General features: G+C 32.5%; 3 protein-coding genes and 1 pseudogene across 11 annotated transcripts in view; 2 read left to right on the forward strand and 2 right to left on the reverse strand.

The window, feature by feature from the left end:
* The first annotated feature begins 6,038 nt into the window (after positions 1-6,038).
* On the forward strand, positions 6,039-52,235 carry LOC128158070 (uncharacterized). Of its 9 annotated transcripts, none has more exons than XM_052820794.1 (11): positions 29,613-29,858; positions 33,439-33,632; positions 34,035-34,087; positions 35,403-35,553; positions 38,015-38,092; positions 41,418-41,483; positions 42,366-42,422; positions 46,394-46,534; positions 50,571-50,722; positions 50,832-50,964; positions 51,052-52,235. In XM_052820794.1, the coding sequence occupies exons 5-11, from the start codon at positions 38,023-38,025 to the stop codon at positions 51,234-51,236; spliced, it is 804 nt and encodes a 267-aa protein (XP_052676754.1). In that variant the 5' UTR covers positions 29,613-29,858; positions 33,439-33,632; positions 34,035-34,087; positions 35,403-35,553; positions 38,015-38,022; the 3' UTR covers positions 51,237-52,235. The 9 variants fall into 9 exon arrangements, with proteins under 9 accessions (XP_052676796.1, XP_052676789.1, XP_052676739.1 ...); XM_052820809.1 differs by having other exon boundaries at positions 33,439-33,532; XM_052820802.1 differs by lacking the exon at positions 35,403-35,553 and having other exon boundaries at positions 29,614-29,858; positions 33,439-33,532.
* Positions 18,910-21,778, reverse strand: LOC128158057 (uncharacterized; annotated as a pseudogene).
* Positions 21,755-25,834, reverse strand: LOC128158065 (uncharacterized). The gene is made up of 5 exons (XM_052820757.1): positions 25,083-25,834; positions 24,681-24,772; positions 23,429-23,503; positions 23,023-23,127; positions 21,755-22,571 (listed from the first exon to the last, which is right to left on the reverse strand). The coding sequence occupies exons 1-5, from the start codon at positions 25,465-25,467 to the stop codon at positions 21,852-21,854; spliced, it is 1,377 nt and encodes a 458-aa protein (XP_052676717.1). The 5' UTR covers positions 25,468-25,834; the 3' UTR covers positions 21,755-21,851.
* Positions 52,236-61,226: 8,991 nt separating the features above from the next.
* The window catches only part of LOC128171497 (uncharacterized), an 11,754-nt gene continuing 891 nt past the window's right edge, over positions 61,227-72,089 (forward strand). The window contains exons 1-5 of the mRNA XM_052837303.1: positions 61,227-61,610; positions 70,982-71,120; positions 71,205-71,307; positions 71,416-71,519; positions 71,967-72,044. Of these exons, the coding sequence (XP_052693263.1) occupies positions 61,443-61,610; positions 70,982-71,120; positions 71,205-71,307; positions 71,416-71,519; positions 71,967-72,044 (592 nt within the window). The 5' untranslated portion in view covers positions 61,227-61,442. The remainder of the gene's footprint in view (positions 61,611-70,981; positions 71,121-71,204; positions 71,308-71,415; positions 71,520-71,966; positions 72,045-72,089) is intronic.

The raw sequence follows: 72,089 nt of genomic DNA on the forward strand, positions 1-72,089 counted from the left end.
TATTGGTATTTTTATAGAAATTAAAGATATTGAGGTAATTTGGACGCCTGAAACATTTACAAAATGTCTCATTTACAAAAGATATTATTGTTGCTGTTCTCTTAGAAAAGAAAATGGTATTGAAAACATCTCCGGTTCGTTGGCCAAGGGTTGACAATCTGCTTCTCTTCTCTTCGAACTTCCTCCAATCCTATAAACCTTTGGCTAGCACAGATGCTGGTATTGAAGGAAGTCGAGAAAATGAAATAAATCAAAGCTTTCATCGTTTGACAAACCAAAAATGTATGCACATTTATTATCTGAAATCATTAGCTGCAGAAATGTAGCTCCACGGGAAATTTGGGTTTGCGGACCGAGGAGCTACAGTTCCATTAAAAAACCCAGAAATAAAACTGTATATTTATTGCACACCAAAATTTGCGCACGGTTTTGGACTTATTAAACTTCAATTATAGTTATAAACATCAAATATTGAAAAGGCGTTTAAAAAAAAAAACATCTACACGTACAATCCAAATAATGGCACTAGGCTATGAGGGAAAATCGTTGTAAATTGTTCTATATTCATCGTGTATGTACAATGTCATGTCACAGTCACTGATGTCGTTCGTGCCAGAAGATAAAGCCCCCCCCCCTCCCACAAATACACACAAAATATGTATTCATTTGAACATATTAACATTTTTAAATTACTGTACGTGTATTTTTAAAGCCCTAGATCTACATGCATTTTTTAATTAACTTTGAAAAAGGATCTTTTTTTTATTTTTAAAATCAATTTGTACACATGTACATTTTTAATGGTATTTTATGATAAAATAAATATCCGGAAATTATATCCGCTAATTATTTTTTTAAAAGAAGACAAGGTATATCAGAGAAATATCACGTTGTAAATATAACATGGCTGGGAAATGTTATCCTGTGATGAAAGTATTATACCGAGCGCAGCGAGAGGCGGGCGAAGCCCGCCTCGCGAAGCGAGGATTAATGGTAACACGTATATATAAGAAAATCAGTGAAAAATGAAAGTTGAATCAGGGGTACTAAGGCCAAAAAAATTTTCTTCCAGCCCTGGGCGCCGCCATATTGGCAGCCATTTTGTTTTTAAAAAGTTAGTTCGATCATTGATTGACTGGTGCTTATCGATGTTTATTGTCCCTAAACTCGATCAAATAAGTTCCAGTGTTTCAATAGAAGGTAATTTGAATTAAAAGAAATTAAAAAAGAAACCAGATAAGTTTCAATAGTGCTTCAATCAAGAAACACGACTTGTTCTATGTATGTCTTATCAATTATCAGATGGAAAATAAAAACATAAACGTCAAGGAACTGATGTTTTAGATTCTGAATAAAGTATTCAATTTTATTACATTGACATTCATATGAATTAAATTAATGAACAATGAAAGAAGAAATAAAAAAAATTTCGGAATCACGTAACTCTCTTCGGCTATTTCCGAAGACAAAACTTGAACGTTTACGTCTGAAATATGACGTCATAATGTAGACTGAGCACGCGACGTTTAGTTTAACTTTGACGAATGATTTGAGTAGGCAACTATACTGGCGGATCCTACTTTATGCGTTTTAAATAGATTTTATTATACAAAAATCAAACTACTGTGGTATATCTATATGTATATATTTGATTCCGGAAATTTATACTCCGTTTATATTTTGTTTAAGACTATTGATGCCCTGTCTAGTGTTATTTAAATTCTATTGTCTGTAAGTATATAAATACAGCCTTCAGAGGACTGTCGAGAGACTCTCTTGTTGGTCTACGGACCAAGCTCTCCCCCTCTCCCCTTTTTCGGCATTCATTAAGGTAAATTTTCATTTCTCCTTCTTAGGTTATAACCGGAATCAAACAATGTTATTTATGTTCAATATTTGATTTTGCTTAATAAATTTGTAAATCTTCGTTATCTTTGTTATTTTGTAATTCAGAGGCAAACTGAAAAGAATTAATGAACCTGGGTTGATGTTGAAAGACATTTCTGTCTTGTTTATTTATACTACACTACACTGTGTTAAATCTGCGCTCGGTCCAACGGTCACATCGTTTACATATTATAGATATTACAAATTAAAGTCTTGAAAATGGAAAAAAGTGTCTATATTGTACCAATATGCTTCCGTAGACTGCACATGAAAATCTTTCCAAAAATATAGCAGAATTGAAAATATTCTTTGGTTTCAAATCGGGATCGGCATACATGTACATGATCTGGAGTTTGATAACTCGAGCTTGACTGTCGACAACAAATTCTGTTTGCTTGATTGTTGGTCATTATAAGGTTTTTATTTGAAATGTTATCTTTGCATCTATTATTTTAAGGAAAGAGGCATATCTCCATTCGAAAAATTAATGGTCAAAAGTTCCAAGTTTACTTATCATTACGAGTACACTGTGTTTACGTTTAGAATTTTCTCTGTTTTTTTTTCCAATGTTGCTCAAGATAGATAGTTTATTCATTTGAACTTTGAAGATTTTGTTTAACTTATTAAACTAATAATGTGTTTCTTTGTTCACAAAATGTTGTAGTTGGTATTTAAAAAATGATGCCCTATGAGTGTAAACGTCACAGATAGTCAGAATGCACAGTTTTTCATGTTATTAGATACATGTATTACATTATATTTTATGTATTTTTAAGGAGCTGATAATGACACCAAGTTGGTACACATTACAATGTCTAACCCTAAACTGAGAAGTCAAGTAATTAACTTGTATAAAACCATGAGTATAACAGTAAATTAGTTGAAATCATAATGAGTAAATTACAATGTATTTCTCTGACAGTTATTTGATAAATTGTCTTGGAATGTGTTCTATTTTTCAGTTATTAAACCTTGGAAAAGAATATCCAAAGGGGTACACTTACTTCAGAGACCGTTGTAAGACAGCCTTTATGAAAAACAAGGATAAAACTGACGAAGAAGAAATCAAGATGCTCATTGCTAGAGGAAAGTTTGTGGAGAAAGAGTTAGAGGCTTTATACATGCTTAGAAAGTACAGGACACTGAAAAAGAGATATTATGAATAGTAATTAGTATTTAATCTTGTATTCAAAGACAATGATGTAAATATACTGGTATGTTTTCTGTCAAATTATGTGGCAGGGAATCAAATTGTTAAAACTGAAATAACATTGTTCAAAGTTGTTTGTGAATATAAGAATTACAGCCATGATAATGTTTAATGAATTTTTTGTTTTCCTGAAATTATAGGGCATTTATTTCAGTACTGAATGTGAACTATCACTTAACAGTCTCATTATATTCACCATAATCATATCTATTTATTGAGAATAAAGGTATGGATATTTGTAGTTACATGTATTCATGTAAGTTGGGGTATTTATGATGTATGGTGAGTTCAACTCACCATTCTTTTGTCAAGCCTTCTGTTAATTCATGTTTCCATTCAGCCAAGTGTGCTTATTCTATTCATGTAAGAAGGGGTATATATGATGTAGGCGTCACCATTCTTTTGTCAAGCCTTCTATTTACTCACATTTCCATTCAGCCAAGTGTGCTTATTTTTACGTGTGATGATGTTCCTAGAGTACTAACTCAGTGTTCCTGGAATCTCAATAATTCAACAGGAAAAAATCCCCACAGCTTTTGATTTAAACGATTAAAACCACATTATGGGTTTTTTTTGGAATGATAAGTCAAATAGATATCAGGCCTTTTTATTGAAACCATTAGACACTTTCTATGAAACAATGAACTTCAAGGGTCAAAATCATGCTATTTTTATTGCCTAAATGATGTGTTGCTGTGTCTTTGTTTAAACCTTACATAAAAAGTCTACACAAGATTTATAAGTTGTGCTCGCAACATGACGTTGAGTGAACCACAACTTTGAACTGTAAGTCATATGGAGTTGTTACCCTTTGCATGAACTATCTTGTTACCACACAAGCTAGCGATACAAAATTTTAACTGGTTAAAGTTACATGTATGAATAGAAGTTCCGATAACACCTGAATATAATTATTGTCATTGAAAAAAAATATTGATTTTTCCGAGTTTAAATCTTGTAAACCCTTTACTGGTAGACAATTTCAGTTTTATAGAAATTAATCACTTTTAACCTTTTTTCACGAATTTATTAAGGTTATTAAAGTCAAGACTTGATTACAAGTTTCTTTTGTAACAATTTTGCATTTTTTTAATTTAACGGTAAATATATAAAACAATCAACGAAACAATATTTTGAGTATGAAACGCGTATTTTTTCATCAGTTTATTCCTGAACAGATTCCATTTGATGCTTGTGAACTGTGGAGCTTTCAAATGACTCGTCGACACGTACAATTCAATTCTTTATTCACCCAAGACGCGTAATACCGTAAGTGGCATTAAGATCCATTGAGCATTATAATGAGCACACTCCAACTTACCCATACTTGTTGACGGTTTCGTAAAAAATATTCAAACTTGGGTAGATTGTTCTTTAGTTATTTGTTCATTGAAAAGGTCTGCTAATTCATGTACAAGAGTAGGGGTATGCTCTATTCGAAAGTATGAATAGTAAGCCACGGTAAATATACACACACATGCGCGGGTCTATAGGGTAATTGGGTGGCCCCCCCCGCCCGGAAAATATAAAATTTCTTCAATTAAAATAGTAAAATTACCAAAAATATGCCTCGCCCCCACCCCCATCCCCGTGTAAACATGTATCTTTCGACCCCCCTCCCCCCCCCCCGCGTCCTCGAAAAAAAATTCGCGCATGCAGACGGTATAAAACAAAGACTTAAAATTAATGGCATGTTAACCAAGTCTTACCGTGTGTACCGGTAGTTCATGTACCGGTCCTTACCGTTTATGTATGTATCGGCTTCTAGGTAAGCTACACATTTTCTTCTACAATAATTGGGATTGCTTGGTTTGTACTATCAATACATATGCTATATGACATGTAAACAAACGTGTGATTGAAAAAAAGGTCGATATCAAATTCCCTTGTTTACATATAAAAGACATAGGCGTCGGAAGCAAATTGAAAGTGGGGGGGGGGGGGGGGGGGCTAGACTAATCCTCAGAAAAAAGTTATTCCCAAAATCATGGAAATCCTAATCCGTGTGGGGGGGGGGGGGGGGGGGGGGGAGTATACCTATTCTTCCCCAAAAAAAATTACTTACCCAATTTTTTTCCCAAAATCATGAAATTCCTAATCCGGGGGGGGGGGGGGGGGGGGCTAGTATGCTTCTGAATCTAACTTCTCAATCTTTCAAGGTAAATTTAGGAACAATAATCTTTCCTGCGAGAAAAAGTGGGGGGGGGGGGGTTGAACCCTCTATCATGCTATGTTTCTAATGGTAAGGTATAACTTTGCGAAAAAAGTGGGGGGGGGGGGGGGGGGCTAAGCCCCCCCTAGCCCCCCGGTTCCGACGCCTATGAAAGAGTTTAAAAAATTATAATCAGCAGAACGATAGAAAGAATCGCTTTCTGGCTAAACCTTTGTACACAAGCAGTATTCGTAAATGTTTACGCTTCTTATTTTGCACTTTTCGCAATGTAAATGTAATAAACTCCATAAAGCATTGCTGTGTGTTTTTCCGTCCTTTGCCGTCTCTGTTCATATAAGTACTTACCTTACATAAATAATTAAAATCAATACAGCTAATGACGTACGAGCGATTTATTTGTATTGGGTAAATGTTTAAAGATGCTTTAAACTTCCAGTATGACTGGAACTGGTTATAGCTTTTCTCCCGACGATCTACCTCAATCTATTGTAAGGGTTTATCGGAAACCTGTCACGTTTCCAAAATCTACTCAAATCTCAGCGAATATGACTCAAACCGCACCGAATGTATGTGCACTTGGACAAGAAAAGGCATAATTGACACATTTTTGTAAGATATACACCATAAACAGCACTGTAATTAAGTAAATGCTGAAGTGCCCAATTCTCATAGAAATATTAAGAAAAAAGAAATTCTTTTTTCCACCCTTCATACAATGACTCCATTAAGGAAGTTATTAGGATGACACGGGGATTCCCCAGCCATAATTGTTATGTATTAAAGAAGAGATGAAAGAAGTGAAAACCAGAAGGTACGTAAACAATTTCAGTAAAGAAATTCCCGATTTTTCAGTTTCATTTCTTTTTACTTTATCTGCCTCTTGCAAAATAATAAACAAAAGAAAATTAATCTTGCGAAGACTCTTACTAAGGTAAGCTGTTGGGATAATTTGTCATAGCAGGACAAGGGTTTTTAAATTTTTGTGTACATTTTTGTCAATTTTCAGAGGCAAAAGAATGCGATATTTTGAAATATTAATTCTCCTGCTTTGAAAGGGACTTGGACACGATTTTAGATTTTCTTTTTCTTTTTTTATGTATAAAATGGTTTACCTGCTCATTTGAATGGTCGACCAAACTTTGAATGTTAGAAGTTAAGTTAAAAGAGAGACACAGAGGTAAGAACTCATTGTTATGTAAACAACGCTCGAGTCTTATATTTGTTTATAAATAATGTAAAGGATGGAATCATCATTTTGTTGACCAAATGACTCGTGGCAAACAAGGTAAACTGATTCAATTTGTTCATGGATGATATGATAAAAAGAAAAAAGCAACATTTGATTGAGACATACCAATAAAACACATATGTAAACCATAACAAAGCTCGGGCTTTGTTTACAAAACAAAGATTTTCAGACTCTGTATCTTGCTTATAACTCGATACTTGACTTTCAAATTTTGACAAAGCATTAAAAGTAACCATATAAACCATTCTAAACATTAACATTGGAAAGATAATTTTTTAAATTTTGAGCTCAAATCGTGTATAAGTCCCTTGAATTATCCAAAATACAGTGTTTGGTCGTGATGCAAGTCCCGAAGGTAAGGATGTAGAAAAAATTGAATGATAATGGACTTTTTAACACAAGTGTTTTGACACAAAAACTGTCCATGTATGTGTAATAATTAATCTGCATTATGCAACAGGTATAAAAAAAAAAGTAAGGACGCAGAACAACGATACATCTATATTGTTTGCGTGGAAATATGTACTATACGTAATTAAAAAACGAAAAGATGAACAATGTGTTCATGTTAATTTGGGTAAACTTATAATGTACAAGGTCACAAACTACAACAATAACAAAACTGAAAAGTCAATTAATGTTAAAAACAAAAACCCAACCCAGAACATGTCAATCTTCCAAAAAGTCTTAAAGCTCTTACTATTCTTTTATATTTACATTCAGTGTATATTTCCCCATATGTTTGCACTGGAAATCTGCGACGTTCAATTTTCTATAAATACACTTTGCTAACAAACTAATCAGAAAACGAAAAGATGAACAATGTGTTCATGTTGATTTGGGTAAACGTTCAATATAATTCGGAGAAATAGTTTTCCTATATGAAAACGTTTTTGTACCAACTGTAAATTTAAACTTAAGGGCATTGAATTCAATTTCAATTTTTACGAAAAAATCACTGAATTCCGCTGTTGCTTGTGTCGTTTAGAATCCTAGCAGAAAACTATCGCGCATTCGGTTTTCTTCGATGTTGCAAATTTACAGCTATTCAGCATCTTGCATTTTTCGCACATCAATTTGAATGAAGTAAAGTCTAGCGGAAGAGAGAGATACGAAGGAAGTAAATACAGGTGGTGTAGAATAATTGTAAGCAAATATTTCCCTTTTCCAGACTAATGGTATGATTATAGTTAGTATGTTTATAATTATGAATATTGCAGTAGTTCATACATTTACATAAAGTGAGAAGAACAATGCAACGCGCCATTTTAAAAAGATCTTTCTCGTAATAACGAGATAATTAACTCGTAATAAAAAGATAATTAACTTGTAATAACGAGATAATTAACTCGTTAAAACGAGATCTGATCTCGTAATTACGAGATTTTTTCTCGTAATTACGAGATATTTTCTCGTAATTACGAGATCTTTTCTCGTAATTACGAGATAAATTACGAGATCTTTTCTCGTAATTACGAGATCTTTTCTCGTAATTACGAGATAATTAACTCGTAATAACGATACCTGTCTCGTTATTACGAGATCTTTTCTCGTAATAACGAGATGATTAACTCGTAATAACGAGATTATTTCTCGTAAAAACGAGATAATTAACTTGTAGTAACGAGATCTTTTATTGTAATAATGTAATAAAAAAATTTCTATGTGGCCCAATTCGTCTTTCGTAAATAACACTACGAATCGATTTCGTACGAAATGTGATGTATAATACAATACATTTCATCAATAATTATGTTGATATTTAATCGTACAACTGCTATTTAAGTTATATTTATATTAGTTATATGATGACCATGTTGAATATATTTTGTATGCAAAAAATATTTCATTAATTAATTGTGCAGATTTGTAATTGATATTTTATAAAATTCACAATTGAATACTTTAATAATAAATTAAATAGTAGTCACGCATATATTTACTGTTCTATGTAGTAATTTAGTTTAAATTATTGTCAAAATTTTTTGTCAAATCGCCAAGGCTTATAATAAATATGAAAATTCTGACGGTACAATAACTTTGAAACATTGCTATCACGTGTAAAGTTGATGGACTACGACACAATTTAAAAGAACTCATGTAGATTTGTTATACATGTATAACCAAATCAATAGATACAAAACATCTAAATCGCCACCATGTGACGTACATGCGATGTCTTAAAATGTATAAGTATTGGTGAAGTGAGGTACATGTACCTACGAAATTAAAATGCTGTCTATAGTGATTCATGCGGGATATGAAGGTAGTTGCAGAAAAAAGATACCTTACCCGCATTTGAAGCTTAAGATTATGTAAACATTTTCTGCCATAATCGCTACCTTCATAATCCGCATGAATCAGCAGTGACATCAATTATTTGTTAAACTTACAATGTACCTCTCTGTATTATCAAAGTTAAGGAATTGATCGTATGAGGTATGTAAAATTAACCTAACTTTTGCAAATAAATACTAGTATATGCTAAAAAATAAATCAGTACGTTAGATAATAAAATAGCCAAATTGTTTTTTAATGGTAATTTGAGCTATTGACATCTTCATGGTTATTTCGTGCAGTCCGTGATCTTTTGAAGGTTGATGATGGTTTCGACCTATCGATTAACTGGTTGGGACTGGTTCGTGTAGATTTTGTCCTGTCGATTTATATAGAGCTGTAAATTAGAACCATTTTAACAAGAGCTTGGACTTGGGTAGTTGTGTCAAACAGCCATGTGACATAGGCCTGTCTATTTCATTGCTGACCACTCAGCCATGGTTCTTTGATATCAACAGCTATTGAGCTAAGACTACGCAATGTATGCATATTTCTTTGAAAACCTAACTTGTTTTGATGCAAGAAATAGAAAGGTATGTCCTACTGAAAGTCCAAAGTCTTGTTAAAATGGTTCTACAATAAACTTCCAAATAAGAAAAAAAACTCGAATGGTGGAAATCATACTTAGTGGTGAATGGAAGCATAATTATTCTTATATTCTAAAACAAATTATAACGATATTGTTGTAGGCGAAAACAAAATATTATATATATATATATATATATATATATATATATATATATATATATATATATATATATATATATATATATATATATATATAGAAAGCACCAATACACATTTCATAAACATAAATGTTTGATTTACATTTTATACGTATCGTTCACTTTATATTCTAAAACAAAAGGTTACTAGGTCGTTCTTTGGGTTAATTACACGCAAATGGAACACTCGAGCGCAAACAAAAAGATAGCTGATCTTTTGAGAGGACATTTGTCTCAGAACGCTCATTCCCCCTTTTTTGCAATGAAAGGGATACTTTTGCAGGCAATAAGGACAGACGTAAGACGCCAATACTTTATAAAACGATTAAATGGCAATATAAAAATGCCCACTTCAGAGGCCTGAAAATAGAAATGCAAATTTGGATTACCTAAAAACATGGACACATTGTTTAAAGTTTATTTTATATAAGCCATACAGTATCGATCAGACCCAACCTAACACCAGAGTAAACCCCAACTAAATCCTGGGATTACTTTTTGGGTTTACTTGGGGTTTACTCTGGGTTTACTTTTTGAAAATTTGGATCCACTCGGGGTTTACTTTTGGTTTACTCTGGGTTTAGTTTGGGTTTACTTTGAAATTGCTTTTGAGGTCAAATGTATGCACTGAAGTGTGAAGCAGACTAGTATTTTATCTTACCATCCTACTGCCTGTAATTCCTACTCTTTGTATATTCCGAATACACAGTTAGCGTCTGCTTTCAGGGGTATACGTCTGACTGGGTTTACTCTCTGTGTCCACTCTGGGTTTACTCTGGGTCCACTCTAGTAAACCCGAAGTAAACCCAGAGTAAACCCAGGGTTTAGTTGGGGTTTACTTTCTGTTAAGTTGGGTGTAATCTGTACTGTAATTCAATGCCAAACCTTCAAACCTACAACACTGTGCGAGACATTGGAAGATATGGGTAAGCCACATATTTCGAATACCACTATATCTTTCTTCTTGCTAACGACTCCGATCCTCAGCAATGTTCGATAACTCTAAATTATCCGGACTTTTTTATTTGTGCCACAAACAGTTATTCAAAGAACAGCTTGGCTTAGTGGTTTCACAGAGACCTGCTACATAAAGGTAAAGGGATTAGAGCCACAGATACACTGGCACGACCTGTTATTTGTATTCCATTGTATCCATCGTGGGCAAATGCAGTAACTTTGTATAATGCATGGATACTATAAGAAGATTTCTATATAAATATTTCATTTCATTTGTTAAGTTTGAAGAACAAATAACATTTTTTACTATGAATTTTTTTTTATTGAGGCTGAGGAGCGGAGAACCTTAAACAAGAAATGCTAAAAAAAACCATCGATTTGTGAACAAGTTATGTAATATACAGCATACAGAAGAATACCTGTCTTCGATTTAGTTCAGGCATTACTTTTTTGTAAACGAGAAACGCGTGTTGTAATAATTGGAGAACTGTTATCTAAATTGCATCTTACAAGAGTCGGTGTGCAGCCACGGTTTTAAACACAGTAATCTTGAGTCATGGATCGGTCTGATCTAGCCGAAACTAAAACTGACATTAATATAGATAAAAAAGGCCTGATGGCAGACATATTGATAAGACATTCACTTCCTGTTAGACTTTTTATAGGTAGAGTAACTTCTTATACAGTTTCATATGGGAAATGGTTTGTTAAATCCTTCAAGTGTTTTTGAGAGAAAAATATCCTTCCAATTTTACATCTTTTTTTGAAAAATTTTGTTCAACTTTAAATAAACATTGTGCATTGAAAAACACACAACACTACGCAAATCTCCCTTAACAAACGTGATGTTTGTGAACCCTCTTTACTTTGTGACAATATTCATTTTTTTTACTGCATGGTTTGTTACTAGTATATCCCTAATACAAGATATTGGTTCTAGTATTGTTTTGTACACTTTATATATATATATTTTTATAATTTTAATTGCACAAAATCCGTCTTGACAACCTATTTGAGGAGGCGGTTGGTGATATGATTTGAATTTTATATTTAAAACACATTTTTAAATCAAAATTAAATTAAATTAAAAATCAATGAAAAGTATTATATTTTGAAAACCAAAGTTAACATACATATACTAGTTACATCTTGAAATGTGAAAAAAATGAAAACAATTTGTTATTTTATTTTTTACACTAACCATTGTTACACAATTCACACTAGTTACACTCTGTATTCTGTCTTAAAATGTCAGGCATCTGAAAATTCAATGAAAAAAAAACTCTGGGTTTCTGTTATCAAATACAAGTGTTTGTCACTGTAGACACTAAACAGCGAGAAGAAAGAGTAAACCAGATATATATATATATATATATATATATATATATATATATATATATATATATATATATATATATATATATATATATATATATATATTCTATTTTCATATCTTTTTATCTATTCTTCCGCGTAGTTAAAACACATTAACAGTAGTATACTAACTTACGAAAAAAAGATTTTCCAACGTAAGTAGGCCAGGGCGGCAAATCAGACAGGTTTTTATGGCAAAACATATCAAGTTAGGTGTATATGAATTTAAATGCAGAAACACGATATTTGTTTCAGATTAACCCTCTCATCGCATGCAAACTTATCACACTTGGCCCCTCTTTGTTATTTATTTTTGTGATATGCTGCAGTGCCAGTGTACAGTAACGCGGGAAACCCCCTTAAATTGGCCTAAAAGCACGTGCGTGTTTCCTGTTGAGAATCAGGTATTTACTATTTTCTTATATTTAAATTAATGTTTCATTCCCTGGTAGATTTGTTTAACGTTATATTGACTAAATCTAGATTATTGGATTATGACATGCAACTAAACAAGCAACAAATAATTGGTTTTATCAAATTATCCAATAATAAACTTAAAACTGGTCGTAGCGTGAAAAAATGAATTGTAGTAGCGTGAAAAAAAATAGTATAATAGTTTTTGTCACCAATTCACATTCCAAAGAAGGAAATGAAATTAATGCTTGTTTAATACTTGATTAATAGTAATTAATATAATAATTAATAATTAGTATATATAATAATTAGTAATTAATAATTAATACTTGTTTTGATGATGCATCATCATGCCCAGTTGTTCTTGTTACCAAAGCATGGACATGCTATTGTTTGAATTATACATTCATTTCAACGACGCTTTTTTTTCCTCTTCCGCCGAGGGTCATAATTGCAAAGCTAACAATCTCTTTATGTCATCATGACAATTCGATCCTTATATCATTAAGATTTCGTTGGGAAATGTTTTTAAAATCATTCTCCACAGCCCATTTCTATACAGATAAACCAAAGAATCAACGCCTATGACTTTCCTCTTTATATAATAGCAAAACAAAAAAAAAAAAAAGAAAAAAGTACACCGATGCCATTTTCGTTTTTGAATGCACTGTTTCGTATATTTCAGAAATCAATGAATTTTAGTGTGAAAATTATATCGTTCTTTGCATTTCGTAAACAATCTTAAAGCAAAAAAAAAAAATTCTAGGAGCCCACCTGAAGTGCTCACAATTTTTGATACGGTAAACACGTGTAGTGCAATATTTTATACATCGGTGGTATACCAGCTTTTCATTTTCATAAATCAGATTTCGTACTATTTGGGAGTCCATTGTAAACAATATATTAAGCGTTTTCTAGTTTACACCGTTTGCTGTATGTCAAAAGTATGATTTATTCTATCCAGCAACCTAGTTGGAAACAAAGCATGAAACCTCTTATCATAGTGAAAAAGAATTATGACCAGTACACTGTAATGTATCCTGGGAACACTCAAATTATGGTTGACCTTTAAAAATAGTTAAGATGAGAATTTTGACTATTAAGAATGTAACCATATCCCCCTTGAATTTTGTGACTGCTATCGGATATTTAAAATTTTTGATAAATTCTGTGTTTCTCTTCATGACTGTATATTTTTTATAATAACACCAAGTCCTAAAGTCTGAAAGAGTCTAGATCTGTCTGAAATAAAAAAACAATTCTGAAAGTTCTAGACTATTGTTCTGGTGTATTATAACTTAACTTAAAAAAGATTTCCAGAGTATTATCGTTGACATTTTGATTTTTTTAAAATAAAAGTTACAGAACTATCGATAACATCTGTGACGTGATAACATACATGTAGGTGATCTCTCGTGATTCTGGTGACCTTGCAAAATTCCAGGTGAGCTCCTTAAAGCTTCCTTCTGTCGACAATTTCGATAAGAAATGCTTCTGTAATCTGATTACGTTACACAATCTGCTACACTGACACCCGGTTATCTTCAAAACATTTTTGAAAGTGTGGTGTATCATAACTTCAGATAAGTAGAGGGACAAAGTAATTCAAAAAGATAATTTACTCTTTTGACTGTGATTGACAATTGAAAAAAGAGAAAGAAATATACTAATAAGAAATTTGACCATGTGTGAGGTCTCACGCATTTGAAGCCATCACCTGTCAGGTAAACAATTGGTTAATTCTCATCCGGAATTACACATGTAAACACAGAAATTTCTTTTGAACATTGATGAGTCACGTGATTGCGATTAATGTTTCAAAGAAAGTGGGCTCTTAAGACGTATAATCGACAGGAATCTGGGCACACAAGAAGATTGAAAATTTCATTGATTTATTCTGAACTTTTTAAAAATAATAACTGTTATTTGGTTTCTATGGACGTGGAATGGGTAGAATAAAATGTTTGATTTAATATCAGAATATTGGTGTATAAATATAGCAACATGACGCAATTGAATCCCAAATCCTACTTATGTACAGCGTTTTTAAGAAATTCTGTTGTCTCTGGGTCTTCTCTCCACTTTGAACCGTTTTAAGATGACATATTTCAAAAAGAAAAATGTCGTTTTTTTAAAAAAAAAAGAAGAGATGACCCAGATTTGACTAATTACATGTACGTAATTTTTCAAAATTATTTTTTGGATGATAATTTACTAAGTCCAGATATATGATGATGTTGTTTCAAATACCCTTTTATCTCTCAAACTGTAAAGTATCGCATATCTCGCTGGTTTTTTCCTGGATAAGTGAATATGCATGTAGTGTTTTGGGTTCAAATCCTGCTGGTGATTTCTTTTAATATTTTACCTTCAGCTACTTTGTGTTTAAATGTATGCTGATATAACATTATGTTGAACTATTGATAGAATATACTTTAATTTGTCGTTATTGATTTCTGCCATATGCACACTAATTTTTGTTCTTATTGCTAGTTTATTGTGATTCACAATACCGGTATCACTAATATAAGTGTATTAGAATAAGCTCTATGTGCGTTAACATTACCAATATATCAATCTATTGGTTTATCCCCCATTCCCCCTTTTTTTTAGAAAGCTTGTGAATTTCTGTTAATGGTCGGAATAGACATATACTACAAATTCCAGCATAATATAGCTTGCACTATTTGAGTAATAATATTTTGTTCGAACCTGTAGCACTGCATTTCGAGGTTACATAGACATTTAAATCCCACTTGATTCGTGTCGATGATTGCTGATTGCCCACTTTCTTAGTTACAGTGGGATAGACACACTAAAAAAAGAACTGGAATTTGAAGTTATTTAAAGTATAGAGACGAACATATGCAATGGTTGAGAGTGCATCTAAATAAATACACAAATACTATTTGTTCTTGAAGACATCGCGGGTTTTAATGGGAGGCCGCTTGCCCATGCGACAAGCATATGCCACGCTGCAGTATTTACATTTGTTCCCCTGCTCTTGCGTGACAATGAAGGGTAAGTGAAACTCAATGTTTTGTGTTGGGCCGATAGTAATTCTATTTTCTCCTTTTCATCGGATTTATTTTCTTTTGGACACCGTAAATTATTAAATGTTCGTCCTATCTTATGTCGAAAATACATGTATGTGGATATCATGTAAAACAACTCGATATTTGCGAAATCATTGGTTTGTGTGTCACCACGTCTCTTTAAATTGATGAATCTTTTGAATCTTAATTTAGTTTTCTATAAGGGTTTAATTCTAAAATTTTACCCTAATTCTGCATTTTTCCATGATTTTTCTATGAAATAGTAAGTCATATTACAAAAACACCACCGAAAAAGCATTCAATACATATATAATAACAATTTTGGTTTTTAACACGGGAAGTTCCTACATAATTCTTAATCGATTTTTGTCTATAGGCTATTTGTCTCTGTATAAGTCTACTGATCACGTGTAAAGACAGATCTCATTATTTTCTTTGTATATAACTACATGTATAAAGGCCGTGTGACTGATAGTAGTATAAAGGAAATTCCTTATTTCCAGCTAATCTGACTGGTTAAACAAGTGAAAAGCTGTCAATGTGACAGCAAACCGGGTTTTCTTTTATGTAAACTGTATCCATAATCCATGTCAACCCTTATCCAGTGAAATGAAGTACCCTACATGTATATGCAACATTTTGCCAAAAAATGACTAAGTTCAAAAGCTGGTATTTTTTTTCATAAATTATCGGAAATCAAAATCCTAGCAATATGCACACCTCTGATATATGTACAATTGATCTGTAAAAGAACAACTTCCTATCTTGAGAACTGTAGGAAGAGTTATACGTACAATGAGGGTACCCTATATGCAATATTTTGCCAAAAAATGACTAAGTTCAAAAGCTGGTATTTTTTCGATAAATTATCAGAAATCAAAATCCTAGCAATATGCACACCTCTGATATATGTACAATTGATCTGCAAAAGAACAACTTCCTATCTTGAGAACTGTAGGAGGAGTTATCCGTACAATGAGGGTACCCTATATGCAATATTTTGACAAAAAATGACTAAGTTCAAAAGCTGGTATTTTTTCGATAAATTATCAGAAATCAAAATCCTAGCAATATGCACACCTCTGATATATGTACAATTGATCTGCAAAAGAACGACTTCCTATCTTGAAAACTGTAGGAGGAGTTATCCGTACAATGAGGGTACCCTTTTGGCAGCCGCCCGCCCGCCCACCCGCCCGCCATTTTCACCATTTTAAGAGTCATTCTCTGTAAAAACCAAAGAATCCAAGGATGCCGTTCAAACAAATACTTCCAAAATGCAAAATTTTTTTTACAGGGAGTGTACTCAAGTGTCTGATGGTAAAATTCGACTTAATTTATTTTTTGGGGTGGCCGTTGCCATGGCAACCAGAACTGACCAATAAATAGTCAATTTGACAAAATCTATTTTCTGAAATATAGCATTTTTAACTCCCATATTTAATTTTAATAAAAATTGTGATTATCTTTTAAATTAGATTAAATGTTTTGAAAATTCCCCAAAACTAAGAATAGTTAAGAAATTTTTTCATTACCTCGAGTATAAAGAGCAAATTGAAGTTTAAAAATGTCGAATTTCGTGGTTTTTCAAAATGTAGAAAATACCAAATTTTACAACAATTTCAGTTCAATATATCTAGATATTCCAAGATAGGTTTTCAAAAAGACTTGCATGTTGTTAATAATTATACTTTAACCTTTCATATCATATAGATTTTAAAAGTGTGTATTTTTGTAAACAAGGGATATGCCAGAATGAAAATGACCCAAAATTCCGAATTTTCTCTGATACAAATTTTGAAATTCTACCATAGGTGGCTTATTTGTTGTGTTTATTTCATCTTTGGGAGCAAAACATTTACATTTATTTTTATTTGATAATGAAAATGAAATTGTATCATGAATAGGGTTGATAACTGCAAAAAGTGGTTACCATGGCAACCATTCTAAGAAATCATGATTTTTTAAAAATCATTTTTTCAAAGTACATAAACTATATTTGTAACTGGGTAGTTGTGTCAAACAGCAATTTGAAATAGACCTGTCTATTTCATTGCTGCCACTCATCCCTGGCTCTTTGAAATCAACAAGATTTGTCTGGCTTTTGAGTTAGGACTTATGCAATCGGTGCATATTTTGCTTGAAACAAGTGTCATTTTTTACTTGCTTTAACGCAAGAAATAGATAGTAAGTCCAACATCATGTTAAAATGGTTTTATGTAAAGTATCCTATATATTTATTGAGAGCTGTTCCTAGCGTGTGATAAGTTGGCCTTGCCCTGATGATTAAACCTTTGCTTGAATAATGTAAAATATCAGCTATTGACATCCTGTATAATAAGGTCATGATCATCTCAAAACTTAAGAAAATAAGCAAACAAATACAACATGTAAATTGTTAGAAGAATTTTACTGTTGACTTTTTTTTTTACCACAATAGCAAATGCAAATCACATTACATGTGATGTTTATCAATCATTTCAACTATTTGGCTACTATAATCATTCTTAAACCTAAAGATTCCAATCATAACTGCATAAAATCTTGAATTTCAAATATCACCAACATATAAAGCTGCATGTACATTGGGTTTATACAAGTATACAATGCCCAAAAAAGTCTTTTGACAATTTTTTTTAGTTTTATGATCTCTCATGACAATACATGTATGGTTGAAATCTGTTCAAAAGAAGCGCGAAATTAAATCTATATATAAACACACATTAAAACCCTCCCCATTAACATTTACATTAACATATTTACTTCAGAAGCAAGCTCAGATTTTGCAGCAGGCCAAGTTTACGAGTATATTTCAACTACGCCAGTGACTTGCGATGTTACGAGTATGTTTCACCTGCGCCAGAGGATCGCATCCTGTTCTGCAAAATCACGTTATGCTCTACATTTTAACATATTAAAAATTTTAAAATGCAATACACCCTTGCTTAAATGGTATTAAACTAACTCCATTCACATTTTGCTTAAACAAAGGGGATAAACATTTTTTAATGGATTCTAGAAAGCCATAGTTAATGTCAAGGGGTCAAACCATGCAACATTCGGGCTGATATGAGTGCAATAATAAAACATAAACATGTTAATTACAACGTGAACCACATGTTCACTTTTGATAGCAAACTGACTGCAAAAATTGATAAATGAAGTGTTTTAAGTATGAATAACATCAAGTATTTATCCTATAAATAAATACATAATAATTCCCAGTTCTATTTACTTCTTACATGTACAATAAAGCATAACTAATTACCTATGAACAGAAATATACAATCATGTAATTGTAGAACAATATAAGCATACCAATATATACATGTGACTATTCAAAATTCATCACATATTATCCCAGCGTACATTTCCTATTAAAAAGAATCAACAATATGAATACAACAATAGCAATGCTGATTATGTCTAGTGAATTATTCATCAATGATATTTGCTCTTATTTTACTAATTTCCGTTTCCTTCTTGGCTTCCCAATTTTCAGCTTCAGCCATCTTGTTTTTCTTGCTCATTCTTGAGAAAAAGGAAGTTATTTGCTGCATGGACAGTATCTCATCGTATGAAAAACGCCTTGTACCATCTGCCCTTCTTTCATACATCATGGATTCAGAGAGAATAAAAGGGTCCTCTTTCTTTCCTGTCTGAAGTCCGACGTTAAATTTTTGGACTAAAAAATCTCTCTGATTTTCATTAAATCTTCTTGAGCGTCTCTCATCTTTCAAAGCCCAGCCAGAGTTTAGTTCACTCTCTGCTGCTTGTGTCTCTGTGTCTTCAGTCAAACATAACTTCAGATTCAGATTCTCTGAATGAGATATTTTTGTTACATACTTTCTTTTTGTAAGATCTGCTATGGAACTTGAACTTAATTCCAATTCAAGGTTACACTTTTCAAAAAGAAGATGGTTGGATAAATCCTCACTTGAGCCAAAAGCTGCAACGCAACCCTCATTTGGGCAATGGAAGGTCTTTTCTGTTTCTGTAGTTGTGTTGACTTTTATCATATGGAAACCAATGTCCTCTGGTTGCTCCAAAATGGTCAATGGCAGGTGCTCCATACTTGGAATGCCAATGGCAGTATTTGGGATCAATAAACCTACAAATTTTATAGTTGAATCCAAGTATAATGATTGTCAGGAATTTTTTTTTACACAGATGTGGTTTGTTGTCGTAATGTTTTACTGTTTTAAGATAATGAACTTTCAATGATGTTTACATTTGCAGGGTTTTTTTCCCCTCTAAATAACTAAAATGTTGATTTGAATGACACTTTTGTGTACACAAATGCATAGAATGTTCATGTACATGTATCTCAAAAATCAATGTAAAAAAATTCTTGCTTTTAAACATAACTGTACTTATTCAAACAGCTTACTTACCTGTACCAATACCATATGCTTTCCAAACACGTATGCCCTCTTCCTCAAATACAAAGTTTGAATAGGAGCTGATGGCAGGAATTGGCTTGAAGGATGTCTTTTGTGAAGCAACTTCTGAAACACTAACCCTGTACTTCACATTTTTTGCAGTTTTCTCGATTGCCTAAATCAAAAAGATAAATCAATTTGAATTTATGATTTTCTATTTCTTTCTTAAAAGCGATAGTGCATGTGTTTCTCTAAAAAAAACCTCTTATCTCCCCTTGTGCTGTACATATTGTTAAAGATAAAACAGTATAAGGATTTTCAGCAAACAAACATTTTTTTTTTTTTTTTAGTTTAGAAATGATATAAATGATCTAAATACCATACCTCTTTCATTGAATGTGCTGTTAGAACATCATGTCCTTGGTTAACAAAGCGTCGGATAGCTGACTTTAGAGTCGCTCCAGTTCTGTCGCATGGCCCTTTTCCATTCTGTGCCTCACAGAAGTTGAAGGATCTAACCAGGCCATGTGATTTGAGGAGGGCCATCATCTCTGTCGACTTGTAGCAACCAGCATTGTCTGACCAGACATGGAAAGAGGATATTGATGCATCAATTGACTGAATGTTTTCCATAACATTAATGATGATGGCTGCAGTAGTTATGCTGTCCTGTGATACCTGGCTCTGAAAGATGTGAACAAAGCCTAGGCTCTCAATACAAGTTTCTGTCTTGTGGAATGCCATTGTGATGTGCCATGGTAAACCACGCTTCCCAAACCAATCACTTTGGTCTTCTCTATATTTTCGTGGGAGGTATTTCATGGACCAGTCACAGATCAAAAGCACTTCATTATGTTGCATCGTGTCAAAGAGATCAGATTTTGCTGTGTCCTGGTTTCTGCATCGAATGAGATGACGTTTCAAATTTGTGATACTTTGCGTAGCATTTTGGAGTTTGAACTGCAAGTCCCGAAGTGAATCAGTCAGTCCATGGTTGCACGAACACTGGATAGTCTTTATTAAAGAAGAGATCGCATCCTTCATTTGTTCACACGTCACGCAAACTAGATCATGGTGATGTTGGCAAGTGACAGCAAATTCGGGATGAAGTGGATCACTGAGGGCAAAGGTCTGACAATGATCTGCTACCTTGCTGTCTGGGGAGATGTGTACCTAAAGCAAAAAACAAAAAATCATCTATATGAAGCTAACCTCCACTGTGCAAAAACATAGAACTACAGACTTTGGTATAGGTCGATATGTATCAATAAGGGCCCACACTTTTGTAGGAGTTTAAAAATAATGCATATTTTGTGATGTCATCTCAACCAAAGCATATTTTAAAGTCAAGGGCATCCTACCACCATGTACACAAATATGTTTTCTGTCTATCTAAAGTTCCAAAGATTAACTCCTGACTCTATTTACATTCTGTGTTCTGACAAACCAACATGTGCTGAACTATGTAATTTCAAATTGATTGGCCCTTGTTTTGTTTTACAGTGATTTACAGAATACTGGTAGAGTTTTCAATAGCTTGTCAGATTGCTCAACAGGGTCAGCAAGGTTTATATGTAGTCATGTGATTACTCAGGTATGACATCAATACGTTTTAAGGGAGTTATATCTAGTAATCTTTTGCTGACTTGAAAATTCTATCAGTCTTCTGTAATTCCCTGTTATAAGTTGTAAATACAAACATACATTCATTCAAACATACCTTGAAATCTGCACGAAGATACTGTTTACACTGGAGAAAGAGGGCAGAGAAGTCTTTTTTCTCCTGTTGGTTTAAAACTTGAAACTTCAGGAGTTCCTCCAAAGCGTCCAAAATGGTGCGGAATGCACGACCTCCCTCAGCAATGAAGTAGTCAATACCCTCGAGACTGGTTCTTATTTGCGCTCCACACTCAGACAGAATCCTATACATTGTACTGTCACCTGGTAAAATGTCCAAAACATATTAAGTAATTTTTGTAGTAAACATATGATACATATATATTTTCTTTTATATACTAGTTGCCTACATTTAATAAGATTCTTATCTAAAGCACTAGTACAATTATATTAATTACTTGGGTAACAGCTTACTTAATCAGTATCTGAAATTTGTATTTTAACTTACCAAGAGGAGAAATGTTATTTTCAGAGCAGTAGGCTTTATACTGTTGAATTACATCACTGGATCCCATGCAACGAATCACGTTTGGCATTTCATATACTGTTCCGTCTGACAATTTAATCTTTCTTTCTCCATATGGTAGATCTCGGATAACATGAGGAGAAGTAATGAAATCCAGAAAACTGTCCAACTTCACTGGATCCATCCTTTTTCTTGTAGAAGTTGTACCTACAGGAAGACCAGGGCCAACATTCTTTGCATGATTCTTAGCAGCATAGTACTTTGATTCTGTTATGTTTGGTAAAAGGGATTTTGCTTCTTTGAATGATAAAGTTTGTGTAAAAAAAGAGAGAATTTGCCGTCTGTGATGCCATGTTTCTGAAGTTTGATATGCATGAACGAGTGGTCCAAATGTTCCTTCAGGTATGATACTGGGTGTCAGTTTTTGATTTTCTTCAGACACTAGAAGATTCTTCACCACTTCTTCAACATTCTTTGGGAAAATTATGGTGATCAATTTTGTCAAGATGTTTCTAAATCGTTTGGTGTAGTAAGATTTAGCTGACTTAGAGTAAGAGTCCCACTGGTATCTTCCATCATCTGAGAATTCTCTTTCACCAATTATCTTAAGATACTCATTCAGGTGCTGAATGTCATGGCTAAATGTAAAACTCTGGTTCGAGTTCTGTAAAAAATAACATATATTTTAGATTTAAATAATACATGTACGCTATTATAAAACAAAGTCTTAATTTTAAATGAAACCATCTGACTTGTGTACTTGTTTATTTTTTATTTGCCCGAACATTACTTGTAGGTGTTTAGACTCTATTAAAAGCAATGTCAAAGCCGTAATACAATTATCTCCTCCTCAACATCAGAGGCAAATTTTAATATGGGGCGAAATGACTTCATACCAATTGACTTGTGTACTTGTTATTTTTGATTTGCCAGAACATTAATCATACATGTAGGTATTTAGGCTCTATCAAAAGAGATGTTAAAAATTAGATTTCAAATTGATACATATTGATATATCAAATGATTAGATTCATTTGACACTTACTTTGACTGTTCTCATATTTTACTTATTGTCATATATTTCATGTAAATATATGTCTCTCTATTGTACTTACTTGAGAGAGGCATTCCATGCTACTTTCACAAGATGTCTGAGAAAGGCTACATGTACTTTCAGTATTTTCACAAGAAGTTTGAGTACTAATTGTATCTTCGGTAACCTGAAAATCATTACCAAGATATTGTAAATATTCCATATCATAAATTTTTGTAACATAAGCATTTTAGAAAGGTTTAAAAAACCTCAGTACAATTGATACTTAGGGAAAGTGATACATATGTACATGTAGAATGGAATTGTAAATAGTGTAAATGTGTCAAAATATATAGATGACAATTCAAATTCACTGAATAATTAACATATTTCTTTTAAAAGTGATGTTTCATATAAAAATTATATCAATGAACATCAATGCTATTTATACCACACACTGGTACACTTTACTTTTTGAGAATACTTACTGTAATGCTAGGTGGTTCCCTTGCTTCTGAGAGGTAAGACCCTTCCGTCTCAGTGGAAGTAACTTGCTGCAGTTGCTAAAAATTCAAAAACAGAATCAAATTTCAAATTGGTAGTTAAAATATGACACAAGAATAATAATAATTATATGTGTATTGGATCTCTCATGATTTGCGATGGTATGTAATTTTTATCCAACTTCTCCGACCTTTTGGGCAGAGCTCAGAAAAACGCCTCGAATGCATTGAAATTACTGGATGTTAGAATTTTATATCATATACTTATAGAAAACATACCCTTTTCCGCCCTGTGCGATATAAACCGTAAATTTGCCTACCCGTGTGATATAAACACTGGGAGTGATGTATAAGATTTACAGGGTATATCACACCACTTTCCAGCGATCTTAGGAAGATTATATTAGGCCAAAAAAAATGGTTGTTTCCAGTTTCCCGACTGACCCTATTTTTTATGCGCCTTCCCTAACACTTTTTATTCTAAATCCCGATTACCAACCGTAATTGGTTTAAACAATAGAGGCTTTACAAATCAGAGTTCAAAAAATGCTTGTAACAATTCAATAGAAAACACCACTTATCAAAGCGTTTTAAAGATTTATATGTGCAGATTGAAAGCATGGATGAAAGTTATCCTTGATTATTTTAGCTAAATTATCAATGCAATAAATAGTTTCATAGGGCAGTGATGTGTTATAAATAAATATAAAGATGTACAAGAAAAAAACAGAGGCAAAGTTTTTTTATTTTATTTCTGGGTGTGGAGACTGCAGACATCGTAAGTCTTTGAATAGGCCCAACAATCATTCACATTAATATGTAAACGGTGTGACCGTTGGACCAAGCGGAGATTTTACAGGGTGCAGTTTGATTTTTGTAGAACAAAATTTATTTGAAACACATACAGTAGGTTCCGCTTGGTTGCCTACTCAAATCGTTAGCCAAAGTTTAACTAAACGTCGCGTGCTCAGTCTACATTTTGACGTCATGTTTTAGACGTAAAACGTACACGTTTTGTCGTCAGAAATAGCTGAAGAGAATTACGTTATTCCGAACTTTATTTTCTTTTTTTTCTTTCATTGTTTATCAATTTAATTCATATAAATGCTGCGGTAATAAGATTCAATACTTTATTCAGTATCGAAATTCATTCAAGGTGTTTTTCCGAGCTCCGCCCGGAGGCTTGAGAAGTTGTGATTGGGTTCAGTGGAATTCAAAATAAAGATTGCTACTGAACCTTGTCTTTGTCTGATGTTGAACACTCCATGTAATGATCCTCTTCATTCTCATGTTCCTCTCTTATTTTCTTAAGACACATGGTACAGCATGCTACATGAACAAAATAATTCAAAGCCTTTTAATTTATGTTGACAGATTGCCAAAATGGGTCTTTTTATATAAATAATTATTTTATTACCTAATAAATTTTGGAGAATCCTTTATGATCATACAATTCAAGTTAATCAAAGATATGTTAACATTAATTTTGATTTAAAACTTTTTAAAATTAGCATTCTATTAAAATATGTGACAGAAACCATTATTATTTGCATGTACATGACATGTGTAATGAACACAAGTTTAGTCTTTTTTATCAATATATTTAAATAAGAACTAATAATCTATAAAAGATACTTACGTGTATTCACAGGTAGTGTTATACCAGCATGACTAATCAAATGGATGATATCACTCTCCTTTAATCCCCTGCTTGCACTTTTTATATGCGTACGAATAGGAAGAGATCTAAGTCCATCTTCTCTGGTGTTGTCTATGTGAGGGTGGGAGCTTAGCAAACTTGGGATTTGACACAGCTTCCTTCTTGATCGTTTTGTATTTGATTTCAAATAAAAGTTAAAATGGCTCGTGCATATTTGATAGTTGTTGTATTTAGCGAATGCAACACAAGGTTTTAGGCCTACTTCAGATAAAATAATACAAACATGATCCGAGCTGAAATTCACGAGATGCTGTATTTCTTCAGAGCAGTCTAATTCACATCTCCCAACAAAGCTGCATTGCATGTTGGTTACTTTCTTTTGAATTTATCAATGTAAGGTCATAAAAATACTGTAAACTGGTATAAAACTAGTCAAAACCAAAGGTTTGTATAAATATACTCCAGACGACATGCTTACAAATCGGACTGTTTTTACCTTCTTTCACTGTAGTCACTAGAGAGTTTTACAAAGGGCGATAACTCTTTTAGCCAAAACCAAGATTTTCAGAGTTTTTATATGCATTTCTTTTTCTCAATACACGAAACACATCTCCAAAACTAAAATAAATAATAAATACAGTATGTTTATTTTCAAATTATTGCTAAAATTTTATAAACTTATCTTGGGATTTTTCATAAAATGACACCGAATTGTTGATTGTTTAGCCTGTTTGCTATGGGTTAACCCTGAAATGAATATTTGGGCCACAACCCCAGTATGATGTGCCTCAGCCAAATTTTTTTTTATGCAAAATAAATCTCATATACACTTTTAATTTTCCATATAAGTTTTATTAAATTTGGTGACATTCATTTGAACCCAATCTGGGGTCCTTACAGAGAATACAAGATATTGGTTCTAGTATTGTTTTGTACACTTTATATATATATATTTTTATAATTTTAATTGCACAAAATCCGTCTTGACAACCTATTTGAGGAGGCGGTTGGTGATATGATTTGAATTTTATATTTAAAACACATTTTTAAATCAAAATTAAATTAAATTAAAAATCAATGAAAAGTATTATATTTTGAAAACCAAAGTTAACATACATATACTAGTTACATCTTGAAATGTGAAAAAAATGAAAACAATTTGTTATTTTATTTTTTACACTAACCATTGTTACACAATTCACACTAGTTACACTCTGTATTCTGTCTTAAAATGTCAGGCATCTGAAAATTCAATGAAAAAAAAACTCTGGGTTTCTGTTATCAAATACAAGTGTTTGTCACTGTAGACACTAAACAGCGAGAAGAAAGAGTAAACCAGATATATATATATATATATATATATATATATATATATATATATATATTCTATTTTCATATCTTTTTATCTATTCTTCCGCGTAGTTAAAACACATTAACAGTAGTATACTAACTTACGAAAAAAAGATTTTCCAACGTAAGTAGGCCAGGGCGGCAAATCAGACAGGTTTTTATGGCAAAACATATCAAGTTAGGTGTATATGAATTTAAATGCAGAAACACGATATTTGTTTCAGATTAACCCTCTCATCGCATGCAAACTTATCACACTTGGCCCCTCTTTGTTATTTATTTTTGTGATATGCTGCAGTGCCAGTGTACAGTAACGCGGGAAACCCCCTTAAATTGGCCTAAAAGCACGTGCGTGTTTCCTGTTGAGAATCAGGTATTTACTATTTTCTTATATTTAAATTAATGTTTCATTCCCTGGTAGATTTGTTTAACGTTATATTGACTAAATCTAGATTATTGGATTATGACATGCAACTAAACAAGCAACAAATAATTGGTTTTATCAAATTATCCAATAATAAACTTAAAACTGGTCGTAGCGTGAAAAAATGAATTGTAGTAGCGTGAAAAAAAATAGTATAATAGTTTTTGTCACCAATTCACATTCCAAAGAAGGAAATGAAATTAATGCTTGTTTAATACTTGATTAATAGTAATTAATATAATAATTAATAATTAGTATATATAATAATTAGTAATTAATAATTAATACTTGTTTTGATGATGCATCATCATGCCCAGTTGTTCTTGTTACCAAAGCATGGACATGCTATTGTTTGAATTATACATTCATTTCAACGACGCTTTTTTTTCCTCTTCCGCCGAGGGTCATAATTGCAAAGCTAACAATCTCTTTATGTCATCATGACAATTCGATCCTTATATCATTAAGATTTCGTTGGGAAATGTTTTTAAAATCATTCTCCACAGCCCATTTCTATACAGATAAACCAAAGAATCAACGCCTATGACTTTCCTCTTTATATAATAGCAAAACAAAAAAAAAAAAAAGAAAAAAGTACACCGATGCCATTTTCGTTTTTGAATGCACTGTTTCGTATATTTCAGAAATCAATGAATTTTAGTGTGAAAATTATATCGTTCTTTGCATTTCGTAAACAATCTTAAAGCAAAAAAAAAAAATTCTAGGAGCCCACCTGAAGTGCTCACAATTTTTGATACGGTAAACACGTGTAGTGCAATATTTTATACATCGGTGGTATACCAGCTTTTCATTTTCATAAATCAGATTTCGTACTATTTGGGAGTCCATTGTAAACAATATATTAAGCGTTTTCTAGTTTACACCGTTTGCTGTATGTCAAAAGTATGATTTATTCTATCCAGCAACCTAGTTGGAAACAAAGCATGAAACCTCTTATCATAGTGAAAAAGAATTATGACCAGTACACTGTAATGTATCCTGGGAACACTCAAATTATGGTTGACCTTTAAAAATAGTTAAGATGAGAATTTTGACTATTAAGAATGTAACCATATCCCCCTTGAATTTTGTGACTGCTATCGGATATTTAAAATTTTTGATAAATTCTGTGTTTCTCTTCATGACTGTATATTTTTTATAATAACACCAAGTCCTAAAGTCTGAAAGAGTCTAGATCTGTCTGAAATAAAAAAAACAATTCTGAAAGTTCTAGACTATTGTTCTGGTGTATTATAACTTAACTTAAAAAAGATTTCCAGAGTATTATCGTTGACATTTTGATTTTTTTAAAATAAAAGTTACAGAACTATCGATAACATCTGTGACGTGATAACATACATGTAGGTGATCTCTCGTGATTCTGGTGACCTTGCAAAATTCCAGGTGAGCTCCTTAAAGCTTCCTTCTGTCGACAATTTCGATAAGAAATGCTTCTGTAATCTGATTACGTTACACAATCTGCTACACTGACACCCGGTTATCTTCAAAACATTTTTGAAAGTGTGGTGTATCATAACTTCAGATAAGTAGAGGGACAAAGTAATTCAAAAAGATAATTTACTCTTTTGACTGTGATTGACAATTGAAAAAAGAGAAAGAAATATACTAATAAGAAATTTGACCATGTGTGAGGTCTCACGCATTTGAAGCCATCACCTGTCAGGTAAACAATTGGTTAATTCTCATCCGGAATTACACATGTAAACACAGAAATTTCTTTTGAACATTGATGAGTCACGTGATTGCGATTAATGTTTCAAAGAAAGTGGGCTCTTAAGACGTATAATCGACAGGAATCTGGGCACACAAGAAGATTGAAAATTTCATTGATTTATTCTGAACTTTTTAAAAATAATAACTGTTATTTGGTTTCTATGGACGTGGAATGGGTAGAATAAAATGTTTGATTTAATATCAGAATATTGGTGTATAAATATAGCAACATGACGCAATTGAATCCCAAATCCTACTTATGTACAGCGTTTTTAAGAAATTCTGTTGTCTCTGGGTCTTCTCTCCACTTTGAACCGTTTTAAGATGACATATTTCAAAAAGAAAAATGTCGTTTTTTTAAAAAAAAAAGAAGAGATGACCCAGATTTGACTAATTACATGTACGTAATTTTTCAAAATTATTTTTTGGATGATAATTTACTAAGTCCAGATATATGATGATGTTGTTTCAAATACCCTTTTATCTCTCAAACTGTAAAGTATCGCATATCTCGCTGGTTTTTTCCTGGATAAGTGAATATGCATGTAGTGTTTTGGGTTCAAATCCTGCTGGTGATTTCTTTTAATATTTTACCTTCAGCTACTTTGTGTTTAAATGTATGCTGATATAACATTATGTTGAACTATTGATAGAATATACTTTAATTTGTCGTTATTGATTTCTGCCATATGCACACTAATTTTTGTTCTTATTGCTAGTTTATTGTGATTCACAATACCGGTATCACTAATATAAGTGTATTAGAATAAGCTCTATGTGCGTTAACATTACCAATATATCAATCTATTGGTTTATCCCCCATTCCCCCTTTTTTTTAGAAAGCTTGTGAATTTCTGTTAATGGTCGGAATAGACATATACTACAAATTCCAGCATAATATAGCTTGCACTATTTGAGTAATAATATTTTGTTCGAACCTGTAGCACTGCATTTCGAGGTTACATAGACATTTAAATCCCACTTGATTCGTGTCGATGATTGCTGATTGCCCACTTTCTTAGTTACAGTGGGATAGACACACTAAAAAAAGAACTGGAATTTGAAGTTATTTAAAGTATAGAGACGAACATATGCAATGGTTGAGAGTGCATCTAAATAAATACACAAATACTATTTGTTCTTGAAGACATCGCGGGTTTTAATGGGAGGCCGCTTGCCCATGCGACAAGCATATGCCACGCTGCAGTATTTACATTTGTTCCCCTGCTCTTGCGTGACAATGAAGGGTAAGTGAAACTCAATGTTTTGTGTTGGGCCGATAGTAATTCTATTTTCTCCTTTTCATCGGATTTATTTTCTTTTGGACACCGTAAATTATTAAATGTTCGTCCTATCTTATGTCGAAAATACATGTATGTGGATATCATGTAAAACAACTCGATATTTGCGAAATCATTGGTTTGTGTGTCACCACGTCTCTTTAAATTGATGAATCTTTTGAATCTTAATTTAGTTTTCTATAAGGGTTTAATTCTAAAATTTTACCCTAATTCTGCATTTTTCCATGATTTTTCTATGAAATAGTAAGTCATATTACAAAAACACCACCGAAAAAGCATTCAATACATATATAATAACAATTTTGGTTTTTAACACGGGAAGTTCCTACATAATTCTTAATCGATTTTTGTCTATAGGCTATTTGTCTCTGTATAAGTCTACTGATCACGTGTAAAGACAGATCTCATTATTTTCTTTGTATATAACTACATGTATAAAGGCCGTGTGACTGATAGTAGTATAAAGGAAATTCCTTATTTCCAGCTAATCTGACTGGTTAAACAAGTGAAAAGCTGTCAATGTGACAGCAAACCGGGTTTTCTTTTATGTAAACTGTATCCATAATCCATGTCAACCCTTATCCAGTGAAATGAAGTACCCTACATGTATATGCAACATTTTGCCAAAAAATGACTAAGTTCAAAAGCTGGTATTTTTTTTCATAAATTATCGGAAATCAAAATCCTAGCAATATGCACACCTCTGATATATGTACAATTGATCTGTAAAAGAACAACTTCCTATCTTGAGAACTGTAGGAAGAGTTATACGTACAATGAGGGTACCCTATATGCAATATTTTGCCAAAAAATGACTAAGTTCAAAAGCTGGTATTTTTTCGATAAATTATCAGAAATCAAAATCCTAGCAATATGCACACCTCTGATATATGTACAATTGATCTGCAAAAGAACAACTTCCTATCTTGAGAACTGTAGGAGGAGTTATCCGTACAATGAGGGTACCCTATATGCAATATTTTGACAAAAAATGACTAAGTTCAAAAGCTGGTATTTTTTCGATAAATTATCAGAAATCAAAATCCTAGCAATATGCACACCTCTGATATATGTACAATTGATCTGCAAAAGAACGACTTCCTATCTTGAAAACTGTAGGAGGAGTTATCCGTACAATGAGGGTACCCTTTTGGCAGCCGCCCGCCCGCCCACCCGCCCGCCATTTTCACCATTTTAATAACCGGATTTTTCCGTTGGAAAACCCGGTTAAAAACAAACCTGCAAATAAATGAGACTAATAAAATCATTCATTATTGCGAGTGTGGGATATTGAAATATTCCACCGAGGACACATGATTCAAGGTCCAGGACGAGGCTCTCCTCATCCTAGACCGTGAATCTTGTTTTTGGGAGTTGATTTTTAATCAACTCTCCTATGCAGTCACTCGGACAAACCGAAAGTGAAACAGTGTTTGGACCTCAGCACAAATCAATGCTCCTGACAAGACTTAGTTCTTGAAAATAATTGATGAATTCGATGTTATGTATGCTAAAGCATTGTTCTTCAAGGAAACTTATTTACAAATACCATAAAAATAGTCAGATTTTAAATGGTACTCACAATTTAAATATTTTTGTAGTCGTATGTTTTCCTACGCCAGAGTTCAATATAGTCTCGTTCAACTCGACGCTCGGTTGTCTCCGTAAACCCTTGTCGGAGATTTACAGTGTCAGCCGAGCGTTTGGTTGAACGAGACTAGAGTTCAATATTGCTTGGATCCATACAATTTTCGAGAAATATTTCTACCACTGATACATAGTTTGATTGAATTAATTTTATCTTTAAATATTATTTAACATGATTCATATGGAGGTTTCTCGACATTCTAGTCGAAAAAGTTCAAAAATTCATATTATAAAAATATGCGTAATTCAAATTAGAAACTACGTATACATGTACTTGTCATGCAAAATAACATATCATTGATTTTAAAATAAATAAACATCGACAAAATCAACTCCCGCCAGTTCTTCAGTACTTTGATTGAAAGTATCTGTCAGACCCTTTTTAATGAGGAGATAATAAAACAAAGTGTGAAAACCGACATATGTCTTTGAAACACCTTTTCTACTCAAGAACCAAACCACTAGACTAAGTACTGTACCAGAAATGCGAATGTTCTTAACAAAGGTTATAAGTATATTTTAGATTTTAAATTCCTCAAACTGTAAACACTGGTTCGATTATCAACCCCCCCCCCCCCTAAAAAGGAATCAAAGTCAACATAAGTTTATTATAAAAAAAAACAAGCTATCGGGAAACGTTATTTTAAAGTCCACTTAAGTGTTACGATGTATTATGCATCAGCATTTTATAGGCAGATCCTTGATTATTAAAACATTGTCTCTAAGATTTTTTAAATAAGTTCTACACTGCTCAAATGAGAAATTCAACAAAATAGATATCATAATTAAGTAAGTATTCAACTTAGTTAAAAGCATGACCCCTTTCAAAAAATAAATGAGGTTCCAACAGGGAATCCAAATGCAGCATTTGGATACCATAGATAGATCATGTCGTTCTTTCGGTAAATTTTAGCAATACATGTATATCGTATAGGTTAAATACATTTATTCATTCTTATCACTTCTCAAAAGACCTATCCATGTGTTCGAAGGTTTTAAGATTAAAATTGAGATTCAGATTAATCCTATACTCGGGTGAGTAATGTGGCTCATGGGTCTCTTGATAATGTAATGTTTGCTCCATAGTTCTATATTGGTTTTATATTTAAACCATATCGCTTTGGTAGCTCAACCAATTAAGATATTCACGTGAATCAGGCTTTTAGTTGTGAACTTGATAAGCTGATATCATATTTCATGTTATGGTTTTGATCAATGCTAAACTCAAGTGTGTCATTTAAAACCCCTGTTATTAAAAGATTTACTACAAACAAAACACAAAAGAAGATAAAATCGATCATCGATTATTGTTGAGAGCGAAAAATTATGCATCAGAATAAATTCTATTAGGATAGAGCCGAGATCAAAAAAAATAAAAAGAGTAATGCATAAAAATGCAAAACGGTACAAAAATAAAATGTTTTTAAGAAATGAAAACAGCTCTATATCTTTGAAAGATGTGGAATTTACGAAGAAGTGCTTACTTTATCCTGAAACCAATCTATTGGTTACCTCAATCGTAAAAATTTGCCTGAGTGTCTCGAGGAATCTTAACTATCGCGGAAATCCTCTAATATCTTGAAAAATATGTGTGCGATTATATCATTAAAATCAACGAATGCACGATATGTAAATGATTTAATTGCAGTTTCACAATTTTGCTTACTCAGAAAGAGAATATTTATGATGATATTAAGCTTTTTTAATATATTACTTTGATCTAAAATAGCAGTTCAAATGGATTTAAATGGATTGAAAATTATGTAACAATCTACAACATAACTTCCAATATTATTGAAATAAGAATTCGTTTTAATACATTCCTTTTATCGATTATTCGCCTTTATTTAAAAAATACATGGAGTTCTATTCGTTGCAGTGCAGTCAAGGAGGTAGTAAAACTGCGTAAATTATGAAGTTTAAAAATAAATTGCACGCATAGGACGAGGCTCTTTACAACGAGGCCGCAACAGGTAGTATTATAAGTTCACAAATCTGCATCTGGTTTTTGTTTTGAACACGGATTATGGAAAAATGCACGTGAGAATCATTGATTTTTGTCTTATATGAACAGTGAGTATTTTTGGTTGGCGTTGCTTTTGTAATATTTGCGTAGTTTATTTTACAGAATTTTGGGTCTTTCGTAAAATTTTTAGAACTCAATCACCCCTGTTCTTTAAGAGTCTTTTTGTGTTTGCAGGCATTGAAAATCTTAAAGTTGATTAATTTATAGCATAAAGCCATAAGAAAGAGTCAGAGAAATTGAACCCTGCTCAAAGAGAGCTCACTACGAAAAATTGTAACATTTGAATTTCCTTTTTATTACATAACGATGGCATCTTGCTAGCCTCAGTATACCGACATTTCTATTTTTTGCTCAAATCGACTCCCAACGTGCTGCGCTTGAAGCAAAGATTTGTAAAAGACATTTTTTGTTGTTTCTCAATTCATAATTAAGGTTATTCCAACTTTCAGTTTCACCAGTTTAAACCTAACATGGAACTGGGTTTGGATTTTGTTTACTAAATGTAAGTAACCACATGTATGTTCATCTGATGCTATGCAATATTGATTGGTTATGCTCTAGTTATGCATTTAGGTGTTGCATCCCCACGTACATCGATATGCGTTGAATCAAACACGTTAGTTATACACATGTACGTTATTGATAAACCTCGGCACTATCTTGAATGCAGGCACATGCTTTAGAAATGAAAACACATTTAGCTTAGGCCTAACAAAAAATAGGTTTGTTTCCGCTTTCAGGCTGAAAAAAATTAGGGTCGGTAGGTAGGCTTTTTTTCTCCTCTCCATCTGTTTAATTGTGTATATTAAACCATTTATCTATTAAACTGGGTAAAATAAAAATAAATTTTTTTTCCCCCGCTGGTGGGAACATTTTTCGAGCTCAACTGGCACGAAATGTGCTGCCATTTGTAAAAAAATAAACATCCACACAACATTGATGACATCTAAATTAGTCTCGTTCAATCAGACGCTCGGCTGTCCCGTGAATCTCCGACGAGCAGAGAGTCTAATAAGGCGACACGTAAATGTGTGTGACCTCAAAACAAGGCTTACCAAAATACTGGTATTAAATTTGATTGGTTGAAAAATTCACACCTCCTATAACATGTAAACAAAGACGAAAGCAACTATTTGTGATCGAATAAATTTACCGTTTAAACTGAACATCTTAACTGGAAAGTTTAACAACGGTTATAAATGGAAAGGATTTCTTTACAGTGCTACCTTTTGGGTTACGGTAGAACCAATGAATGTTTCTAAAGTATTTCAATTTAAAATCTAGCTTTCGTGTAAAACCGCTTCGGCAAAGTTAAGTTCAGCCATGTTTAATGAGTCTGTGGAGAGCAATACTATAGTATAAGACTAAATCGACGTAAGTTTCTTAATTTTAACAGCAATAAATTAAGGTACTGTATATCACACAAACTCAAACCGGCACACATTGACACTACGATTCAAAATGAAACTAAATCGGCGCCCCCTATCGGTAGCTGTTATCAACGTGACGCTTTACCAGACTCTCTGCTCGTCATAGACATACGGAGACAGCCGAGTGTCTGGTTGAACGAGACTACATCTAAATAAGTTCTATAAGCGTTTTTACGACTTAAATTTAGAGGACACAATAAATTTTTTAATCGGATAAAAACGAAATTTTAACAAAAAACGGATGAAAATGGAAATTTACGAAAACACTTTTTTTGGGTCGGCGGGTTTAAGTTAGGGTCGGTCGGGAAAGCGGAAACAAACCTATTTTTGATAGGCCTTAAATACACTCTACAGATTTCTAACTTCAACCAACAACTTTATTTACAGAAACCTCTCTAGATTGCGTCTGGTGCGTTTTTATATCAAAGAGGCCGTTTCGTTACATTATATAAAAAACACGAGTGCTTTAACTGGATCTGAAGATTGTGTGTGTCAAAGTGATTAACATTTTTAAGCTCACCTGAGCTGAGCTGAAGAGGTTTGTCCGGCATTCATCTATATGTTGTATCCGTCTGTATTTATTTGTCTACTTTCGACTTTTATCGAGAACCACTTCGCCAATTATTACCAAACATGGCGTATTCCAGTCTAGAATCTATTGTTTTGCAAGTTTTTCAAATAAAGCAAGGCTACATCTAAACGTGAGATAAATAAGAAATACTAAAAATAAGTTTATTTTTTACACTCTTCATTTCGGGAGGCAAAAATCCCAAATTTTAAACTTTGACATCACAAGCTTCTTGTTAAAAGGAATATTTTAGTTTGTTTTAACCGCGATCTTCAGGGCTCATAAGAAAGACCTAATAAACCCTCAAAGTTTATAGAATTTGACTGAATAGTGGGAATGGAAAAAAGGGTTAAATCCTTTTTAAAGAAATCGATACTGATATCATTTGTAATAGGATTGTATTTAGAAAATAATGTAAACCTATGCATGTGTGTCCAATTTTCATATGAAATATCAGATAGAAAGAAAAATTCTTCTGATAAAAAAAGATGGTTGCTATTATTCATGAGATTAAAGTAATACTAATATTAAGCTATACTAGTTTATTGAAAATAGTTATGTAACACGTATAAATCAGAAAAGTATGTGTTTGGGGGGGGGGGCGCAGAGATGGGCTTTAACTTGGTTTCATAGTATTAGTTACATGGTTTCTAGCTGATCTACTATGATATTTACAAGTGCGTGCATGGCCAGATTAGTCTATATATAGATGCGCATTAGGTTTTTTAATTTAAAAAAAATGTAGAATATTTAAATCACTCAGTCCTTCGAATATAGAAAGGAACACAATGTTATTCCCTAGTTAATATAGAATATTTCTTGTGCATTCAATAGAAAGTTTAAAGTCACGGTATGCATAGGCGGGACAATTGGGTTCAATCTGTTTAAGATGATGTAGAAAAATACCCCATACAGATATTGATTGTTGTGTACTTTAAAATAAAAAGAGAACATCAAAAAGTGAATGAAATAAAATTATACGGTTTGAACAAAAAAAAACCAAAACATGGGGATTTACGAAAATTTAATGTGCATTTGGACAAGCGATTGGTTTTGTTTTTCCATTGAAAACATAAGGTCTGGAGATACATGTATAATCACATATCAACTGTGTTACTTGTATATTTTAACTTTTAAAACGACATGAACATTCTTGAGTGATCATATACTAGATCACCTGCCTTTGCTTGACTTGTCTACGATTTTACAGGTCATCATGTTTCATAGTCATTATACTTCAATGCATTCACAATTGGACATATTAAGACATTTGCTTTCATATGTACTGCCCCACTTCCTTTCCAGGCAGAATAATTGTGCATTAATCATGATAAATTAGTGCTTTTGTTTAATATATTATATAACTAAATGATTTTGAAATAAATAAAATATAAACAGGTTATGCGACCAAGAGATATTTTTTAATACCTTTAAAGGTATCAAAACAATAAAGAGAGTTTTTATCATCAGAGACTTCACAGGATATCATCTTATGCTCGAGCTCCATAACTCGTATAACTATTTATAGGGCTACTCCAGTTAAATTTATTGCAGTACCTGAAAATGACTCCCTGGCCTTTAATGCTAACCGGTAACAGTATCCTTTATCGGAACGATGGTAACCGGTTACAATACAATACTTGTAACCGATGTGTCATAAAAATGAATATAAACATTTATTTTATCGCAATATTTTTCCTCACAAATCTGAGTTTTTAAAATATCGATCCGAGACTTTGATATTTGATTAAGTATATTCTTTGATTTTTTGTTCTGTTTGATCGGTTAATCAATTAAAATTGAGTTTTGGATCTGGAATTAAGGAATTGATCGCATCTATATAATCTAAATTTGTTTTTATTTTTTGGTTAACTTTTGTCTGGCGATAAATTCTGTATCAATATTGATATTGCATTTATATTTTGAAATAATATTAATCTTATATAGGAAATGAGTTTTTATGACAGTTTCATGGCGTAATTTAAGTACAGAGACTTCCACAACCATATTTATTGAAGTAAAATTTTCCTATATAATACATACACATGATTGTATCGTCGAACAATGAAATCGATAATCCTGATAACATTGCTTATTCCATATTCTGATTACTTCTCCTAGAGATTTTTGATTTATATAGTTTTTACACGTATTATACTCTCAAACACAGCGTGGTTGTTTTGTCACAAAAAAGCAGTCCCTTTATCCAATAATCTCGTCAAACTACAGAGCTTATAAACAAAGTCCTGAAGCATCATTATTTTTTATATCAATATTTATGTGAGATAATAGACTTCATCATTGTGTGTCCCACTCAGATAAAATACAAAATAAACATAGGTGCATACTAATTCATTATCTGCTGACTGACATTTATCATGCAATAAATACTTTAGATACATCGCTGATTAGCATGTTATATTATTTTCAGATGTAAAAATGAAATGTTTGGAGTTTCTTCTGGTTTTGTTTGAAATTAAAGTATTGCTGGAATATGGAAGTGCTGAAGGTGAGAACAACAACATAATATGTATTTGATGAGTTTTATTTAGTTTTCTTCAATGTAAGACGCATTTTTGTAGTTATCCATAATTATTATATACCTATTAATTGACCATGAGGACGATAGCAAGTTTTTGTCCCCTGACACAGCAACTATTTCACGAGGCGAAGCCGAGGGAAATAGTATCTGTCGAGGGGGGACAATATAAATTTGCTATCGTCCGAATAGTCAGTAAATAGGTATTTTATTATACCGAAGACAACTTTATTTATCAGCTATGCAGATTTTCTTAATGATAAACACATTAGAATTATCGGAATTTGAATTTAATGTAGCGGCTCGGAAAGTCAGGGAGTCCCGTGTTTCAAAACGAAGGAAATCTTATGCTGCCCGTGATAGTTTCGATGACTATTCTCCATGGGCAGATAGCAAGAAATCCATTTCACGGTTAGATAGAATAGCGTGTTTATCCGTTGTAATATTACATAGAAAATATTTACAATGGTAGAATAAAATTATATTATCAAATTGTGACAATTGTGTTTATTTACCTTTCACAACCGATAATTTTCAAAAATTTAAAATCTTAGAATTTTTAAGCTTTGATTTTGAACATGAAACATGTATAATGTTAACAATATTAAACTCGTAAAGTGTTTCCCATGAATATACCAATGGATTGCAGGTTTATTTGAAATTTTGAGACAAAACAAACAATTGAAGATCATTGACTCAACGTTCATATACATATCCAAATTATTTGAAGTTTTCCAAACGGGCTTGTTTAAATGTTCAATATTCTGTATCTTAATTTCACAAGGATTACAAAAAAGAAGTGGAATAAATTTAATAGCTGCCAATTTTATGTTCATATGATTTGTTTTGAAACAGTTTAAACTTTTAAAATCACTTATACAGTCAGGTGATTATTCTCTGATTACTCATATATTGCACATACACAGTCTTTCAAACTGTTATCCCTAAACAAAGTTTGGGATGTAAAATTCAAAGTGGTCCTGCATAGAGAACAAACTTTAAGGTCAAAATCTTGTAAATGATTCCAGAGTGCCTTTTTATTTAGAGAACCCTTATGACGTCATGATTGATTTGATGAATTTTCTCCCCGTAACATAAGGCTTTGCATTAAAAGAGTAATCATAAAAACTCTACATAATTTTGCATCATTTAAAATCTTTTATAATGCAGTTTTTGATGAGACTATAGTCAGTTAAATATACTTTAGTTGTCCAAAAGTTTTAACACTCTTAGATTTGTAACTCATTTCCTTCACATTTCAAAGCAACTGAGAGTTCAAGACTTGTTTTTTTCATTGTGTTTACCAAAACTTTAAGCCCCGATATACCCTATCAATGACAGTAATTGTTATGAAGCATCAGTCAAGAAATTATATCTTAAATTCCATAATTATGCACACTGTAGGAACCTTTCAGTTGCTAGATCTTGGCCTTAACAATCTTCCCAAGAGCTACAATAATACACAATTTGACAGTATTATTCTAGAAACATGATGTACATTGATTTCACATTTCAAGTAATGATCCTTGACAAAAATATGTGTTTTTTTCAAGATACGTTAAAATCATTGAAAGATCAACATGGAATATTGAAAGATTTTTAAAAAGTATTTTAGAATTGTTTGCCTAAAAACTACAGTTGTAAAGTTTATGATATTATTCAGCAAGCACCATGAAGTATTGTAGATTTAAATTTGTTCAAACGGTAACATACACTTCATGACCAATATAAGAGATTTAAAAATACAATCTTCATAATTACTACATTTCAACCTAATGTTGATCTTGCCAGTTACCTCATACTGTGTTATTTAATTTAAATTTATTGATATGTGACATTATCAAACCATTAAGGGGACCCCTTGTAAACAGTTGTCAATAAAACAAAACTTGAAAAATCTAAAAAAAAAAAACCATCCCGCAATATGAAAATTTTAGCCAAAAACTTATCAATACTACTCGCAGATACGTAATTTTATATAGTTTTTGGAATAAAAACCAGAAGCAGAAGATTGCAGTATAAGTACAGATTTTTAATGACAGAGGAACATGCAATTTCCTGAAAACTTTTTCTCAGTCTGACAATGTGGCTTATGTGCATTAAGTTGAAACAGCTTCTCATGCTTTATGATATAAAACTTAAGCTGCAAATACGAAATTAATGTCCATAAAATTTTTGTCTAATGATAGACAGTATTGGTTCTCATCTATACTACTATATTAAAATAATAGACTCGAATTTTTGGGCTTTTATACCGATAAATCGGAAGAGTACTGTCTTTTGTTTTATATATTTTAATCATCATTGGTACTTGAAGATTACCAATTTGTTTTATTTTTACTCTCAATCAAGCCTCGTTAATTATTAATCAACGAAAATTCCTCAAAAATTTCCGGAAATCATCTGGATTTTTTGGATTTTACGATCTTGCGCATGCGAGTTACATTCAAGCTAAATCACGTGATTTACCAAAGATTAGTTTATGATTCCAAAATATCACATTTGCATGGATGAACGATAATACTACTTATATGTGTAAATTTTCATTGGAAATTTGCTATATAATCTGTTTATCAAAGAAAATACGGGAGATACCTCTAACACAGTGCATTAATTTTAGTATGAAAAATCCCTGGAGTTTCGAATGTCAATATGGTGTGTAAATTTGAAGAAAGTATTAAACGTTGGTGAAAAAGTGCTGAAATCTTAAGTAATAGAATTGAATTTTTAGATGAAAGGCATTTACAGTCTCAAAATGGTTTTTTATGAATTATTAGTTATTTCAATGCAACTTCATTAATTTTCTCCAAAATCTTTTCGGAACGATTCGATCTGCAATTTTCTGCTTCATTACGGGTATATGGGATGCATATCAACCGTGGTGAAAGCGTGTCCCGAGACACAGTTAGATTATTCTATCAAGGCAGAGTGAAGTGATATTTATAGCATTATTGTAGGCTTATATCTTGGGTAAATGTCAACAACACGGTGTGTCGATGTATCTATTTCGTAAATGTCCGATATCATATGTAATGTCAATCCGTGCACGCGCGGGTCAAAGTCTAGTAATTACTTAAAATCGCTATCAAGGGGTCCTCATAATCCACAAACAATTTTACTATAAAATCAAATGACTCAAAGGACTTGTTTTTGTAATATTTATTTAATGTACTTATACATTAATACGAATACGTCAGTAAAAACAGTAAAAAAAAAAAAAAAAACTATTTATAAATGTAATTTAACTGTAATTAAAAGGTGCAAAAGTTTTCATTTTAATAATAAACATTTTCAGTTACCGATGAGTACTGTCTTTTTAAAGAGGAATACCATGAAGAAGTAAAGTATAGGATACCTCCAGGTATGAAAAGAATAATATAATTTATATAAAGAATACTTGTCATCTAATAAAAATAAAAATGAGACCTTGACATTTTTAATGTTAAAAAATGTAAACTGTTTGGTATTTTAAATTGAGATATATCTACGTAGCATTTTACCTAAAAACTGTGTTTCAAAACTTTAAAAGGAGTATGTTAATTTGAAAACAAAATTCACATGTATGAAGTATTTTGTTGATTTTGGAGAGGTACATATTTAGGTATTCATTATCTGTTAACATTAGCGATGTGTATGAGGGGTTATTAACAAAATATTTGTGAACTGACGTCTTGATATGGACATTAGCCAAGATAAGACAGTAAAAAAAACTTGTACCACTTACACTTAGTATGTTCATTAATATATATGATACATGTAATACTACATTGTGTCCGATTTTATTGATGAGTAAAAAATTGGATTTATGTCGACTCTGTACTCACAAATCAAAACTGGACACAACTAAGATTACTTTTACAATTATAAGAATCAAAGAAAGATCTATTAGGAAGATAATTGCATTTATGACAATACTTCTTTTTTATCTTATCGATCTCGTGTTTTGAAACTCTATTGTACTAGCATCTTGTTGAACTCCTTAAAACTTAAATGATTATTGCCTTAGCAAATGAGAATCAACTGATTTTACTAACTTTGTCTGTGAGCTAACTGTATAGATTACAGTGAAGTCGAAAAATAGGTTTTACAATGAAGAGGGGAAATCAGCAAACTACATACATGTAATAATTGACTATGGAGATAATAATTACAAATTAGTTCTGATTTCTCCATACATTTACTTCGTCAACACTATAGTACATGTGAACCAATACCTGACTGTAATTTAATTTTTTTTCCATAGTTCCAGATTTCCTGAAAAACCGAACTAATACGGAATTATGCAGAAAACGACTAAATGGTAAAACAAAATTTCTTCCAATTTTGGCATGATATCAAATCGATACATTTCTAAAATAAATCTGACATTTCTATATAATATCTCTTATTATTGAATTTCATTAGTCAAGTTACTAGTGAGATAGAAAGTGCAAAAGTCTGTTTTGTCAATCAAGCTTTGCTTTTTATTTTTTCAAATATTCATTTTGTCAACAAATAATTTAAGTTTTGTTCTTGTTTTAAAGCTATTTATATACACAGGGAAACAGGTGTTTTGTCACTAGACATTTTTCTTAAAAGCATAATAATATTTCCCCTACATATAATTTTTAAACAAAATAATGCTAAAGGCCTTGTTTATGAAACAAAGCAATTATGAGCCCTGTATACTGCTCGTAACTTGACGCTTGATTTTTGATTACTGAATGTTTGTCAAAGATCAAATATGCCCAATTTACCATTTTACATATCAACAAGAAATGATTGTGAAACACTTTATGCCCCCTCCCATGGAAACATCCACGAAAAAAATTAACGTAAACTGCAAATAACTGGAATTTTTCTAAGTCCAAGGGACATAAGTTTGTCTATAATTACTCGATTGTACTCCAAATCAAACTTGACTTTTATCATGATAAATCGGTATACCACAAAATTTTATATTAATACCTGCAACCTCTGCGAGGAAAATGAACGGAAACTGCAAATAAATGGAAGTTTCTGAGTCAAAAGGACATAACTCTGTTGAAAATTGCACGATCATAAACAAATCGAATTTGACCTAGATATTATTATGATATTATAATGGTAAATCTGTATACCTAATTTTATTTCAATACGTGCAATTTTTGCGAAGAAAATGAACGGAAACTGCAAAAAATTGGGATTTTTCTAAGTCAAAGGGGCATAAGTCTGTCGAAAATTGTACGATTGTACCTAAAATCGAACGTGACCTAGATATTATTATGATAAATTTGAATACCAAATTTTATTTCGATATGTGCAACCTCTGCGAAGAAAATGAACATAAAGTATGGTGGACTGACCGAGAGACGGACGGACAGCAACAAAGCAATATGTCCTCCCTTCTTCGAAGGAGGATCTAAAATGTTTTTAAAACTTAATTGTTAACCGTGACTACGTTTTTTATTGTTTTTTTTATTCAGTTCAATACAGAGAGACACATTTCGATAGAGTAAGAGTGCCTGACATCGAAACTCTCTAGGATTTTTCTCTGTTGTAGTTCATCACTGATTAATTTGGTCGCTCCTTACTTACTCTTACATCTAATTCGGAAGGAAAATGATAGGCAATACAAGAGGAATCACCCATTTTTGCTGTAGTTTGCAGTTTATCTTTCTTCTTTTTCATATTAGTCTTTGTAAAGAAAAGCCACTCACCTTCAATAAGCCTAATAAAGAGTCATTAGGGTGCCTGCCTTCGGTCTATATTCTCCCTAATTCTCCAATCCATTAACGGCATCTTATCTAAAATTGGCAGAATCCTCAAAACCGTTGTTTCAATAATGTCCGATTCATAAGCAACCGTTTTCGTTGATAAAATAAAATTCAGATTGTGGGATACGGTAATTCGTGGACAAAAACCTTACAAATAAGATTCTTCCGTTATAATTCATACTTCTTTAAAAACGGTATCTCGTTAAAGACGTTAAAACGAAATCCATGAAAATTAATGTTCAACAAATACTGATGAAACTTCATGCTGATCTTGAAATTAGACATCGTTTACATAGAATAACCATGAAAATTAATCCATTCATGAGTTATACTCATCCATAAGAATATACTCGAGCAACTCTTATTTATGTTATATACAAATATGTATTGTCCAGTGATAGATCCAATACCTTCTGAACGGTTTAACTAATGACTAGAATTTACCCCAATTTATCCGGGGTCTGGTGCGCAGCTATGTTGAAACCCCGGATAAATTGATGGGACAAATCCTCCTATATATCATTAATCCTAAAATTAACTAGTTGGTCTATTAACGTATTAAGAATTTGAATTTCAACTATTTTGAAATATATAAAAATAAAAGAGCTGACCTTAGGATTTATCATTTAACAAATGTTGTCGTCAAACATAAGAGAGCAAATAATTACAGCGTTAACCTTTGATCTTTATAAAATAATCATAGTTAAAAATCAAATTGTGAAAAATCATGTGTGAACAATTTTAAAACGGTGATTATACAGTACGATTTTTTCCTATCTACCGTGATATTTTCGTAGTGTATTACTCTATATCGGAAGACTATTAACATTTTCTTCTTAGAAATCGTACTGCTATCTAAAATATCATTTATTACCCATATTGTAGCTCTTCTTTGCATTTGAGTAATATTCAACGATTATCATCAAAAGAGACTTAATACTGTAATAACACATAAAATTTATAATAGTTCTATGATAAATGCAAGGAAAAACAATCTATATACTACTGTATAAAAATAATAGACTTGAAGTTTTCGTCTTTAATACCAAGAAATCGGAAGAATACTGTCTTTTGTTTTATATATATTAAACATCATTGGTACTTGAAGATTACCAATTTGTTTTTATTTTTTCTCAGTTAAGCTTCGCTAATTAATAATCAACGAAAATTCCTCAAAAAATCCCGGAAATCACCTGGATTTTTTGGATTTTACAATCTTGCGCTTGCGCAATACATTCACGCTAACGGGATCTTTAGTTAATGTTTCCACAATATACCATCTGCATGAATATTCTCAGAAATGAAAATACAAATATTCATTCGACTTTTGCTATTAAAATATATTCTGTTCATAATTATATATAATTCATTTCTTATGAAAGAAAGTATAAAGTAACAAATATACATTTCAACTAAGTACTTACTTTTGTCTTCTTGGTGACGTAAAATATTTGATTACATGCAAAAAAGTTACATTATATTTGTTAGGAGAGTGAAGATAGAATATGTTTTATCGTAAAAATGAATAATGTCCTACGGACACAGTTTTACAAAGAAAATACGTGTACGTTGGTGAAAAGGTGTTGAATTCTTCCATTTTATGGATTAAAATTTTAAGATGAAACACAGGGGCTCGTCACGTTCGAGGAAAGTGTCACCGGAGAGTAAACTGGAAGAAAATGCATGAAAACTTCTAAAATTGTTGCCGATGTTTAAATTTTTCGCAGGTATTCCTAAAAACTGTGGTCCTTTCCCGATCTAAAGTACAATGATACCTAGAGTGCAAGGTTTAACGTCCGAGAAGAATTAATGCGAGGCGACTGAAATCGGGAGGTAGCGATTTTTTCGAGTTTTGATTCCTCCCTTGTGTATTTTATTGTATAGAGGTGGTAGATATAAAAGGTTGAAAAAAATTCGGTGACAAGCCCCTGTGGTTGAAAGGTATTTGCAGTCTCAAAAAGGTTTGCTGTGATGAATTTGACTGTTATTTTCAAGGCAACTTCATTAACTTTCTCCAAAATCGTTCCGGAACGATTCTGCAATTTTCTGCTACATTACGGGTATAAGGGGTGAGGGCCTTTCCGAGACACAGTTAAATTATTCAAACTAAGGAAAGTGTAGTGAAATTGATAGCATTATTGTAGGCTTATAGCTTTGTTATGTAAATGTCAATAACAAGGTGTGTCGATGTACCTATTTCGTAAATGTCCGATATGTAATGTCAACCCGTGCACGCACGGGTCAAAGTCTAGGCGTTTATATAATTATATGATTTATATCATCCATTTTCTATAAGACCAATGTTTAACTTCAACATTTTTTTCATTATATATATCAAAATGAATAGTTAAGCAAATATTTACAAAGCAAAATCCAACATGCTATTACGTGTATTTACGTTTTACTTTATTTATTTATTTCTATTTTTATGTCGAGGAAAATGAAATCATATCAATCATTCTGAGTTTTGTTTCTACAAATAGAATTTGTTTAAATTAACACAATATCGTAATTGCTATTTTTCATTTCTTTTTAGATATAGAACAAATAGAATGTTCTGGAGTATTCATTCTTCCCAATTGTATATGCAGTTACCATCAAGTGTCTAATCCTATTTACCACAACTACACAGCATGCCCATTTAACTCAAAAAACGACGACCTTGATCATTTGAACTGTAAGTAATGCATTTTTTAAAAACTTGATAAATCCAAACATGATTTGTGTTTCGTGTATTATTTCAAAAGGTTAATTATTTTAAAAGAAATTTGAATTACCTATTCATTTTCAAGCCAATCTTTACTTTCAAAGCACATTTATATGAGTTTAAATTATACAAAGAAACTAGACCCTTGTTGCTATAGCAACAAAAAGGTCTTCCGTTCTTCACGTATTAATCTGTACAAAAATCCATTTCTCTTGTCAAGGAAAAATGGAAATAATATATATACTGTACAGGAATTCCCAAGAAATAAACAAAACAAGAAGACAAAATGTCAATTTGTTTGTACTTTCTGTGACGACAGGAAGTTACGCCGGAACAGAACATATCTTCATACATTTTTTTGTCTTTCCTCAAAGTTTGGATGTTCAAGTTTTTTTTTAGTTATAATATCTCGTTGAGAAAATGTTTTTGTCTTGGGACCGGAAACGAACAAACGGAAGTAGATATTTTAGCACATTTACCTACGGTACGTTACTGTTCATCACATAGAGTAAAATGTATAAAAAATCTTAAGTAAAAAAAAAGAAAAAAACTTCTATCGCTTAAACGCTTTGAGTGAGAACCAGAAGTGATGTACGACCAAATGAAACCCGTTTAACACATGTTCAATGAAATGGCCATTATCCATAAAAGTTTTGTGTCTTGATATCACACAGTTTCTGAGATCTTGTGAGTACTTTGTTTTTAAAAAAGAAAGCTACCTGAGATATTTGAGATGTCTTACCGAAAGTAGACCTTTTTTTGTTTTTTCTTAACCTTGACCTTCTGTATTTCTATAGATAAAATGTCACTTCCATGCTGAATAACCAAAATATTTTAAAAAAATCAAAACTGGGTGTACTTCCTGTGACGACCGAAAGTTACGCCAGATAAAATAGTGTTTACACATGTACATACATAGGCTTATCATCCCACAAAATTTGGTTGTTAAAGTTGTAACCGTTTTTAAGATCTCGTCGAAATAAGGTTTTTTGTCTCGGCAGGCACGTAGCATCGTTTTTGAAAGTGGGGGGGCCAGACCCATCCAAAAAATCTTGACAAGCAAAAAAAAAAAAAAAAAAAAGGAAATTTAAAGTTTTCCAAAAATCTTCAAAATCCTAATCCGTGGGGGGGGGGGGGGGGGGGGGGGACTCAACTATACTTCCAAAAAAATTCTTCCCTACCAAAAAATTTTTTCCTCCAAATCTTCAAATTCCTAATCCGTGGGAGGGGGGGGGGGGTACCTTCAATTTGACTACTCATTTCCTTATTTTCATATCAATATTTTACTAACTGCCAAAAAAGTGGGGGGGGCCAACTCTATTATCATTCATTTTTTTATATGTAAATTTTAAAAAATTTGTTGCTGCGAGAAAAAGTGGGGGGGCCAGGCCCCCCCCCTGATACTACGTGCCTGCTCGGGACAGGAAACGGACAAACGTAAGTGCTCACTGCAAATTGTATTAAATATTTCTTGTATACTTGCTTTTTGTACATCATCATTCGTCGAGCTAACTACAAATGTTAAAGGAAAAAGTTAAACTGATAAACAGCTCAATGTGTTTGAATTCTTTCTGTGTGGACCGGAAGTGACGGAAGACAAAATGAAACCGGTTAAACACATCTTCAATCAAATGTCTATCATCCATAAGAGTTTCCTGCTTTGACCACTTATAGTTTTTGAGATCTTGTGAGTACAAAATGTGTTCTAAAAAGCTACCTGAGATAATTGAGATATCTCACCGGAAGTAAAAAATTTTTGTTAATATAACATCGCATAGATTACCTATGTAAAGATTTATACTTATATAGTTATTTTATGGAAAAGGAATTTAATGCGTAAAAATAATTAACTTTGAAGTGCTTCCGTAACGACCTGAAGTTACGACAAACAAAACAAAATAGTTTAAACACAACTATCATCCTACAAAATTTGAATGTTCAAGTATTTATTGTTTTTGAGATCTCGATGTGACAAGCTTATTTGTCGCAGGACAGGAAATGGAAGACCGGAATGAATTTTGAAAAATGAAAAAAAACTTCTCGAGATATTATCATTAATCTATCATTCCTGAAAATTTTAAGAAAATATGTTCATTCAGCTCTGAGAACATGAGGCCCATGGGCCACATCGCTCACCTGAGGAACAATAGGTATGATAAAGTCAGCTTAATGGAGTCATAATACAAACTATCTGGACAATGTACAATAATACATGTAGATCCTGAATAAATAAAATCCATTTTCCCCCTGGATATTCTTATGTTTATAATGGTGATTTTGAATTCACATCACATGTTGAGTATTGCAGTTCTCAAAAAGATCCTTAACAATTGTTTATATATGGGATATAAACCTACATCAAACTCTGAACCTTCTCGTGAGGCCGAAGAATTGTCCTGGGGCCAAAGTCTTAACAATTATAAGGAATCATCTGGTTGATTAATTTCTGAGAAGAAGATTTTTAAAGATTTACTCTTCATATTCCTATGTAAAACTTCGACCCCTCCCCCCATCCATTGTGGCCCCAACCTACTCCCGGCGGTGTCATTATTTTCACAACTTTGAATCTACAATACCTACCTGAGGATGCTTCCACACAAGTTTCAGCTTTCCTGGCTGATTAGTTTTTGAGTAAAAGATTTTTAAAGATTTACTCTATATGTTCTTATGTAAAACTTTAACACCCCCCTCCCCCCCAATGTAGCCCCAACAAACCCCCAGAGATCACGATTTTCACAATTTTGAATCTACACTACCTGAGGATGATTCCACACAAGTTTCAGCTTTCCTGGCTGATTAGTTTCTGAGAAGAAAATTTTTAAAGATTTACTCTATATATTCCTTTGTTAAACTTTGACCCCTCCCTTGTGGCCCCAACCTACCTCTGGGGGTCATGATTTTCACAACTTTGAATCTACACTACCCGAGGATGCTTCCACACAAGTTCCAGCTTTCCTGGCTGATTAGTTTCTGAGAAGAAGGTTTTTAAAGATTTACTTTATATATTCCTATGATAAACTTTGACTCCCCATTGTGGCCCCACCCTACGCCTAAGATCATGATTTTCACAACTTTGAATCTACACTACCTGAGGATGCTGACATACAAGTTTCAGCTTGCCTGGTTGATTAGTGTTTGAGAAGAAGGTTTTTAAAGATTTACTCCATATATTCCAATGTTAAACTTTGACTCCGCATTATGGCCCCACCTACCCCTGGGGGTCATGATTTTTACAACATTGAATTAACACTACCTGAGGATGCTTCCACACAAGTTTCAGCTTTCTTAGCTGATTAGTTTCTGAGAAGAAAATTTTTAAAGAATTACTCTATATATTCCTTTGTTAAACTTTGACCCCCCCCCCCTCGGGGATCATGATTTTCACAACTTTGAATCTTCACTACCTGAGGATGCTTCCACACAAGTTTCAGCTTTCCTGGTATTATCGTTCGTGAGAAGAAGATTTCTCGAAAATTTTCATAATTCCTAATTATCTGCCTTTTCAAAAAGGCGTGGTTCTTAATTTTCACAATTTTGAATCCCCTTAAGCTATGAATGCTTTGTGCCAAGTTTGGTTGAAATTGGCCCAGTTGCTTTGAGAAGATATTGAAATTGTGAAAAGTTTACAGACAGACGGACGACAGCCAAAATGTGATCAGAATAGCTCACTTGAGCTTTCAGCTCAGGTGAGCTAAAAACGGGGAAAATAATAACAATAATAATACATGTAATAATAAAAGAAACATTACAATCACAATGAGGTCTTCCTTTTGAAACAGAAGACCTTAATTAAACATTAAATTGTATTAAGATCTCTTTTATATCTTGACAATAGATGTATCATATTATAACAATAATGATTATGACAATAAATTTACTTCTTCTTAGCCCACTGAAGGCATCGATATACACTGTAAGCCTAGAGTTTAATTAAACCGCTTTATTTTACATTGGTTCAATTTATGGTTTAACAATTTTAAAAACACATTTTCCTATTTTCTTTCAGGTGAAGATTGTAGAAAATACAGTGTTAATAAAACCGGCCCTTGCTTGAACGGTGGGAGTTTGATCTGTAAACCTAAGACGTTACCCATTCATTCAACTTGCTTGTGTCCCGAATCATTTAGTGGGAACTATTGTGAGAACAAAATAGAGCCGGTGGGTTATTGATAAAAAAATTTGTCAATTTGAGGTCTTTCGATAGTTTGTAGGTATAGTAATTAACATATTCACTAAAGCGGTGTTGGTTTTCTTTGATTACTTTTAGGTATATAGAATCTGTCACTCAAAACCGTTACTTCACCTTCCAGAGCTTCCTAACTGTAGTAACGACCAAACGGATGAGTGTAAAGTAAACATAAACTTAACCAGTTTTAAGTGCACAACACATATTACTTCAGGTAACTGACATGTATAAAACAACCGATTTCACACTTTTAATAACTTATTTGCAATACTGTTGCTGAATTTAATAATTTTTGTTTCAGATAGGAGATATCAAGATTGTGATCCTCACTTTAAATATACTACAAAGGATGCTATAGAATCGGGGAGAAGAGTGATAAATTGTGGCAACATTCTTCAAAGCGCTTCACTTACAATCATATTATTTACATATTTTGCTGTTTCCCACGTTTATTCATATTTTCATTCTGAATATTATTTACTGTAGTATATAAGGGTCACGATAAATCCCTTCAAATAACGATCTATACATATATACGTATAAATCCAAACTTAAATAATCATTCTACTGCAAAACTGATATAGGGCCATCAAAGACACAATACTACTGAAAGAATTATAGATTCAATTAATTAATTAAATTAATTAATTATAGGTTCAATTAATGAATTGAACAAAAATCGACGGTAATGTCGTGTTTGCCAGTATTTTGCCAGTGTTATCAATCTAAATTGTACGTGTTCTATTCACAAAAAAGTTAATTGTGAGATGTTAATACACTTCCGGTCCGTCCTCGCATTGTACTAAACCAGGAAGATCATTTATTCAATGTTTTCTTTCCTTTTACGTTTATGACAATCAAAAAATATTGCAAAACCATCCTCGGGCATTTTTATACAGTAAGTGCTCATTACCCTACACACGGATACGTTTTAACGAAACAAAAATCTTCTAATAGGCTTAATGTTGTGTTAAAATCTCGACCAGATATTTGTTTTTCAGATATTTTCGGTTTTCAGATCATATAGGAACTAGTATTTCTCGGTTAAAGTAAAGACATTTTGTGCGAGAGTTGTTCTTATTAATTGAATATTATATTTCGAAAGCATTCATCACAATCATTGCAAAACTGTGTACCTTATATTTAAAATGCGTAGAAAATGTTTACAAGGCTATGCCAATATGTACATTTTCCTAGATCAACATTTTGGCAGCTATTTACAAAATAATAAAGTATTTCAAAGTAAAATAAACTGAAGTTAACAGGATTGTAAGGTTCAGATATCTGTAATTTGTTACCTTGAATTTTACACATTACAAAAATGTTAAAATCTATTTACTTTGTAAACTTCTATTTCTATATAGCAATTGAAATATTCCTTTTCGAAATTTTAACTGTTTCTCCTGTTGTTAATTTAATATAGATATTTTTTTATGATCACAAATAAACAAAACATGTAATATATTTTATCATTTAAATACCAGTATGTTTTTGACGAGTGTGACTTCTGTGTTGTGTTTTATGCAATAACAATAATAATTTTTTAAAAAAAAAACAATACTTTATATGAATGAAGAATATTAGAGCTCCTTTCAACAAACTCTGATATGGCTCTCATAAATTGCTTCAACTAAACTGTACTTCCAAATATGATCGAGTTAAAGGGGCATGGTCACGATTTTAGTCAAATATTATTTTTTCGATTTTAATGTTCACAATGCTTCAGTAAGGCATTTTCAATAGGCAACTTAAGGTAGCTCCATGCTCGTAAAATTCTCTGAGGAAAGTTGAAAAACTGAACTGATTTCGACTTAATAGACTTAAATGTCATCAATTGTTAGAAAAAATATACATGTCATCACACTTTTTGAGATGCCAGATAAACATAAACTAAAGCATATTTTAGCATTAGAAAAATGTATTTTTTTTTGTTAAAAGTAAAATCTTGTAGGCAGAAATTTGTTTTTCTTGTTTAATTTTAATGTCAAGTTTATCAGAAAACTAAAATTACAAAAATATTTTAAAATTAATCGTTGGAATAAGAAAAACTATAGCATTTAGACATACAACTGAGAGAAAAGTCAGAAAAAGAGTTATTTCCCCTTTGCATAGATAAAATATATAAAAATTTGGAAATTTAGTATAAAATTAAAAGCGAAAATATCTTGAACCTACCAATACTTCTAATTACATCCATGTGATTATATTCACATAAAATAAATAAAACTATCCTGCACAATTTTTAAAGAATTCAAAGTTTTACAAAAAAGTGTGACGTCACAGAACACTGGATCTACTTTAAATTTGAGTGTCATTCGTTGAGTTATAAGCAAGTTAAAGAGCTTGCAAAGTTACAGAGCTTGCAATTCTTTGCTATGTAAACAAAGCTTTTGTTTACATCTTGAATGTTGAAGTGAAAATTCCAATTTTAGACCTAATGAATGTGTAAAACGTAAGGAACTGTTTATTTATGCTTAAAATGAAGAAGAAGATAGACAAATCAGCTTGAAAAAGATTTTTTACTGGTATATTGAACCTATGCAAACAACAACAGGGCACGAGCCTTATTTACATGACAAAGAATTGTGAGCCCTGTATCTTGCTTATAACTTTACAACTGACCCTCAAATTTCATTTCTTCAGTAGAAATGCTTTCCTTAAGCATTGAAAATAATGAAAACAAAAAACAAAATAGAATTTGACCAAAATCGTGACCATGCCCCATTAAAGGATACGAAGAACTCAGCAAACGGAGCAATTTATAAGTATAAGGGTACTAAATCAAACAAAAAGTTGCCGAAGTTTTAAGGAAGCACGTACATTTAAAGTTCATAAAGTTGACAATATTAATCTATTTTCATGTTCTACAACGTATATGAATGGATATGGAAATAAATTTATTATTGAGGATAAAATTAAATATTAGGAATCGGAGTAACAAACAAGACTACATAACTGGCATTAAGTTTCTTGGCGATAGGGGAATTAAACGGAAAATGAAAACAATTCAATAAGTGAGGGAGCCTTGCTTGGCATCCCTAAATCAAAACTGAGGGAGTTTAAAGCAAGACTTCCCCATGTAACAAGGAGGGGGGGGGGGGGGATGCAAGCATTCAAATTCAAATTGATTATCTTGTAAATTGGCCTCCCCAATACGAGATTTTAATAAAATAGGGCATCTCTTAGAAAGAAAACGAATCCAGACCCCCTAAAATTCAAATTCAAAATACAATGAAGGAGACCAAATGGTATCTTTTATTAGAGATGGGTATATGAGGACTCAAATATGCCTTGAACATTTGGCATGCATTAAACTTTACGCATAATTGAATGGGTTGAACCACGTTAAATTTGGGTAAAAATTAGGCCCAACTTAGTGAGTAAGAGGAGTCATGCAAACAATATATTACTACAAGAAAAATGCATTGTCACAAGAAAATACAAGTGCAAAGTTAAGTCTCGTCTAATCCTCTAATCCAGAGGAGGGTCCATATTTGAAAAAAAAAAAGAAATTTGTTTAATGTACACATGCATCAAAACATTGCTATCGATTAGTTCACTGAGCTGATGAAAAATCATTAAATTTGCTGCCACGTTAGGTGGGTGGGTATAGTTGACTGAAGTTGTGCGTGGTGAAGCCAGGCACATAAGTGCTCAATTATTAGTCATCAGCCAAGGCTCATGCTCATTCCATTTCGGCGACACTTTTAAGCGCATTACCCTCTTTAAATGATTGGAAGCCTTGTTTTAATTTACTAAAATATGTCGTTCGCTAAATGCTTGAGGTGAACAGCATCCCTGTTCAGGCCACTGTCCTCTATGTCAAGCTTATATTATTTTACAGACATACAATTTCTACAGTTGGTTTACAAAGTTAAGGTTAGCTAATACATAGGCTGAGACTTAAAACTTCTACAATTGGTTTACAAAGTTAAGGTAAGCTAACACAGAAAGGGGGAGGGTGTGGATATACCTAAAAAGACAATTTGAGGTCAATCCACCATCTTGAGCAATCTGCTCCTTACTTTTTTACCACTCGACCATGCATCTTTGGCTGCTCCTATACGAAAAGAGTGCAGCTTGTAAAAATGTGTATCCAAGTCTAATCTTACAAGCGACTGAATTAAAACTGAAGCTGGTTGGTAGCACGTTACTGGTGCCCCATTGACATGTCAAAATATAGAACCCAAAGCTTTTGGTCTGTTATATAAAAAAATTGCATAGAGACAACACTGGACAAAGATGTTCGTCCGCAGGTTTAATATTAATTACAATACCTCTTCCTTCCTGGTCTGTCTTAGAATGTTTTAGGCTATAGGCTACCGACTTGTTATCAGAGCCGTATGTAATATCCTGCAACTGGACAGTATGACGAGTGATTGCTTGAAAAGTCATTGATTGAATTCTGAACCAATTCCCCAATCCTAGTAACTAGTAACCACAGAAAGCTGTCACAAAGATGGCTGTAAACAAGGTTGCTTCCTAAATTGAGCGACAGACTGATGGTAAGAGTTGAACTAACGCCTTCAAAATATCGATAGTAAGAAGCCTACGATTGTCTTTGCGCTGATCGAGGCGACTTAAGCCAATCATAACTTTTTTTTAACATGAATGACTGAGTGGTGTCAAATATAAACTGAGAATACGAGAATAAAATGATATTCCTGCAATGTAGGACTTAATAGAGCTAAGTGAGAACTCCCTTAATGACAAGTATGCTACAAATGTACTAATAACTTGAAGATGGAGGCCAAGGGATGTTGCATAAACGCGAAACGGAACTGAAAACGGAAAACTATACATTGACGTTTATCGCTTAAATATTGTATAGATTGGACACAAACTTTAACTTAATTACATTTATTCAAATTTTATGAATGATTATTATCAAAAGGTTGCTTAATTATTTGATATCATTCTTACGAATGTCTATCAACTAAATTATTGTATTTAATATAGCGTGCGAATCGGAAAAATCAAATTTTCCTTTTGTAATATTATTAGAAAAATTGTGTAGGGCAGTTGGTTGAAGCGTTTAATTGTGTTTTCATGACTTTAAAACTTGCTTGGGATTTTATAATTATTTCAAAAAATTCTAACATGATGTAACCTCATCTACATTGAATTTTTAGGTCACCTGAGTAAACTCTGGTGACCTTTTGCTATCCGTTTTCGTCCGTCGTCGTGCGACGTGCTTGAACAATTTTACATTTTTAACTTCTTCTTAAAAACTACAAAGCTAATTGTTACAAATTTTAGTGTGAGGAATCTCTATGGTAAGAGGAATCTAATTTGAGAAATTCGTGGCTCTACCACCCCAGGGGCACCACATAGTGGGCCAAATATGAAAAAAAAGCCAAATTATCAAAAATCTTCTTCTCTACCCCCACACATGTGAGGAAAAAACTGGTTGCATGGTTATTATGTCAATGAAGCCCTCTACCAAAATCGTGAATTTTATGGCCCCTGGGTCAGGGGCTCTGGCTCTAGGGTGGGGCCAATATGGCCATATAGTAAAAATGTATTAAATTTTAGAAAATCTTCTTCTCTACTCCTATATATATTTGTTAAAAACTAAATGCATGATTATGATGTCCATAAGGCCCTCTACCAAAATTGTGAAATCCATGGCCCCTAGGTCAGGGGTTCTGGCTCTAGGGTGGGGCCAATATGGCCATATTGTAAAAATGTATTAAATCTTAGCAAATCTTCTTCTTTACTCCCAAACATGTAGGCAAAAAACTAAATACATGGTATGAAGTCCAGTAACTCCTCTATCTAAATTGGAAAATTCAGGACATGGGCGGGGGGGGGGGGGGGGGGGGTGGGGTCTTATAGTGTTAATGCATATAATGTTTAAAAGTCTTCTTTTCTATTCTCACACATCTGTATGAATAACTGACTGAATAATTATGTTTACCAGGAAGTCCTCTACTAAAACTTTTCATTTTATGTCCCCTGAAGTATGGGTTTTCTAGGGAAGGCCCAAAATGGATGCATAGGTGTTAATGCATATAATGTTTAAAAATTATCTTACTCCCACACACCTGAAAGGCAAACTGAATTCATGACTTTGTAGACCAGATCTTTAAGTTTTTAACCAAAATTACAGGTTTCATAGTTCTTTTTGAAAGATTTCAGGCAAGGAAGGTGGTCGTCATTACGAATTTATAATTTTTCTATTCCAGAATAGGACCCAATTAAATGAATATATGAGACTCCTCGACACGTTTGTCTATGGGTTATAACATCTAATTCTTTAGCATTTAAATTATATCAGGGAACGATCAATTCCAATTCCTGGACTAAGAAAATTTATGGCATCCTAGACAATTTGGGATTCTCAAACATTAGTAATTATAAAAGCACAATCCAACACTTTTTACCAAACATAAAGCAAAGAATCATTGACCAATGTATCCAAGAGCAATCATCAAAAATTTTTAGTTCAGAAAAACTTTCATTTTTTCAAAAATTATATATGAGAAAAAGAAGTCCTTATGTTGATATACTCAGGAAAAGATCTGAGAGATCCTCTATTAGTAGAATAAGATTAAGTGCACATAAACTTGCAATAGAAAGTGGTAGATATAATGCCACAATTAGGAATGAAAGATATTGTAATGCTTGTAAAACTGGTGCAATTGAAGATGAAACTCATTTTCTTTTTCAATGTAAAGCCTATTCTCATCTAAGGAACAGCTATTTTAGTAATTTTTATAAGATAAGTAAAATAAATATTGCCAATAACTTGGACAAAGAAAGATACATTTTACATGTATGTTTAAATAGTGAAATACATACTATTTTAAATATTACTGTTAAATTCATTAATGACTGCTTTGAACACAGATGTCAATTAGTCTAAGGAAATGTTAAACTGATCTATATTGATCAGTAAAAATATATATACTGTACATGCAACTATTGTAAACATACAATGATGTTCTTATATATTCATTGGGCCTTTGCCAATTATTGTAATTGTGTTTGTGCCAATAAAATATTTGTATTTGTATTTGTATTTGTATGCTACTCAGGTGACCGTTAAGACCTGTTGGCCTCTTGTTAGTGATCCATACTATTTCAAAAAATTATTGATAGCATTATTGATATCAAGAACATGACCGACGAACAACATCCACTATCATTATTACGAGGTTTTGCTGCAACGTCTGTTTGCTAACCCTTTTTGTCTCGCTATTTTAAAGATTATTCATCGAAAACAGAATCATTTCATTGGATCGATGGATCAAAGTCTCCTTAAAATTCTTTTAATATCGGCGATCGTTTACCTACGTGATTGAACATTCCTGCAACTTATTTCGAATAGAGAGCTGGATATGTCTTTTAGTTTCATAAACTTTGACTAGTAGTCAAAGCATGTAATAATGATTGTGAGAAAACCATATAGTTACTAAATAAGTAAACTTCAATATGGATGACATTCACGAAAAATTCATTGTGCATGAGGTTATCATGTTTGAATTTTTAAAAATAAGTATGAAATTTCAAGCAATTTTCGAAGTCATGAAAAACACAACCAAACGCTTCAACAAACTGCCAGAGTAGGTACACTATTTTTCCAATATTATTACAAAAGGAATATATAGCTTATTTAATCACAATGTGTGTATATTTCATTTTACTGTTTTGCACTTGTTTAAGCAAATTGAATGCAATGATTTTAGTTGTTAGACATTCGTAAGAATGATATCAAATGATTAGGTAACCTTTTGATAATAATCATTCACAAAATATGAATAAATACTACAAAGTAAAAGTTTGTGTCCAATCTATACAATATTTCAGCGATAAACGTCGTAGTATTTTTCCGTTCCTCTTTCCGTCCCGTTTTCCGTTCTGCGTTTTAGCAACGCCCGCAATTCACACAATTTAAACTCTGTAGAGAAACCTTGAATTAGTTCATGTGCAGCCAGATTATTATGGTAAAAGTTCTCGTTATATCTATTGGGGTAGAGGCAATATTAAGGGTGTCTAAGTAGCTTGGTGGGTTGTGGCTGGCATGCGACTGGGGGCTCTTCCCGGTGCTTGTGATCGAAGTGCCTGCTGGGTGCCTGCAGATCTAAAGGTTAAACGATTTTTATTAGCTAAACATTTTGTAGCAGGGTGATTCTTTATTCTCTTTTGAGAAGTGGACAGGCATAGCCTACATCCACTTCTCTTCGCAAGCCCTCATGTTTTGATTCTGGAAAACGTGTAAATGTCGGAACCAAAGACGCTTTACACTTCGACCCATGTTTCGACTCCAGTTTCCCTGAATTTTCGTAACAGACCTATTATTTCTACATTTTAAACATAAATGCATCCATATATCACAAAAAAATCATCACTAACCCGCTGTCGAATCATTTTCTCAACCTCTACATCCCGGGTTTAAATTTTGTGTATCACATTGTTTATCTAGGTCAGCGCAGATTAAATGTTTATGTTTCGGATAAAAATGGAAACCTATTTAAGACAAAAATGTCAAAACGTAACTGAATCAACTTAATCTTACAACATACAAACAAATACTGAGTCAAATAATTACAAAGTGATATTTCTTCCATTTTTAACCATTTTTATGGTGACAAATTTTGTTCTACGTTTTTTTTAACAATAAAACGAGCATTGATTAATATAGCATACAAGAAATATTAAAATAAAGAGTTTTCATTGTTTTATGTGACAAATTTACTTATTTTATTGTATGCATTTTGTTAACTTGTCTTAAATTGTAAAACCGTTCTATATAGCTCTGTAAATTTTAGGAAAAATACCTTTAATCTAAAGTCTACAATCGGAACACTATTTTCCGTTTTTTTCCGACTCTAAAATTTCTACTTTTTAAACCACCTATTGCGAGTGATCTCATAATTTAAACCCGGAATGTAGAGGTTGAGAAAATGATTTGAAAGCGGGTTAGTGGTGATTTGTTTGTGATATATGGATGTATTTATGTTTAAAATATAGAAATAATAGGTCTGTTACGAAAATTCAGTGAAACTGGAGTCTAAACATGGGTCGAAGCGTAAACCGTCTTTGGTTCCGACATTTACACGTTTTCCAGAATCAAAACATGAGGGCTTGCGAAGAGAAGTGGATGTAGGCTATGCCTGTCCACTTCTCAAAAGAGAATAGGTGATTCTTGTCTCAATGGAGACATTGGTGCTTGTAAAAGAAATAATTCCTCTGACAGAACCCCATGTAATTGATGCCATAGCACGTAAGTGGCCTGGGTTCTGACACACGAGATAGGTAATTGGGTTGACTGATGCGTGTAAATTACCCATAGTTTACTGAAGCAAATGGGATTTGAAGGTTTGAGTTCCTTTTTTTCGTAACTGGACATCATACTGCCTAAAACCCTAGATGCCTCCAAGCCGACAGAGTGCATTTATTTCAAATGGGCGGTTGCACATTCTGGGAGGGCAGTTACTTATATAATCGCAAAGATTAAAAAGGTGTGTACCCACATTTGAATCAAAGTTATAGTTTTCGACTTTGACTTTTGAGACAGTACCTTTATTACATGTACATGTCAAAAATTAAACAAAATCATTTAAGTCTGACTTGCTATTAATCAATAATTTGTCTACATTGACAAACTGATCATTTGCAGTTTTTTTCTTTAAAATTGTTAGGAACATTATATCCTACTTGGTAATAAAGCTCGAAATGCCTGTTACATGTACAGGTTGTGACAAGTGCTCTACATTTATTATATCAGGGAATGAATAACCTGGCTCAGTCAAAGGGGTCACTTCGGTTTGCAGGAATGTTATCCGTTGTGAGGATGTTAACTGTCGAAAGGTAGGGGGGGGGGGGGGGTTGCCCGCCGAGAGGTTGCTGACTCTTGGTTCAATCCTCGAGAGAACTACTTCAGCTAAAGGACGAAGTTGTTCGTCGTTCAGACTGAGCGCTGGGAAGGTAGGCTCTGCAAATGAAACAGAAATGAAAAATTAGTTAATGTGGTTAATTAAAACCACGATTCAATAATGTCAATCCCGGAAAAAAAACAAACTGGAATTTAGCAGATCGGTTGATCCGATCCGCCATTGCTTTCGCATGTGCTTAGCGAGGGCATTATGCCTACAATAAAATCCACCCAGCATCCACCGTGGTGTCAGCTTAAGCAACTTTTCTTATTCTTCCTTCCATTTTTGAAAAAAAAAATGGGTCAGAGTAATCTTCATATCGTATTACCCTCAGATTAAACAGTCATACCCCCTCCCTTCATAAAAAACAGTTCATCGTCTAAGTTAAATTGCCCTTTTATAAGTTTTTAAAATAAAATTAATATAGGTATCCAATTCATTTTTGTCTGTTTTTCTTATCCTAAAATGAGCTCGATCGACGGCAAAGTTCATTCGGTCACTGTCCTATCCTCGATTAGAACTAACAGAGTCAATGAACGCTTCTGTCAATATGAACTTGTTTTCAGTGAAATCTTTTTCTGCTTTGTTTTTATCTTGTTTTCATATCAAGCGCTGACTTGGCATAACTCAATGTTTTATTAAAAAACATTATGCAGTTCCACAGTTGTCGGCGAAAAATCGTAGCCGTGTCCTCTGAACTTTAATCATTTCAACATTATGGATGAAAGAATTACACTGTGTTGCACAATGATTTTGGAAATGTAATGCATGAGAGACTCGATCGTGTGACATGAAATAGAAGAGAAAGAAAATGGACGTCAAAGAATTACTTGTCAAGGGACTATGTAGTACCCCTAAATATATTGACATGTCTTGTCGATATGACAAACAAGGTTCTATTTACGATGATCAGTGTCAGGACATAGAGGATTTTTACCACTACAAAGCCGAGGAAGCGATCATGCGGTGCAACGCAAAGGTATATGCAAAAATCGATGTTCAAAGTATACTTGTTTTATTTCTTTTGCTTAAAAAAGACATTCAAGCATGCGATTCAAGCATGCTATCCAAAAAGCTTATATTACGATAATTTTTTCAGTATGACATCATTGTCTTATCTCTCGTCGTTTATCTTTGTTCTATTTTTTAAACCAAAAACCTTAGTAGTGTTATACAGTGTTCCTATTGAATGTATGGAGGCCCGGTATAGCTAAAAAATGCATTTTATTTTCTAAAGGTAAAACATGATGCTACTCTATAACCAAACAAAAATCAAACAGGATATATGATGTGAAATGTACGTTTATTTTGTTTTTGATTTACTTTATTTCTTTAAATACAGCGTGGACTACTCCACTCGTTACTTTCACTTGAGAATAGAATTTTAAGTGTGTCCAATGTCCACAAACGTCGCTTTGATTCAATCTACAAAGCTTATTCCTGCAGTATGAGAAAGTTGTTCTGGTTGCCATGTTTTGAAAATGCAACACATCTCATCGTTAATTGTCATATGAACTGCAAGCATAAACATGTATTGGGCAAAACGTTTTGGATTGTATATGAGGTGTTCCTGGTTTGGGACTTGCACAATCTGCTGCAGTTTTCCTGTTGCTTTTGTTTCACAGGATTCTAAAATTCTGATATTAGAATCTTTAAGATTATCAGAGAGAAATGGTGGCATAAACTGTCTCTTGCTTGTTTTCCTTAACTGATTCCTTTCTGATTGCTCTGCTTTAAAATAAAATCAGAAGGACTAACATTCTCTTTGATTTGATTTGATTTGAATATATTTTATTATGAAAATATACATTAATGGATTAGGCAGCACGAAATGCCAAGGTAAACCTTCTCTATATTCTTTCTATTATGTTCGTCGTCTGTGCTGCTCGTCTCCAATCTGCTCGTGTCATTTGTATCCCATCTCATGGACGTGGATGGTCGCTGGTGCTGTCGATTCAGGCATTGTGTGAGAAATTTCAAGTTTTAGAGCATAAATTCCAGTTTTTCTGATTAAGGAAACAAGATTATCTTGTAACATTGCATTTAAATAAGGTTTGCTGCTTAATTTGACTAATTCATATTTTGTTACTATAGCTCCTTCATTCTGTTGTATGTAACTATATACATTCTCTACAATACATTTTAAATTGTCCAAATATTGCTACATCGACTGGCGGAGTAATATGACTACTTTGAGGTGAAAGTAGAATTAATTTGCATTCCTTTGGCGGGCCTAGTTTTTCAAGGTCAAATGCACGTGCTATTTGTGACCATCATCTGAAAAGAATTATAGTTAATGCATTGCTAAGTCCCGACATGACAGGCAAAGTGGTTGGTCAAATAGTTTTCAAAAACTGCACTGATTGATCAACCACTTTCAATCATCCCCCTTAAGGCTCCTGAAGGAAAGCAGGCATTCAACGCTAACCTGGTAAAAATGGAATAGTATGAATAGCAACAGCATTTCCTACAGCAATGATGGTTATTGCTGATGACCTTTGTGATGCCATAACCTGTGCGTTGTTGATGTCTTTGTTGCAAACAATTTTGGACGTGGTCTCGATCTGATGTTTTTCCTGTTTTATCTATATTGAGAAACCGATCAGGTTTGTCTGAAAAATTGTTTGTGACCACAATGATGGAAAATTCTTCAAAAAATCGTTTGATTTTTGTTTGTGAAATGCTCTTTGCCCTATGTACAGAGAGTTTGTTTGGTTTAACAATCAGTTGTGGCAACCTGTTTATAAAATGATTAATCCAGTTATTGCTGAGTTTATTACACCGCTCTAATTTTGGTTGTCATTGTCTTTTTTAAGGACAAGGCATACTCTTTTGTCATCGTTTGAATGCTGTTTTTGTGTATCCATATCCGTTATCGGCAATATGAATTAAACGACCTACAATTTTTTTCTTTTCTTTTTGTTCAGTGGTTCTATCCCTACGTATGCTTTAGGCTCAACATTTCTGTCACGTAGAGTACACAGATAACTTCACACATGTGAATCATATATGGATCATATTATTTGTTTCATATGAGATCATAAAAAGGGCACCATATGTGATAAATCATATGACCCACATATGATTAAAATATGATACCCCTTTCATATGATTCACATGAAAATTTTATGCGAGTTGAAAGCTATTTTCATATGAGAATTATATGAAAGGGGCATCATATGTACATCATATGAAACATACATATGGGTTTTTTCATATATATCAAAAGGAAAATATACAGTTGTGCACATAGAAAGTAATTTATTTCTGTTTGAAATAAAACTTATCAGTATTTTCCAAAGTTTGTAGATGCAAGCCTATTATCCTACAGATCAATCCTCAAAATGTCTTGTTTTTCATACAATGAAATAACTTATTTTACACAGTGTTTGTAATCTATTAGTACGTAGAGTACACAGATAACTTCACACATGTGAATCATATATGGATCATATTATTTGTTTCATATGAGATCATAAAAAGGGCACCATATGTGATAAATCATATGACCCACATATGATTAAAATATGATACCCCTTTCATATGATTCACATGAAAATTTTATGCGAGTTGAAAGCTATTTTCATATGAGAATTATATGAAAGGGGCATCATATGTACATCATATGAAACATACATATGCGTTTTTTCATATATATTAAAAGGAAAATATACAGTTGTGCACATAGAAAGTAATTTATTTCTGTTTGAAATAAAACTTATCAGTATTTTCCAAAGTTTGTAGATGCAAGCCTATTATCCTACAGATCAATCCTCAAAATGTCTTGTTTTTCATACAATGAAATAACTTATTTTACACAGTGTTTGTAATCTAATTATTCAAAGAATAAAGAAAAAAGTTTTTAGCATTTGTCGATACATATATTTTACTTAAAAAATACAAATTTAAATTATTGGACATTTGATTTCATAAATGTTTAAGTTCAGTCATGTATATATACCAATGAAAGTCATATCATGAGTAAATATACCAAAAACCATTAAAATGTACACTACAAAATTAAGGGCATGCAATGTCTAGCGCTTGTTTAAAAATCTCTGAACTCAAGTGGAGAATGTCATATTTTTGTCATATTCTCTTGATTATCTGCTTGCTGTCCATGGTCATGAAATGGAAAAGGTGATGCCCAGTATCTTCTTAGAATAAATATCTCTTAAAATCTTTGCTATCACCTTGGTTGTAGCTAATTTTCTTTCGAATATATGGTCCCCTCAAAATAAAGAAAGTGTAATTCATAATGTACAATATTCCATACATCTTTTAAACAAACTTCATTATAAATGAAAATAAAGCGATTCGCATGTAAGATACTTTGACTTTTTCAGTGTCTTTTTAATGACCTTAAGTTTACTTGTGCACATGATCTTGAATCTCTCAATAACTCTTGAATTTATTTGAAACTGAATGAAAACAAAAAAAAAAAGAACTTTTTGAAAGCAGTCAGCCAGCCTTATGCGTACCTAATTAAGTAAGAGTCTGGACCAATGAATCTCCCAGCATAAGTCACTTTCAGGCTTTAGAATGTAGTGCATATGATCCTCTTTGGCAATTTACAAAAAAAAAATTGAAAAATTGCTCAACATGATTGTACATGTAGGCAGAACTATTGTTCAATTCAAAGTAAATTAAAAAATAAACAATTCACATAATATTTTCAAAACATCTCAAAGTATTTACATTATAAAAATTGCAATGTTACTTGTACTTTAAAATACAAGTAGTGCTTTAAATTACCATGAAAGAAATGTTATAAACTTCTAATGCAATTTACAGTTATCATAAAGTTGACAAATAAAAGTAACTACCTTTGATATCCTTTGATACCAAGAATTTGTGTATATATCTTAAAAAAAGATAACTAAAGTATTGGATAAAATTGTAACTATTACTTTCGTTTTTCTTTTTTGATGGGGGTGAGGGGTAGTATGTCAGGTTATTGGCTTTTACTCGGGACTTATATAAAACATACAAGCACTTACTTTTACTTATCAATCGTATCCTTATTTTATCTGCATTGTTTTATACGTCTAGATTGGTAGTACAATAGGTGCATTGCCGCTTTCATAACAAAAAATAGTAAAATCGTGGTCAGTGTTAGATAAATATATGTATGGAAATGCGGATGCACTTAATATTTTTACTGACACTGTGTGAATGTATTGCATAAGTCGGAAATACAAGTATAAAAAAGATGTTTAATTCATAAAGGAAAAATATTAATCAATAAATTTACTTGCAATATATATCATATTTACATAGCAGTATATTTACCCGACTGTACAATATCTGCATGAGTTTGATGATTTCCGTTGATCAGTCATTTCATTCTACACTTTATCATTTAATCCTGCGAAGTTTCCTTAATATCCTGTCCATAACAATCGTATTTTGTATTGTATGCGTCTTCAATTGGGCTGTGTTACTGTTGATTTTCTTGAGCTCTGCTTTGTTTTCAGTTTAAACAAACATAAAATGTTAAGCACAAACAATTCTATGGTTGTCTGTAGCTAAACGGGAAAATTCGGACTGGTATATATTTAACATGAATCAATTACAGTACTTCAAAGAAGGTTTGAGGCAATTGAAGCGACGATAAGACATGAATAATCCTTTGCTTGAAGAATGCAATGGTAATACATGTACATGTAGCTCTGCCCATTTTAGCCCGAATTTTCCCTTAGGTTTATCTCTACTTTCACTTTTGATGTTTTGTTATCCCCTCGCGCAACTTGTTGCGAAGGGGCTATATCATCGCTACCGTGCGTGTGTGCGTTCGTATGTGTGTATGTATGTGTGTATGTGTGTGTGCACTCCATTTCAATTTTCTAGTAAATTAACAAAAAACCTTCCAATAGAATTTCCTCAACCCTTGCACAAATATGCCTTATTGTAAACGATTAAAACAAATGTAATGTCATATTAAATGGTCAAATTTTTATGCAAAAACTTAGATAAAATTACACCATTGTAAAGGAAGGGGCATACATTACGACGAAATTCGTTCAAAACTAAAAATATTTATCATAAATTGCACACTTCTGTAAAATAACAAATAAAAAAATGCATGCGCCTTTCCAAACCATTCATACTATTACAAATTATTTCATTAAATCAATGTCATAATCAACTTTGTATAGAGTTACCAATCGAAATTTCTGAGTAAGAGTTATCAATCACCCAGAGCGAAAGTAGCGTGACAGAACAACGTTACGGTGAGTTAATAGCTTAATGTGTGTTTGAATGTTTGTTACTATCCCCTCGCGCAACTTGTTGCGAAAAGGATATAGCATCGCTGCTGTTAGTGTGTATGTGTGTTCAGCTTAGAAGCAAGTTAAAGAACAGGTAAAGAAAACGTAGTTTTTGAAGTAATGGAGGGTTAGTAGAATGTGGTCTTCTCATTTACATTTACATACCTATATATTCCTAAAAAATGCATCCCCACACAATAACTCATGTCGCGAGGGGATGCTCCGCTTAGCGGTGCCCTTGTTTATATAACGAAGTTGAACAGATGAACTGATAACTGTAACATATATCCATCAAAGATACGAATTGCACATTAGAGTAATCATCTTAATAACTTTTGTGCTACAATATTACACCTGAAAGCCTATAATATAGGCATGTGGTCTAATGTGTGTACCGATAATCTCGCAATTATATAGTTATCAGTACCGGTGAGTTTATAAAAAATTAATGACGACCAGATTGAATAAAGACGATGTTGTGCAAAATAAACTCTAAGGTGATGAATTACTGGGTAAATTAGGATAGGATAATGACAATCTTACCTTCTTTTTTTTTTAAATAGCTCTCATCCCATCTTCTCAATCGCAACATCTCGCATCTTTCCCGCAGAGCTTGGAAAAACACATCGAATGTATTAATATTACCGGATGTTAAAATTTTACACAAAATGACACATTAAAATAAATATCGGCTGGACAACCTTATATTTCGCTTCTGTGTTATATTTTAAGGTACATGAATCATGATCACCCCTGCGAATGTGTTCGGAATGTTTACTTTGTCGTTGTTAAGTATGCAATAAATCCAGAGGTGCTCGAATGAACGTTCATGTGACTTACCCAAGTTCTCAGTTTAGTTTAGTTCCTGTGAAATTTCGAGCGGAAGTATAAGTGTTCGGATAATTTTCTCCAAATAAGTAAGTTCTGATCATTTTTCATACCATATCCTACTCTGATTTATGTTAAAACACGAAAAATTATTAAGATGGATGTCTTATTTCATCATCTAGCAGTTATTTAAATTAAACGATGATATTCAGAACAGAGTTATCGTTCGTGTTCAACCAATCAACAAGTGCTAATAAAATCAAAGCCAAGTTTGATGCATGTGGTGTGCAATACCATGCTTTTAAAAAAAAGAATGGGTGTCTTTTTTGTGTAAAAACTTAGTATATCGAGCCATTTTCAAGGAACATTCTGCATATTATGGTATAATCTATTTCACTATTGATGCTATTATTAGGTCGGGCGCGGATCGAAAATTTATCCTTAGGGGGGATACTTAACATGTTATTTGATGATAATATTCCCCGACTTGAAAAAAGTGCGTAAAATCTGATAATTTGATAGCGAGCGAGTAACACAGCGAGGCCAGACGTACGTTCATGCAGGCGAGACCTCTACAGCGACATACTTTAAACTGTTCAGAGGTCATCGTCTTATACAGGGGTTAAAGGGATAGCGGTGATGAAAGGGACGGTGCCTATTTACGAGCAATATTCAGCTTTAATGTAGTCTAGCTTGCATCTCAACGAACCGTGAAATATGTTGTATTTATATTAAGTTTTATAGAAAGGGGGTTATCATGGATGCCTATGTACATGTAATACATTCGAGGCCGGAAAGGTCCGAGATGTTGCTATTGCCCATCTTCTGCTTCTGGTTCAGTTCCGGGAAGGAGATTCTATATCTTAATAGATAAATTAATTTTGTCTCATGGTTCCTAATTTGTTTAAAAAACGATAAATGTGTATACATATACATATATATTAATTGATTCTTCTAACACAGGTCTGCCAATACACATGTACTATATATTAGCTGTGTCATTATTGAACATTAAACACAAATATGGCTTATACAACGTAACAGTCTTTGAAAACATAAATTCATGTTATTCAGATTTAATTTTATAAATTATATGCAAATTCACTTTATTTATAAACACTAAACTAAGGAAAATATTAACAGTGCGACATTTAAGTCCGGACACGACACAGTCCGGACTTTTAGCTACCCTTTCCGTTGGACATAACTTAGTTTTGTTTATATATTTTGGTGGGACATTTTACTCTGATCCTATCATGTCAGCATGAATGTACACATTGCTCAAGTTTTTCTTTTAATTGTCTCTCAAATTACAAAATCCCATGGGAGATTGGTGGGATTTTTCATCCCATCTCAAACCCTACCAAAATCGAATGGGAGAAAAAAATCTTTGTGGGATATAAACTCCCGTGGGATTTTTTCTCCCATCATTGGTGTTGATAGGATAAATAATCCTCTAAAAGGCTTTTATAGGATTTCAAATCCTATAAATCACCTTGTTGGGATATTTTATCCCAGAGGATAAAAAGTCCTGAAAATATATCATCTTAATTGATTGTATTAAACACTTATGATTCAATTGTCTAATCATATAGTCGAGTAAAAGCAATACTCAATCAACCTATGTATTGATTTATTAGATAATGTCAATATATCCATCTTATGAATTACATGTACTAACAATCAACACATTCAAACAAATTCCCCTGAAACAGCAACTCTAATATATCTTTAGGTATTATGTCAAAAATCATTATTAAAATGTACCATCAATAACATTTTCTTCTTGAATGACTTAATAGAACTTATAACAATAAGGTTTAACAAATTCTGAGAAAATAAATACCAAAAATTACCAATTCCATTGAATATTAATTAAAATAATTCCATTTATATAAACCCATATACAGTTTCCTTCTTACTTTTCACTGCTCCATTAGGAGACTCATTTTTGTTTTAAATGTTGATGACTAAAACACATGATATTTTGAATCTTAAATTATTGGTACCTAATTGTTTGTAAAATCTACATTGGAGATTTAAAATTAACACAGGTACATGTTTATATTCACAACATTTCATAAAAAGGCCACAGCGAAAGTTTACTTTTCAACAAACTAGTATGATATGTCATTGGCATGCTCTTTGAAAGATGCGTCAGCTGACAAAGTGTTTTGTCTCACACAGTGCATGTTCAATTAAGAGGAAAAAAATAAGTAGTTCAAAGGAACATGTGCCACACTCCCAATAACATAACAACACAACACACAAATGAATGGCAGAGTATGCATGAAATGCACAAAGTAATTTTATAAAGGGGCATGAACTCTTTGTAAACATAAATTCATGTTATTCAAATTTAATTAAATAAATTATATGCAAATTAACTTTTTTTATAAACACTAAATTAAAAAAAAAAAATAGACATAGTAAAGAGATTATTAACATGGATGTTTTCATATGATTCTCATATGATTACACTAAGTCTATATATGATCCTCATATGAAGGAATTTTCCGTATACGAATCTTATGTATATTGCTTCATTCTCATATGATCTGCTACATATGATACACATATGATTCTCAAATGAAAGGCAATGTATCAGCAATACATGAAGATCATATGTGGCGAAAATGTAGATTTTAGGAACTCGAAACATTGTTGCAGCACTTTATACTGAAAATTTGTCAGAAACGACAAATTAAACCTCAATATAATTCTAACTACAGGTACATATTACAAATGAAAAGAATATATTTTCTGGTAAATCCTCTTTCATTTTATTATTAATTTTTTGAATACAAACACTCGTACCTCGCCTTCTGACATTAATAAGCTACCTTATGTGCCTCAGTCTGCAGTTTTTCTCTATGAAGCGCTGTAATTGCAAAAAAAACGTAAATTATTATTTTTACCGCGATACAATGGAATCCACTATATAACAAGAATGGAGAAATATACTTATGTGCTCTTATGAAGCATAATTCATAAAAATTTTCTTTATTTTATCTGTTATAACGGAGTATGTAAGAAATGATTTAGAGCAAGTATGGGGTGGAAAACATTTGGAATATCTGAATACCTAAAGGATTGAAAGGGTTGTAATTTTGAATTTTAAAATGCATTCTTTTTTTCAAAATAGATGGTAAAATAACTTTTAAACCTGCTTACTTTACTTATTTTTTAAAAAAAAAACGAAGATAAATGACAATTCAGAAAGGAGTAAAAATTGTTACATGTAATAATTTAGGATGCTGCACTTCAACTGAAAACTCCTTTGAGATTATTCGACCTCGGGTGTGGATCCACAACTAAATCACAGTATCTCATTAACGAACTTTTGGCGAACAAGGTAAACGTGGAATATACACCAATCGATGTTTCTAAAGGTATGACATGTCTAATTAAGTGAAGTCCCTGATCAATAAGCTTATAATATATATTTATATATACACAGTTTATTTCTTGTTTAGATTTTCTTCAGCATGCTTGTGAAACCCTTAAAAATATATATGGAAATCGCCTTAAAGTTGATCCTATTGCTGGTGATTTCATGAATGTGATTCCACGGATAGGGTAAAGTTTTCAAAGATTCTCACATGTCTGACAAAGATATATGTAATTACATTATAAAAATCACTATCTAATAGATTTTGTAATCTTTTTGATAATCATCTTTCAAAGGAAGTACCGTGGTCGAAAAGTCCTTTTGTGGTTAAGTGGACTACAATGTTTCCCTTTGGACACTCAACACCAGCTATTATCCAAAATATCAGAATCAATGGAAGGTATACACAAAGTAATCCATTTGCGAACGCTCTTTTAATACATACACGGTATTTTTAAAAAATACTTTTTTAGTTCATGTGAGCATAAGGGTTGTGTATTTTAATTTTTGTGTTTAATTAACACAATTTTCTTGCTTCGTTGAGATTTTGATTTCGGTTATGAAAATGTAGACGCAAATATGTGGCCCCATGTCTGAAAAAAATCTGATAGACTAGCTTGAAGCAATGGTTCCTTGCGTTTTAAAAAGTTGAAATTTATAAGGCAAAATATCTTCAACCATATTCAGTACCAATATTCCATTACAAAAAAAATTATAGGATATAGACCTACAGATATCGTCATTTTTATGCCTCTGATATGTTTTTGAACTCACTTTTTTATTCTTCATGTTATTTATGTAACATAATAAATATTTTACATGACATGTCCACACAAAACAATTCCAGGGGATGATAGCTTACTTATGACAGCTGATATAACACAAGATAAAGCCGTGATCGAAAAAGCCTACCTGGATTTCGATGGTAATTGATTTATAATTTACGTAAACTTTTAAAGGAACATATATA

Source organism: Crassostrea angulata, chromosome 1 (assembly GCF_025612915.1).
Source record: "Crassostrea angulata isolate pt1a10 chromosome 1, ASM2561291v2, whole genome shotgun sequence".
NCBI classification, from domain to species: Eukaryota; Metazoa; Mollusca; class Bivalvia; order Ostreida; family Ostreidae; genus Magallana; species Magallana angulata.

What these genes read in the sequence shown, in the direction of transcription:
- LOC128158070 (XM_052820770.1), top strand. Translation starts at nt 29,774, where the DNA reads ATGGGAGGCCGCTTGCCCATGCGACAAGCATATGCCACGCTGCAGTAT. An exon ending in ATGCAGAAAACGACTAAATG is followed by an intron (nt 42,423 to 46,393) that starts GTAAAACAAAAT and finishes ATTTCTTTTTAG; the next exon opens with ATATAGAACAAATAGAATGT. An exon ending in CACAACACATATTACTTCAG is followed by an intron (nt 50,965 to 51,051) that starts GTAACTGACATG and finishes TTTTTGTTTCAG; the next exon opens with ATAGGAGATATCAAGATTGT.
- LOC128158065 (XM_052820757.1), bottom strand. Translation starts at nt 25,467, where the DNA reads ATGCAATGCAGCTTTGTTGGGAGATGTGAATTAGACTGCTCTGAAGAA. An exon ending in AACACTACCTGTGAATACAC is followed by an intron (nt 24,773 to 25,082) that starts GTAAGTATCTTT and finishes TTGTTCATGTAG; the next exon opens with CATGCTGTACCATGTGTCTT. An exon ending in CAACATCAGACAAAGACAAG is followed by an intron (nt 23,504 to 24,680) that starts GTTCAGTAGCAA and finishes TTGAATTTTTAG; the next exon opens with CAACTGCAGCAAGTTACTTC.